The sequence below is a fragment of the Pelophylax lessonae genome (genome assembly GCF_965119305.1).
Source record: "Pelophylax lessonae genome assembly, chromosome: 9".
NCBI lineage: Eukaryota > Metazoa > Chordata > Amphibia > Anura > Ranidae > Pelophylax > Pelophylax lessonae.
In genome coordinates this window covers 201,443,764-201,515,852 of record NC_138776.1, presented here as the reverse complement: position 1 = coordinate 201,515,852, position 72,089 = coordinate 201,443,764, and positions in this window count along the sequence as shown.

Sequence of the window (72,089 nt, the reverse complement as noted above, 5' to 3'; positions counted from 1 at the left end):
GTGCAGATATTTGGTTTAGTGAGGTCTTAGAGTACATTGTAGCTGTAGCAGTTGTTGGAAACACCTTTGGGTTCATACTTGTATCTTATCTTTTTATCCTTTGGAACATCTTGAATATAAAATCCACAAGACAAAAGCAAAAAGTTTTTTTTACTTGTGCCTCCCACCTTACTGTGGTCTTCCTCTTCTATGTACCAATACTGTTCATGCACTTACGTCCTCCTTCCAGTTACTTCCCAGAGCAGGACAGGGTTGTGTCTATTCTATATACATTGGTGACACCAGTGTTAAATCCAATCATCTACAGTGTACGAAATAAGGAAATAAAAGCAGCTATAGAAAAAACCTTTTCAATCACAGTATCCTGCTGATATTTAATATTTGCTATCACCAGATAAAGATGATCATGGTACACCAGGCTGATTAATACTTAAAGTGGTTGTAAAGCTTCAGGTTTTTTGCTTTTTTTTTTTTACTAAAAATAACAAACATGCCTATACTTACCTGCTTTGTGTAATGATTTAGCCCATCCTCTTCTTCTGGGGTCCCCTGCCGGCTCTTCAGGCCCTTCCTCTTCATCAGGTTGTAATGTTCTGGTACCTTTGGGTACCCTAATTACTCTTTCATAAGTGTATGCGCCCCACCATTCTCTTTTGGTAAGGTGCGCATACACCTTTAAGACTGATGCTGTCATCACTGAGCGCCGGACTGGATGGCTATTTAGATCGCCGGCTCTCACTCACGTGTGTTCGTTCAAACTGCTTTGTGCCTTGATGCTCTCGTGCTTGCAAGCATACCTCGCTGTCGGAACCACGCTGCGCTGATCCCTGTATCCCGCTACCGGATCATCCGCTCTTGCCGAACCTCTCCTCTGCTACATTGCTATTAGTGATAAGTACCCCACAGGGGAAACCTCTATAACCTTTATACTAAAGCTTACACTATCTAGCTCTGCATACTAAGGACTATTACTACATCTGCATTATCTAAGATTGCTAGCTCTTGAGCCTACTACCACCTGTTCTTGCACTGGGTTGATCTCTCTTGTATGTCCACCTGCTACTCTGTCATCTGCTACCATACATGATTGCTAAACCTATCTGCATCCCATCTGCTACTATCTTACTTTCAAGATGATTTCCTTTCAAGTGTCTGTCATCTACCATCTCTACCCAACCTGTCTCTTCAGCCTATCATCACTGTGTTACTATATACATAAGTCACTCTAGGAAACATCTTATTGAGTGTGTGTATTTACTTGCTGAATTGAGATCATCCACACATGATGAGTCATTGAGAGTTGGGAATGGTGTCTCAGCGTTTCTCTACATGACTACTGAAGTGGAATATTTCTGCAGCTGAAAATCCACATCATACGTAAAACGCAGGAGCGTTACACAGGTGCCCCCAGGGAAAGCCGATTTTCCTAGGGGCAACCATGTGCGCTCGCTCCTGAGTCCCGCTGCTGCGTCCATTATCCCCCCCCCCCCCCCGTTCCAGCGTCACTGAGTTTGATTGACAACAGCAGGAGCCAATCGCTCCCCCTGCTATCAATCTGTCCAATGAGATAGTGGTGGGAGCTGCTGCACTTTTACACATAGAATGCATTAAGGTGAAAAACCTTAAGGCTATAGAACCACTTTAAAGGCTCAGTTCACCTGTCCCAAATTGCAATTATTATGGTCATCCAGTTTATAACCTCCCTGACAATGGTCCCAATTCCCTTGACTGTTTCAGTCTGTCTGTTGGGTCTCGTAAGCACCTTAGCACACCGCTGAGCAACCAAAGCCCTCATTGGTTTGTAGTTCCAGTATTCAATGTGCAAAAGTCCGTCATTTTAAAATGAAAGCAATCAGAGATGCCCTCCTTAAATTTCTGAAAGGCATTGGTCAATGCCGCTATTCCCCTATGCAAACCCACATACCGCTCAAGTGGATACCCAGCTAAATTTTACAAAAACATGGACTATCATTAAGCCCTTGCTCTATTTGTTTCATATTATTGTCACTGTTTTACTAGATTTAAAATCTCAGGCCTGGTACACACAGCCCCCTTAGTTTTAACATTGTATAAATGCTTTTCTGTTGCACGTGAAATAGCCTTGGAGGACCTCAATTACGAGGAACAACTACAAGCACTAAATTTATTCTCACTGGAGAAGAGACGGTTGAGAGGGGACATAGCGATTTACAAACACTTCAATAATGATCCCAGCGTAGGAAAAAAACTTCAGTCTCAGGAAGTGTAAGAGGACACGGGGCCACACAATGAGATTGGAGGAGAACCAGTTTTAAATAAACTATGCACTGTCAGCGGTGGTGTCAGCGGGGATTATTGATATTTTTAAAAGACTCTTGGACATGCATCTTTAGGAACACAACATACAGGGATATGGGAAATTAAATATGGGAAATGATTATAGACACTGACACACGTACACCTACACAGTTTGAATTGAATGGACTATTGTCTTTTTTCAACCTTACCTACAATGTAAATATGTACCCTATAGATGTATTATTCATCAAGCGAGAACGGGCAGCGATGTTGGTTTTAAGAGTTGGTTTCTGACCTCTTTATAATAAAGTCCATCTATTATTAGAGTATTTGTTTGATGTTTTTGTACTTTCCGAGCCGGGGAATGCCCAAAGGCTCTGTATTGTAATTTGTCTTTTACCTTCAAAATTCAATAAAAATAATCTACAAAAAGAAAATGCTAAGTTCACCTTTTCCAGAAAATAGCCTATGCAATAGAGGCCCCAGCAGATCATAAAAAAATGTTCAGCTTTGTAAAGTACTCATACCTGTACGCTATTTGGGCCCCCAGAAGCCCAAAACTCCCAGTTAGCTTGTCCCCATGTCCTGCTTTGGAAATAGTTTTCACATCCTAGCTGGTTGGTGTCAGCAGTTACCTCAGGTTTGTCATCTGGACTCACCTCTGGATTCTCAGTCCTTAGTCTGCCTTATGAATCTTCTGACCTTCTCCACTGCCCACCCTTCCCTTTGCTCTATTTTCCTTTAACGTGATTAATCTTTATGGGGTAATGTCACCCACTTTTTGGGTAGATGGTGATTGGTAAACTGTAGTTTGGTTGGTGTAGGATATTACTGCCTAAGCCTTGGTGACTAAGCATGTTGGACTGTTAAAGTGGAACTATAGGCAAAACTTTTTTGAGATTTTGGACAGAGCAAGGGAGGGTTTTAGCCTCTGTTAGATTTTTTTCACCATCTGTGTCCCATTTGAGAGATTTCCTTTGACTTCCTGCCCCATAGCCAAACAGGAAGTGAGAGGAAATCCCTGCTAATTAGAGGAATTCCTTGGGGACCCCCGGGTCACCAGAACTAGTGCCCCCAATGGAAGATTTCCCCTCTATTACTTTACTGGGATTTTCTTTTACTTTTACTTTCAATGATAATGGTAAACAGGACAAATAGAGAGGATAAATCTCCTTAAAGCGGAGTTCCGGCCACGAAAAAGTATTTTCAATAAAAATACCCCGGGACAGTCAGGGCTAGTATATTCCACAATGGATAGCCTCTGATGTGTCCCAGGTCGCACTTACCTTTTAGAAGAAATACTTACCTTGAAAATTTCTTCTCCAGCACTGCCATCTCGGATGTGGGCAGCTGAAGCCAGCGCGTCCTCTTCTGCGTCCTCTTCCGTGTCCTCTTCTCCCAGAATGCGCCTGCACCGGCCCCGCTCGTCACTTCCGGGGGGGGGCGCGCCATCCCTCCACAGCTTCTGGGCACGCCCAGAAGCTGTTTAGCAGGGAATGAGGCGCCCGCACCGGAAGTGACGAGCGGGGCCGGTGCAGGCGCATTGATTCCTGGGAGCGATGACGTTCAGCTCCCAGGAATCGATGCAAAGAGGAAGTGACGGCGCGGGCCACAGCCGCAGAGGGAGGAAGTGGGAGAAAGGTGAGTATATTTTTCTTCAATAACAAGGTAAGCACACAAAAAAAAATCGTAACTATCCATTAATTTTTCAGGTGACCAAAAGCAAGCGGATGGCCCAAAATCGATTATGTCGATTTTGTGGCCAGAAATCCGCTTTAACTGGGGCACAGACAACAATAAAAATCGAATAAGTGTTCAAACACCTCTCCATTTTATCCAAAACTAAAAAAAAAATTTACCTTTTAGTTATATTTTATTTGTTAACAGGAGTTCTATTTGGTAATAAAAGTCAAAGTTTATTTTATAATTATAATTTACTTAAAACCAATAAAGGGGCCACAACCTTTAATGTGTGTTTATTTTAATAATTAGGTATGGTAATATGGTATGGTGAGTGTTAATGGGGTGTACAACCCCAATAAAAGCAATGGGCTGGGACAAGTTAAATACTGCCAGGGTGTTTAATCACTTCTGGACCGGAAGGTTTTCCCTCTTCATCACCAGGCCATTTTTTGCGATTCGGCACTGCGTTACTTTAACTGACAATTGCGCGATTATGCGATGCTCTACCCAAATAAAATTGATGTTTCCCACAAATAGAGTTTTCTTTTGGTGGTTTTTGATCACCTGTGCGATTTTTATTTTATGCGCTATAAACAAAAAAGAACAATATTTTTTTACTTTCTGCTATAAAAAAAAATTTAAAAATCAAATTGTTTTCATCAATTTACGCCAATTTGTATTCTTCCACATATTTTTGGTAAAAAAAAAATCCCAGTAAGCGTATATTGATTGGTTTGCACAAAAGTTATCACGTCTACAAACTAGGGAAAATATTTATGTAATTTTATTTATTTTATACTAGTAATGGCGGCAATTAGAGATTTTTAGTGGGAACACGACATTGCAGCAGACAGATTGGACACTTAACTGACATTTGTGACAATTTTGGGGGGACCAGTGACATTACTACAGTAATCAGTGCTAAAAATATGCACTGTTACTGTAATATTGACACTAGAAGGAAAGGGGTTAACACCAGGGAAGATCAAAGGGTTTAATGTGTCCCTAGGGGCTGCTTTCTAACTGTGTGGGGGTTGGGCTTAAGGAATGAATACAGGGACTTGAGTTCCTAAATAGGAGGAACACAGGAGCCCTGTGTTCATTGCTGACAGAACAGCGTTCTGCTGTGTTTACAACAGCAGACCGCCGTTCTGTCTCCACGGGGAGCGATTGCGGGTGTACGGCAGCAATCGAGGCTGCCGGACCCGCAGATCTGGTTCCCCTGTGGCGAATGGGAGCACCCACTCGCGGTCCTGATGTAGTTTTGTGGGAATATGTACGGCGGCTGATCGGCAAGTGGTAAATGATTTTGTTTTATTCTCCTAGATAGCACAGCTGATATACCTGTTCTTCCTATATTTTCGGATCGTTAGTATGGTGCTTTCAACAGCCGATTATGAATTTATGGACGACAAATACTGGATGTGCAGGCTATAAAATTTTTATCGTATTTGAACACAACGTCCCATTTTCGTTTAATCTGTAAAGTTTTCGGCAGAAAAAAATCGTAAGAGCAAGACTAGGCATGCTTGGAAATGAAAGAATACATACAAAACAATTTAACACATGACATCACTTCTGAAATTGTGATCTGTCGTACGAGAATTTTCATATGAAAGTAACTTCTTCACTTTCGATCTGAGACTAGCGTGCAACAAAAAACAGATGAACACCATTCTGATAATCTGATCGTGTGTACGAGGCTTTAAATTGGGGAAGGAGAGCGAAGAGGGATCATGTGACCACACAGCTGCGGTGTGAGAAAAGGTATTTAGCCTTGTCATTTGAAAAAAAAGACACACAATGTAGTTGATAAACCAGAGGGAATACCAGCAAAGTCCCAATGTACGTATATGTATTATTAAACATGATATTATACATTGATTTTTCATCACCTTTTAGCAGTGTGCTTCATTTAATGTCCGAATCTCCCTCCTCCTTTTTTTGACTTTACAAACACTTACAGTACAGTAGATGTATGGTATGTGTGTATGTATTTTTTATTACTTTATTTAACTTTCACTTTTTTAAATTTAGCTTCATTACTGTGCCTCTGGGTTACAATATACATTGGACTTACTCGAGAAGACATTAACCCATGATATCTCCCATGTGCTGTAAACAGAGAATAAGAAACACAGTTTCACTGATCTCCACTAACATGAACCTGGATCTGCTTGTTCACCTGAATGCAAAAACGTACTCCAGAGTTAGTTTTTCCTTTATTTTCTATTTGAAAGGCATCAGACAGCACAGAAAGTGAGGCAAAATTTCCAAAAACAGAAGTGTATTTATTACTGGTACTTATAGAGTGCTGTTAATTTCTGCACTTTCCATTTACACTGTACATTCACATCAGTCCCTGCCCTCAAGGAACTTACAATCTATGGTCCCTAATTCACATTCATACATGCACATACTAGGGCTAATTAACCTACCAGCATGTCTTTGGAGTGTTGGAGGAAACATGCAAACTCTAGGCAGGTAGTGCTGTGGTTGGGATTTGAACTAATAACCCAAGTGCTAGCTAGGCGAAGTGCTAACCACTCTGTCAATGTGAAATATAAATATTTTTTCAGTAGGTCAAGGAAGGGTTGGAACCTCTGTCATTTTTTATTGTGTCTGTGTCCCTGTTGGGTTAGGTGACTGTCCGTGTGACTGGTGTCCCTCAGGACATGAAATGAGGGGAAATTTCCTTCAAGGTAAAACAGTGAGTCCCTATGATACGGCCTATGAAAATCTTTGAAAAGTTTGTCTATCGTTCATTTCTGCAACTCTGCGTGCCTATTTGCAGCCACATTTGAAAAATGTATTGCCAAATAAAGCTACATATTAACCACTTAAAGCGGAGTTCCGGGCACAAAATCAATCTTTTTTTTTTGTGCCCGTCCGCTAGTTCTCCTTCACCTGAAAAGGAATTGGATAATTAGGTTTTTTTTTTTTTTTTTTACTCACCTTGTAATTGAAGATCGAAAATACTCACCTCAGTGTACTTCCTCCCTCAGCGCCGCGGCTCCGCCGTCACTTCCTGTCTTGCGATGATTCCTGGGAGCTGAACGTCATCGCTCCCAGGAATCAATGCGACGGCACCGGCCCCGCTCGTCACTTCCGGGGCGACGCCGCATTCCCCTGCTTGCCCAGAAGCTGTGGAGGAATGCGGCGCCGCACCGGAAGTGACAAGAGGGGCCGGTGCAGGCGCATTCTGGGAGAAGAGGACGCGGAAGAAGACGCAGAAGAGGACCGCGTCGGCTTCAGCTGCCCACAAGAGAGATGGCAACGCTGTGGAAGAAATTTTATAAGTGAGTATTTCATCTTGCAGGTAAGTGTGAACCGGGACAGATCAGAGGCTAGCCATTGTGGAATATACTAGCCCTGACTGTCCCAGGGGTATGTTCACTGAAATATGTTTTCTGTGCCCGGAACTCCGCTTTAAGCCCCGGAAGATTTTACCCCCTTCCTGACCAGGGGGTATTTTGCGATTCGGCACTGCGTGACTTTAACGGACACGTGCGATGATGTTCCTAAACAAATTTGACGTCCTTTTTTCCCACAAATAGAGCTTTCTTTTGGTGGTATTTGATCACCTGTGCGATTTTTTGATCATGCGCTATAATCAAAAAAAGAGCGACAATTTTGCAAAAATAACAATATTTTTCAAATTTTTTTTATATGAAATCCCCCCCCCCCCCCCCCCAAAATGTAAAAATCTAAATTTTTTTAAATTTTTGGCCAATTTGTTTTCTGCTACCTATGTTTGGTAAAAAAAAAAAATCACCATAAGCGTATTTTGATTGGTTTGCGCAAAAGTTGTTGCGTTTACTAACTAAGGGAAAGATTTTAGTCATTTTTGTTGTTTTTTTTTAACGAGTAATGGCGGCGATTTGCGATTTTTTTGCGGGACTGCGACATTGGGGCGGACAGATCGGACCCTTGACTGACATTTTTGACACTTTTGGGGTTACAAGTGACATTACTACAGTAATCAGTGCTATACATATGCACTGTTACTGTAAAAATGACACTGGCAGGGAAGGGGTTAACTTTATTGGAGAGGGAGGGGTTAAGAGTGTCCCTAGGGGCGTGCTTCTAACTGTGCAGGGATGTGGCTGTGTGTGTAACAGCACAGATCAACGGTCCTACATAGCAGGACCGTTAGATCAGTGCTTTTACACAGGGGAGAGTGACAGGTGGCTTTGTTTACACTAGCCGCCTGCCTTTCTCCCTTCACAGCGGACGATCGCGAGTGACCGGCGGACATCGGGTCCACCAGTCACACGCACGGAGGTGTCTGTGAACGAGCCGAGGCAGGCGCGCGCCTCTGGCGGTGCGCGCCCGCCCGCTATTGGCGTACCGGTACGTCACTTTGCCTGGCCGGGGCTGACCGCCGCAGTATATGTACTTGCGGTGGTCGGCAACCGGTTAAAGCAACACTTCATTGACCAGACGCCACCAATGTGCTCCTGTGTAAATTTCTCACAGAACAGTCCACTCAGCAGACTGCATGCAGAGGAACTCTAGATCTATTCCTGGACTAATGATGGAATTGTCTCACTGTCTGTGAGGATCCATTCATGTAGATATTCTGCAGGAGGGCAAGTGCAGCAGCTGGTACAGTATTTTATCGAGAGTATTTTTGGACCGGATGGAGTGTGAGACCAGAGGAGATTTGCAGCATATACTACCCCAGAGGGGACCAGGAGTGACGGGAGGAAGAAATACCAATAAGAATATTATCATATGCTATAGAATTTTCAGCATCTGGTAAGAAGCCCTTTTTGAGAGGTGTGGGAAGAGAGTATATATGTTTCCTATCATGAGGGGTCTATTCTCTGGAGGTGGCTGCCTTTTTGCCCTTATTTTAAATCTGCTGGTAAGAAGCCAACTTGCTAGGTGGAGGGATATTGAATTGTCACATCAACACGGGAGCACTGTTTGAATTGTATCCAGCAACAAGTTCTTGCACGTTTATTTTGCACTCAAGGCTTTGGACTTTGAACTGGAAATTTGTTTTGGACATTTTCTTAGGGGAATTTGCGCAATATTTTATGTGGAGCACATATTTATGAATGTATTTTTCACTTTGATGAATATTTGATAGATATTTTGTATACTGTCATCTTATTTATTTATTTTTTGTCACTAAGTTATTTCACTTGGGAATGACACCTAGTATTTAGCGCACCAGACTAATTTTCACAAGTCCACTCAGCACGCCAAAGTGTGTGATGGATGTCTGTGGTACAAAGTTTCTGAGTTCTGGTTCCAGGGCCCTCAACAGATTCTGAGCAAAGAGGCACTCCCAGAAAATGTGCAAAGCAGTTTCCTCATGGATGAAGGGGCAGTGCCTGTATCTGCTCAAGTTTTTGGCAAGCATAAATGTCCTTAGTGGCAATCCCCCTTGGATTGCCTTCCATGCCAGATCATTGTGCCTGTTGGTAAGTCTCTTCTAGCTCACAGTCTAATGTCCAACTCATACTTACACTACATTACCAAAGGAATTGGGATGACTGCCTTTACACGCACATCAACTTTACTGCATCCCAGTCTTAGGGCCCTTTCACATGGGCCGTCCAGTCAGGTCCGCCTGTCAGTTTTTCAGGCGGGCCTGATCGGACCTTCCAATTTCCTCTATGAGAGATCCTGCTCGCAAAATCCAGACAGATGGTGGTCCTATTTTCCATCTGGCGAAATGGATCAGATGAAAACGGACAGGCGATCCATTTCCATCCAATTTTCCCATAGAGGAGGGCAGGACTGTGTCCCTATCTGCTCTGCTCAGAGGGGCTTAAAGGAGCGATCCCCTACGGAGCAAGTGGACTCCGTTGCACGGAGGCGCCTGTGTGAAAGGGGCCTTAGTCCGCAGGGTTCAATATTGAGTTAGCTTTGCATCTATAACAGGTTCAACTCCTCTGGAAAGGCTGTCCACAAGGTTTAGGAGTGCATCTATGGGAATGTTTAACCATTCTTCCAGAAGCGCATTTGTGCTTTGTGCAGTGGTCCAAATCATTTGGTGGAGGGAGGATTATGGTGTGAGGTTGTTTTTCAGGGGTTGGGCTTGGCCCCTAAAGTGGGGTACACACTAGTAGAAAATCTGCCGAAAATTTCCGCCCGAGGTGAAATCGTCAGATTTTCGGCTAGTGTGTACACAACCTTCAGCAGCCGATGCCGACATTTTCAACGAAAAAAAAAAACGGAGGGACAAACGCCAAAATTTTTATCGTCCGTCCCCAGACAACCAATTTTTGTTTAATGTTTATGCAGTACGTCCGTGAAAAATCGGACTTCACACCTAGGTGTTGCAATAAATCATGTGTTTCAATTAGAATGACATCCCAACACACAGAGTAGGAGGTACGCTGGCATTCACTGTCAAAACAAGTGCAGTTTTAGTTCATTTACCAAAATTGCCAGCATATTCTGAATAAACCTAACCCGCTGGCGGCCCCCTTCCTCTCCTGCATTTACCGGTGCCCGGGAATACGTGGCGTGGATGAGGCACAGATGAGCACCCTGACATGGCATGGATGTGGCACGGATGAGCACTGACGTGGCATGGATGTGGAGCGGATGAGCACTGACGTGGCATGGATGTGGCACGGATGAGCACTGACGTGGCATGGATGTGGCACAGGTGAGCACTGACGTAGCTTTGATGTGGCACGGATGAGCACTGATGTGGCAATGATGTGGCACGGATGAGCACTGAAGTGGCATGGGTGTGGCACGGATGAGCACTGACGTGGCACTGACGTGGCATGGATGTGGCACGGGTGAGCACTGACGTGGCATGGATGTGGCACGGATGAGCACTGATGTGGCATGGATGAGCACTGACGTGACACGGATGAGCACTGAAATGGCATGGATGTGGCACGGATGAGCACTGATGTGGCATGGATGTGGCACAGATGAGCACTGACGTAGCTTTGATGTGGCACGGATGTGCACTGATGTGGCATGGATGAGCACTGACATGGCATGGATGAGCACTGACGTGGCATTGATGTGGCACGGATGAGCACTGAGGTAGCTTTGATGTGGCACGGATGTGCACTGATGTGGCACAGATGAGCACAGATGTGGGATGGATGAGCATGGATGAGCACGGATGTGGCATGGATTCAGGTTCAGGAACGGCGTCTCAGAACTATACAACCACTTTGCGGCCGTATTTTTACAACGGCCGGTCGGAAAGTGGTTAAATTGTCATCTATGGGGATTTTTGGACACCATTGTTTTTGGCAATATCGCAGGTGCACGCAATATTAGGACATGGAATATTTGGTATCTATTTACTAGATGCAACCTCATCTATTTTATTTTACCTAAAAATGGGTATTATATAGTGTGGTTTTGCACTAAAATTGCAACCATCACCTTTTTATTCTACATGTCCTCTGCTATCAGAAAATATATAATGTTCTGGGGGTTTAAGAAGTAATTTTATTGCCAAAAATTAGGATTTTTACATATATGCAAACAATTAAAAAATATTGTTCTGGACCCGAACTGGAAAAACATGGATGCTCGACCAAAATAAATGTGCATACACTCAAGGAAAGATATTTTATGAGGAAAAACCTTGCAAAGGCCATCAACACACCTGCCATTTATTACCCAGAACTGGATAGTGATAAACACAAGAAGTGTTTTTTTTTTTCTTTCTCTGAAAATAATCAGTTCATGGGCACTATTATGAGTGTTTAGGAGAAAATACTATATTTTATTAAACATTATAGAAAATAGTCTATACACAAAGTAATGTGAATTGAAATACCTTTTTATTACCCATTATTACACTGTCCAGGCTACAAGCCTTAAGTCTAGGCACTGTAGCCACTCCTGTGTTTGCATTAACTTGGCCCAGCCATTTTCACACCTCTAGAAGCAAGGACAATGCCAAATTTCATGAAGTGTTTATTCACACTGTCTAGATGGCACGCAGCAGCAATGTTGTTGTCTGGAGACACCCATTACTAGCTACTTAGTTAATTGATTGCCAGTCATTAGAGCTAATTAACATATGTTTTCCGCTTTGATACCTCTTAATCATATGTTTGTATGTAATCTAATTGATGGTGAATATCATACTCAAAAGTCAGAATAATATATCATTAAATAACATTTATTTATCCAATATACAGTGGATACAGAAATGCACACATATCACAGCAGTAGTTATTTTAACAAGCAGGGTTTGTAGTAAAGTGTACTGTTTGTCAATAATTAGCAATTTAATTGCCATTTAATATGTCTAATGACTGTATTATCAAATTATCTAAGTGCTTCAGATTGTAACGATTTTGTAGAATGGAAGGTTTCATGTACAAGCTTTTATTGTCAATGCGCTGGTAACATATGAAATAGTTAAGTAATAAAAAAAAAACTAAAAAAAAAAATCCAAATAAAAAAGGTATATATTACTAAAACTGAGAACTAGTTTACCTATGATGTTATAATCATAGGAAACTATCATATGCAACACATCAAACTGATCCTTAGGTAGGTTAAACAATTTGCTTGCTCAATATATTGCTAAAATGTAATGTCCAGTACTGAAATAAATCAAAAAAGCAGGTCATCACTAACACAAGCTTCTGTCCAGCATGGCTGAAACTCATCTAGGAAGTTTTGCAATGAGAATTCCTGATATGCACTTGTACCAGGCTCAGAGGCTGAGGCACAAGCGGATGTGTGCTCTGGACTTTGTGTCTCCAGGGGGCTTTCGACACGGGCAGGTTACTGCTGGGAAACTGTTGTGGTTTCATATATGGCTGGAACTGTGTCTGGATGATGTCACAGGAGTTCCGAAAACAGGATGGTGCTAAAACACCTGTTGCCTCACAATAATTTGGCCACATATAACTGAAAGGTTGGGGACCTGCCAAACTGTTCATATGCAAGTGGATCCGTGTCTGCAGAGGAAGGGCACAGGTCTTGTAGGTATCTTCATATTTCTCAGTATATTCCACCCCATACAGTTTTCTTTCTGGCTGGGCTACTTGGCCTTTTTGGGAGATCTAAGTAAACTGTGGTCTTTCAATATCATGTAGCCGATCCTCTTCTTCCGGACTAATTTCCTTATTCTTTCTGGCTCTTCGGTTCTGGAACCAGACCTACAAATATGAAAAGAAATGGTCTATTTCTTCCTTCAACATAGAATGCATCAGCAGTGATGAGGCACATTTTCAATGTGTAGAGAATTGCTAATAGCTATTAGGGGAAAGCCCACAGTCCATACTTAACCACCGGAGTATTTTGCTGTCTTACGTCCAGGCCACTTTTTGCGATTCGGCGCTGTGCGATTTTAACTGACAATTGCACGGTCGTGCAACGCCGTACCCAAACAAAATTTACGTCCTTTTTTTCCCACAAACAGAGCTTTCTTTTGGTGGTATTTGATCACCTGTGTGATTTTTACTTTTTGCGCTATAAACAAAAAAATAGCGTTTATTTTGAAAAAATAACATTTTTAACATTTTTTTTATATGAAATTCCCCCCCCCCAAAAAAATGTAAAAATCAATTTTTTTTTAAATTTTTGGCCAATTTGTTTTCTGCTACCTATGTTTGGTGAAAAAAAAAAATCGCAATAAGCGTATTTTGATTGGTCTTCGCAAAAGTTATTGCGTTTACTAACTAAGGGAAAGATTTCTGTCATTTTTGGTGTTTTTTTTTTTTAACGCGTAATGGCGGTGATCTGCAATTTTTTTTGCGGGACTGCGACATTGCGGTGGACAGATCGGACCCTTGACTGACATTTTTGACACTTTTGGGGGTACCAGTGACATTACTGCAGCAATCAGTGCTATATATATGCACTGTTACTGTAAAAATGACACTGGCAGTGAAGGGGTTAATTTTATTGGAGAGGGAGGGGTTAATGTATGCCTGGTGCTTACTGACGTGTGGGGGGGGGGGGAGGTGACTTTGTGAGACAGGGACAGATCGGATGTCCAGCTATGCTGAACACTCCGATCTGTCAGTCCCTGTCACTTAGGAGATCCGCCCGCTCTGTTTACACAAGCGGGCGGATCTCCTCACTCGATTTCCCGACGATCGGGGCAGAGCAGCGGCGATCGCCGCTGCTCCTCCCCTGGCCCGACTCCCGCTGTGAATGAAAACAGCGGGAGCGCGCCTCCGGCGGCGCGCGAGCGCCGCCTACAGGGGGAGGAGTCCAGCGACGTAGGTCTACGTCGCTGGACGGATCGTGCCACTTTGCCGCAGTACGCTCAATGTGAGCGGTGGGCAAGTGGTTAAAGGATAAGTCCACCCTAAAACTAAAATCCCTGCATCTTTAGACATCCACGATCTAACATAGACCTATCTAGCCCTCTAAAGAAGAATTCAGTATACATACTTTATTTTAAGCCAATCTGATTCAATCTTAGGCAGAAGCTCTGCAGAGGACATGGCTAATAACGGCTGTAAAATGAACGAGGAGTGACGTCACCCATAGACTTACTATGGGGCTTCCTTTGTTGGATGTGTCCTCTGCACCCGCCTCAACAGCGAATCTACTACTGACAGCTCAGCGTGGGATCGAGTTGGATCGGCTTAAAAAGAAACTTTTTACAGGGTTAGATAGGTTAGTGTTGGATCGTGGATGTCTGTAGATGGAGGGATTTTAGTGTTAGAGTGGACTTCTACTTTAAAATGAAAGAACACAACTTTTTTTTTTTTAGTTTTGGATTAAGTGGAGGAAGGTTGGAACATCTCTCAAATTTTTACTGCTGGATGAGTCACTGTTGGAAAGACTAAATGGTTACCATTTTCACCAGCACAGGAAGTGAGGGGGAAATCTAAAAGTTTGCAGAAGTAAAGAGGCAGTTTTTCCAATAGGATAGCTTTGGAAGGTAGAATGACCTCATCCTTTCTTGCCTCTGGGACAAAAAGTAAGGGGAATAAATAAATAAATCCTATGTCAAAGCCTTTACTAAGTTCATATTACTTATAAAAGACCAATATTAATGGATTGTTGTCATACATCATAAAACGTCAAACTTACTATTTAATCAATGGAGCATGTGCACTACCACAGATCTGGGAAATGCAACAGCACTAGCCCATGTTTTTATTCTCATTATTCTCATGACAGCCTAATTCTTGGTTAATACAATAGTGAGACAGAACTGTAGCACTAGTCATTGGATGGTGGCATGTGCCTTTGTCCACGGAAGAGTCTTCCAGCACTGGTGACTTTATTTTACCCAGCAGTAAACATCAGCACTGTGGACATAACAGAAACTAGTACTGTAAAAAATATTGAAGTTGCCATTATTCCCCTTCATCTGAAAATGCTAGCCTCTGACACAGAAAACTCTGTCACTGACCTAGATCAAGGATGCAAGAGTATAGTCTGAAATCATTAACTACCAACTTATTCTGGGTAAATGACTTAACATATTGAAGCCAGTGGAGTAGCATGTCAGCCAAAAGACATTTTTCGGAAAAGTCTGCAATGGAAACTTCCATATTTGGCTTAGCACAGGTTTCCTTTAAGTTGATAACAAGCTACATCTGTGAAGAGACAGCTGTTTATTGGGCCTTTAGAGAAACTTTGTCTAAATGGTATAACTTATCCAATCGGCTGAATTTACAGAAGGTGTAGCACATTTAAGTAGCTACAAATATTGTCATTGTAACAATCATTCTGATTGCCAAACTATCATAAACAGAAAGTCACCCTGAACTTGCACTAAAGATGATATAAATATGAGCTCCATACCTGAATTCTGGATTCATGTACACCTGTGAGTTGGGACAGCTTCTCCCTCACTGAGATGCCTGGATAGGGGTTGGTTTCAAAGGTTTTAAGCAACAATTCCAGATGGGATCGGCTGTAGACAGTACGCCGTCTCCTGACTTTTCCAGTGATGGAGCCCGTGCCATTTGACAGAACACGATCCTTATCTAAAACAAAGCAAATTCCAAGTTAGTTACAATATACACTTGAAAAAACAATCAATATTAATGTGCAAGTAAATTACAAGCAATAATACAAATAAAAGCGGTTTGGAAAAATCTGATTATTTATCTATGTGACTTATTTCTCCAATGAACTCACCTAAATTAAAGAGGAGTTCCGGGCACAGATGTCATTTTTCAATAAGCATACTCCCGGGACAGTCAGGGCTAGCACATTCCACAATGGCTAGCCTCTGATCTGTCCCGGTTCGCACTTACCTTTTAGAAGAAATACTTACTTATAAAATTTCTTCCACAGCGTTTCCATCTCTCTTGTAGGCAGCTGAAGCCGGTGCGGTCCTCTTCTGCGTCTTCTTCTCCCAGAATGTGCCGCACCGACCCCTCTCGTCACTTCCGATGCGGCGCTGCATTCCTAAACAGCTTCTGGGCATGCCCAGAAGCTGTTTAGCAGGGGAATGCGGCGTCGCCCGGAAATGACGTGCGGGGCCGGTGCCGTCGCATTGATTCCTGGGAGCTATGACGTTCAGCTCCCAGCAATCATCGCGAGGCAGGAAGTGACGGGGTGAGCCGCGGCTCCGAGGGAGGAAGTACCCTGAGGTGAGTATTTACGATCTACAATTACAAGGTGAGATTTAAAAAAAAAAAAAACCTAACTATCCAATCCCTTTTCAGGTCATCCAGAATTAGCGGACGGGCACAAAAAAAAAAACGGAATTTTTGTAAAATCTTACCTGTAAAATTCCTTTCTCTGAGTCCTCCGACAGTCGCCGCCTCTTCATATTCGTCACAATGGGGTTATGACCTTTGCTCCGTAGGAGTAGCTAGGCAACAGAATATGTCAATATTAAGGCTTTTAACATATCCCACCCCCAGGGGGTGGTCCCCTCAGTCAAAAACCTCCTACTTCCTGTATCCATACCTCAGTTTCAGTGGAATAGCAGTAGAGTATACAACCAAACCCCAAAAGAGGGGCGGGGGCGGGGGCGGCGACTGTCGGAGGACTCAGAGAAAGGAATTTTACAGGTAAGATTTTACAAAAATTCCGTTTTCTCTTACGTCCTCCGACAGTCGCCGCCTCTTCATATTCGTCACAATGGGGACGTCCCAAAGCAGTGCAAACATGAGGGGTGGGAAACGCATTCGCGCCTAAGGCAACGTCGTCTCCACATCAGAGAAAGGAACCTTACCAAGGGAAGGAAACCAGCTGGGCAGCATGAAAAAAGGTGCTCAACAGGAGCAACAGCCCAGGAAAAAACAAATAACCTAGGGATAAAATTATATCCCAAACAGCCAAGGGCCCAAAACAAGGGACCCTAAGGAACTGCCGCACTAAGAACCTTGCGGCCAAAGGAAGCATCAGCCGATGCCTGAACATCCACCTTGTAGAACTTCGTGAAGGTGTGAACGGACGACCAAGTCGCCGCCTTACACACCTGGGTCACAGAAGCCCGATGATGACAGGCCCAAGACGTACTCAGAGATCTGGTAGAGTGCGCCTTCACAGGCATAGGAGGAACTTTTCCCTTCAAAGCATATGCCTGTTCAATGGTCCGTCTGATCCATTTGGCGATGGTAGAAGCCGACGCCGCCATGCCCTTCCGAGGACCCTCTGGAAGGACAAATAAGGAATCCGACTTGCGAAAAGAGTTAGTCGATTTCAGGTAAACCCTGATCGCCCGAACAACATCCAGGGAGTGCAAATCCACCTCCTTCGGATGCTTAGGCTTCGCGCAGAGCGAAGGTAGGACAATATCCTCATTGAGGTGAAAATCCAAAATCCTCTTCGGAAGAAAAGAAGGGTTAGGTCGCAAGACCACCTTATCCAAGTGAACGACCAGATACGGAGACCTGCAGGACAAAGCTGCCAGCTCCGACACCCGGCGAGCCGAAGTGATCGCCACCAAAAAGGCAACCTTCTTGGACAACGAGATCTTTCTGATCTGTTCAAAGGGAGCATGTTGTAACACGGACAGAACAAGATTCAAGTCCCAAGGAGGCAGGGGTTCCCTCCTAGGAGGGACCAGACGTCGCACCCCTTGGACAAAAGTGCTAACCAAGGAGTTAGATGCCACAGGACGTTGAAAAAGAACGGCCAAAGCAGACACCTGACCCTTGATCGTAGCCAGCGCCAAACGCTGGTCAACACCCGTTTGAAGGAAGGACAACACCCTAGACACCGAGTACGTGCGAGGGGAATGCCCCCTGGACTCACACCAGGCAAAATAGGCCTTCCAAGTACGGTAATAGACCTTCCCTGAGGAAGACTTCCTCGCGTTGATCAAAGTGTGAATGACCTCAGGGGAGAGACCCCTATCCCTCAGGACCTCGGTTTCAACAGCCAGGCCGTCAAAGCCAGCGACTGTAAAGCAGGATGGAATATCGGTCCTTGAGACAGGAGATCTTCTCGAAGAGGCAGACGCCACGGGGCGTCGACCGCCAGATTCACGAGGTCTGCATACCAGGACCGGCGAGGCCAGTCCGGTGCCACAAGAATCACCGTGTGCGGTTCCGAGTTCAACCTGCGAAGGAACCTGGACAGCAGTTGAATCGGTGGGAATGCGTACAGCAGTCGGTATTGATGCCACGGAGCTACCAACGCGTCTGACGCGTCTGCCCGAGGATCGCGTGTCCGTGCCACGAACCTTTTCACCTCGTTGTTCAGATGAGACGCGAACAGGTCCACATCTGGAAGACCCCACTTCGCACACAACATCTGGAAGACATCCAGGTGAAGTGACCATTCCCCCTGGTCCAGGGTCTGGCGACTCAGATAATCCGCCTGCCAGTTCTCCACCCCCGGAATGTGAACTGCCGTTATCGCCGGGACGTGTGTCTCGGCCCAAGACAGAATGTCGGCCACCTCCCGAGCCGCCCGGGCACTCCTGGTGCCCCCTTGGTGGTTGATGTAGGCCACCGCTGTGGCATTGTCCGTCTGCACCCGAACCGGACGGCCCTGCAGCCTGTCCGTCCAACGTCGAAGGCAGAGATTTATCGCTCGTAGTTCCAGAATGTTGATCGGAAGAGAGGATTCCTCCACCGACCAAGTTCCCTGGGCGGACAGAATGCCCAGAACACCACCCCAGCCCGACAGGCTGGCATCCGTGGTGACCACTGTCCATGATAGAGGACGAAAAGACTTGCCCCCCGACACCGTCGGGGACTGGAGCCACCACAGAAGATCCCTCCTGGTGCGATGACTCAAGGAAATCTGGAGTTCCAGAGATTGCGGTCGCCGTCCCACCTGGACAGGATCTCCGCTTGGAGACCCCGCGTGTGAAACTGGGCGAAGGGAATCGCCTCGAAAGCTGAGACCATCAATCCCAAACAGCGCATGCACGTCCAGATGGACGAGCATGGAACGTCCCTGAGGGACCTGACCTCTTCCTGAAGAGACCTGAGTTTGTCTTCCGGCAGGAAGACCCTCGCCTGGACTGAGTCCAGAATCATCCCCAGGTAGGGAAGACGAACCGATGGGCACAGCGTCGATTTTGGAAAGTTTATCGTCCAACCAAACTCCTGCAGAGTCTGCATTGTGACGGACAGGTCTGACACCAGACCCTGGTTGGTCGCTGACCGAACCAGGATGTCATCCAGATACCCCAGGACAGAGATGCCCTGGGCTCTCAACAAAGCCAGAACCGGTGCAAGCACCTTGGTGAACACCCGTGGAGCCGAAGCGAGCCCAAAAGACAGCGCCACAAATTGGTAATGATCCTCCGCAATGGCGAATCGAAGGTACCTCTGGTGACCCTCGAAAATGGGGATGTAAAGATACGCATCCTTCAAGTCGATGGAGGCCATGAATTCCCCCGGAACCAGGGCAGCCACCACCGACCGCAGGGATTCCATGCGGAACTTGCGAACCCGCACAAAGCGGTTCAGAGCCTTCAAGTCCAGAATCGGACGCACCTTGCCCTCCTTCCTGGGCACGGTGAACAGATTGGAATAGAACCCCCGAAATCTGTCCCGATGAGGCACCGGAAACCACTACTCCCTGAGCCCGCAGGTCCCGCACCGCCAGGTGCAGATCCCGCAAACGCTCCGGAGACAGTTGAAGATTTGAGGGAAAAAATCTGCTCTCCAGCCGAGAGAGAAACTCTATCTTGGAGCCAGATCGAACGATTTCCTGAACCCACCTGTCCCGAATATGGGCCAGCCAGGGTTGAAGAAAACCGAGCAAGCGTCCCCCCACCCCAGAACCGGGTGAGGGCGCCCCTTCAGGCCGCACTGTTGTGGGCAGCGGATCCAGACTGGCCGGACTTCTGCTTACCTGTCCACGGCTTCTTCTGGGAGCCTTGGCCTTTGAACGGCTTGCCCTTATGGTGCGACCGAAAGGCACGAAAGGAACCCTGAGAGGGCCGAAAAGAAGCAGTCTTCTTACCAGGAGCCGCCTTAGCCTTGTGGAATTGGGGCAAGAGCGTGCTCTTACCACCCGTGATCCCTTTAATCAGTGTATCCAAGGAATCGCCAAAAAGGCGAGATCCGTTATAGGGTAGATTAGCCAAGGTCTTGCGCGAAGACTGGTCCACAGACCAACACTTCAGCCAAATCAGGCGGCGTGACAACACCGCCACACTGTGCATACGTGCAGCCAATGGTACTATATCCAAGTCCGCATCACACAAATACATGACACCCTGATGGATTTGATTCACCATAGCTAACGTCTCTGGAGGGGCAGAGTCAGCCACCAGGACGCGTCTAAGCACCTGCGTCCAATTTGCGACAGCCTGAGCTGCCATAAGTGAAGCAAAAATAGCTTTGAGCATAGAACCGGTAACCGAATAAGTATGACGGGTAAGAGACTACAGCCTCCTGTCAGTGGCATCCCGAAACACCGGCGTATCCTCAGCAGGAATTGCAGTAGACTTATTCAAAACCGCTACCGCGTGATCCACCGGAGGTGGCACACACCAACGTTCATCAGTAGCGGGCGTGAAAGGATAACGCAGCTGTGGGATTTGTAGTCCTGTGTTCAGCCATAACTGGACTCCTGAGTCTCTCACAAGCTGCTAAGGGCGATTATGGGAGAGGCTATTTAATCACTTGCGGCAGGTTGGCCCTGTCCCGCGAAATGACATAGCTGTACGTCGTTTTGCGGGACCGCTAGTGGGGGCGCGCACACGCCAGTTGACTACAGAGGGAGCCAAGCAGTGGGTCCGGTGGCTGCGATGTCCACTAGGCACCCGCGATCGTTTCCCATGGAAACAGAGCGGCGGTCTGCCGTTGTAAACACAGCAGACCGCTGTTCTGTCAATAATGAACACAGGGATCCTGTGTTCCTCTTATTTAGGAACACAGGTCTCTGTGGTTATTCAGCAAGCCCATCCCACACACAGTTAGAAAGCACCCCCTAGGGACACATTTAACCCTCTGATCGCCCCTGGTGTTAACCCCTTCCCTGCCAGTGTCATTAGTACAGTAACAGTACAAATTTTTAGCACTGATTACTGTAGTAATGTCACAGGTCCCCCCAAAAGTGTAAAAAATGTCAGTTAGGGGTCCGATCTGTCTGCCGCAATGTCGCAGTTCTGCTACAAATCGCTGAACGCAGCCATTACTAGCAAAAAAAATAAAAATAAAAAAGACATAAATCTTTGCCCTGGTTTGTAGACACAATAACTTTTGTGCAAGCCAATCAATATACTCGTATTGGGATTTTTTTTTTTTTTTACCAAAAATATGAAGCAGATGACATATTGGCATAAAATGATAAAAGAAAAAGGGGATTTTTACATTTTTTTGTATTGGGAATGTTTTATAGCAGAATGTAAAAAATATAGTTTTCTTTTTTTTTTTTCAGAATTGTCGCTCTTTTTTTGTTTATAGCGCAAAAAATTTAAATTACAGAGGTGATCAAATACCACCAAAAGAAAACTATTTGTGGGGGAAAAAAAAGCACATCAATGTTATTTGGGTACATCGTCACACAAAAGTATAACAGCCCGGAGTTTGAATTTTTATAATCTTTATGACTGCAGAAGTATAAGGGTTAAAGCCAGAACTGAACATTCAGTTTAACCACTTGCCGACTGCCTAACGACTATTTACGTCGGCATTCAGCCCCTCACAGGCAAAGTGACGTAGGGGTATGTCACTAGCCTGTGAGGCTCTAGGGAGCAAGCGTGCGCCGCCGGAGGCGCGTTCCCGCTCGCTCACGGACCCCCCCGCGCGTGTGAGCGGCGGACCCGATGTCCGCCGGTCACTCGCGATCGTCGGTTACACCGGGAGAAAGGCAGGTGGCTAATGTAAACAAAGCCGCCTGTCATTCTCCCCTGTGTAACAGCAGAGATCATACAGTCCTGCTATGTAGGACCATAGATCTCTGCTGTTACATGAAAAGCCACATCCAATCACAGTTAGAATCACGCCCCTAGGGACACACTTAACCCCCCCTTCTCCAATAAAGTTAACCCCTTCCCTGCCAGTGTCATTTTTACAGTAACAGTGCATATGTATAGCACTGATTACTGTAGTAATGTCACGGGTACCCCCAAAAGTGTCAAAAATGTCAGTCAAGGGTCTGATCTGTCCGCCGCAATGTCGCAGTCGTGCAAAAAAAAAAAAAAAAAAAAGACAAAAATCTTTCCCTTAGTTAGTAAACGCAATAACTTTTGCGCAAACCAATCAAAATACGCTTTTTGCGAATTTTTTTTTACCAAACATATGTAGCAGAAAACAAATTGGCCAAAAATGTTAAAAATTTTTGATTTTTACATTTTTTGGGGGGGGGGGGGGGGGGGAAATTTCATATAAAAAATGTGAAAAATATTGTTATTTTTGCAAAATTGTCGCTCTTTTTTTGTTTATAGCGCATGATCAAAAAAAAAAAAAAAATCGCACAGGTGATCAAAAACCACAGAAAGAAAGCTCTGTTTGTGGGGAAAAAAAGGATGTAAATTTCATTTCGGTACAGCGTCGTACGACCGCGCAATTGTCCGTTAAAGTCACGCAGTGCCGAATCGCAAAATAGGCCCTGGTCAGGAAGGGGGTAAAATCTTCCGGGGCTTAAGTGGTTAAGGCCCCTTTCACAACATCAAGTCTGCCTGTCAGTTTTTCAGGCAGACCCAATCAGACCACCCATTATTCTCTATTGGGCAGCGGATGTCAGTGGACATGTGTCTGGTGACACCCGCCAGGCATCTGATCCGATAAAGCTCCCTAAAAATAGACATATGGCGATACATTAGCCATCCGTCCAGCGGATTGGATGACAATCAGATGGAAATGGACATGCAGTCCATTTCCATCTGACAGCCCCATAGAGGAGAGCGAGCTTTGTCCGTTTACGCCAAAAACAAAAAAAGGATGGTGCAAACGCCTAGTGTATTACCTTTAACACCATAAAAGATTTATTGGAAATGCCAAAAACATACCTATAAACATGAGAAGATAAAAAGCATATCAGTCACAACTCCAGCATTGGGGAAATGAGATCACTGCAGTTGGAAAGCTGACGCGTTTCGGGAGACATGCTCCCTTTCTTAGAGCCCATGTGTCTGTGTACACTCTGCATAGTGGAGTGGACATGGACCTGTCATCCGCCCGCTCAGAAGGGATCAGTGGAGAGATCTCCCGCTGGGCAGGTGGATTCCGCTTGGACAGATCCGCTCCATCTGAAAGGGGCCTTAACCAGCTAAATATGTTTGAGGTGCATTAAAACAAAAGATGTGGAAGGGCTTACCCTTTGTTTTCTTTACAAAGCAGCCACAGCCTGAGTAGAAAGGCTGGTCCTCTGCCAGCATGCTGGGAAGAAGAAGGAGCCTTGCTCTCTGTGTGGAAGCGGTGCTCTCTCTGAAAAGGTCTAGCTTACCCCCTACTTAACTAGAGCTCTCCCTATGGATTGGAGAGCTCCAACTCTGGCTCAGCAGGGAGTGTGTGGGACCTCTGCAGAAAGTCCACTGCTTTCACACAGACAGCAAGGGTCCTTCTCTACAGCATGCTGGTATGGGGCAGGATTGCCATATAGACTGTGACGGTTTTATAAATAAAATTAACTGTAAGCGGCCCCTCCCCTTCCATTGCAAGCTTAAAATGCTTGTCATGTCTAGGGGGTAGAGGAGTTTAATTAGCCTTTACACACTGGGATGTAAAAAATAAATGTAGCTTCTACAAAATGCCATGCAAAATGAAGGCCTTTTTTATTTTCAATCTTTATTTATTTATTAATTACATCCAGAAATAAAACAAAAAAAAATGAACATTCATAGGAAAAAAAAAAAAAATGGTGCAACATTTGTCGTGAACCACAAATATTCAAACAGCTTCACAGTTAAACTATTATCCAGTATGCTGAAGAAAATAAAGCTCCAAGTTGCTTTAATGAAAAGGTCATGACCAGGTGGGGACAGCCCAACCCCGACACCGCCGCTTAACTGTAAATGTGGCAGCGGGGCCTGTGGCCCCCGACCAAGATGACTGGCCAATAAATGTGCCCACAAAGTCGCCATGAAGGGGCTGCCCCATTGAGGTCAAACCGCGTCAGGTATTGGAAGCATACGTATTGATAAACCACCCTCAAATGAAGGCCTTTTTTAAGCTTCTTGATAGTGATAACCAGGTTCACTCCCCTGACCATTATATATTTGTTATAATGGAATATTTTCTGCTATTCTCAGAGGTCAGTAAGTCACCTTGCCACCACTGGAGTTCTTAGATGCCGCTATTGTGAAAGATCCAGCAATGATGTGCTGTTAAAAAACAAAGAATAATTAAGTGTTATAATGATGTAGCACCTTCCTAAATAGGTGCTAGGAAAACACATTTGTGGCTCTGTTCTGCTTCTCAGGAGAGCCAGATCTGTTAGTTTAGGTGCGCTAATCAATCAAATTGTGTAAAAGTTCAAATGAAATCACATGAATGATATCAAACATGAAAGAAGGGTCTGGAATAAAACCGACCAAATGTGCTTAAGGGTCATACATAACAGTGAATAAAATAAAAAACTGCTGGTACAAATAACATTGATACACAAATATTGCCGTGAATTCACCAGTGAATATCAAAAAATTTGGGTGACAACACAAATGAAATCGTGACAGAAACAGTCCCAAATAATATACAAAATGAAATCCAATTGACAATGTCCGTGATGAGATCGCTGAGTTAAGATGTGGAAGCCAAGTGAATAGTGTTCAGTATCCCACCACCAGCATAGCTTCTTACCAGAAAGATGAATAATAAGGGCATGTAAATGAGAAGATCCACTCCAGAGAACACACACCAAAAGCAAGCAAAAGGGATATCCACTAATGCCTCCCGGGTGAGGTGGGAGGAGGTAAGCCTCTTACCAGATTTAAATATGTGTAGGGCTGTAATCAAACGAACACTCCTCTCCTTACTAGAATGTGACAATGGATGGATCCCTGATGGGTAATCGCTGCTCTTGTCCTCAATAAAAATGGGGAAAGAAGAGGGACCACCAATAGTGCATTATCATAGATACCATTTATTGAAGAGTAAAATTGCACTTACATGCATGAAGACAATACACGCTTTCGGTCACCCTTGCGGGATTACAGATGACAGCAGTCGCCTGCAGTGCGGACCGCTGTATTACGCTGTGAGTGATGACGCGGCGCCTCCTCTCTCTAGAGGCACATGGAGATGAGTGACGCTTGCAAGAACCCTGTGACAGGTATCCAGCCATATAAATAGTTAAGTAAGGAAGGGCACTCTCATTAAAACACTAAGTACTAAGACACAAAATTCATATAAATCCTAAAAATGTGTCCTATTTCTCTCAAAGTGGCCCTCTTACAATACCAAAGCTTTAAAAATGAAAAACAAACACAAGGGCGCACTGGCCTAGTGCATTATCCTCTACAAAGATTTGTTCAAATAAAAGGTATAAAAATACTCACAAACGAGTTCTTGGTAAAAGCACATCAAATAGATACGTTGTCATCCGCATCAAGATCAAAGGCCAAACCCCTGAAGCTGGAAAGGCTTACGCGTTTCGAGGCTTAGCCTCTTCCTCAGAGCCTTCACGTTCCAGTAGTTTTAAAAATTGCTTTTATTTTGTTTTCATTTATTTTATTCTGCAACTTTCATTAACATAACTCCCATTGATCCTGCCATGAAGGCGCTTATTTGGACCTGTTATAGGGTGATAACATCCCTGTATACTGCAATATCAGTGTCACATGCTCCCCTGGTAGAGACTACAAGTGGTGGTGCCCACACACTTTGTGCAGGTATGGTCCACTGTTGCCAGTAGGGATGATCGAAGGGTTTGAGTCGACCATCAGTTCGACCCGAACATTGGCTGTTCGAAATTCGGCCGAATTTCAAACTTTTTGCCGGAAAAGTTCGGAATTCGGCGACCAGAATGGCCCAAAATGCCTGGGTCAGGAAATGGGCTTAAAAAGCCTGTGATTGGCCCAGAAACATTAGGAAAAGCGGATTGGAGTGACTAGGGGGTCCAGAGGCCAATCATTAGTGAATACGCCCCCCAGTATATAACCTAGCCCCGCCAAATCTCTAGCACAGTAATACAGGGGCTGTGGAATAGAGTGCAAGCATTAGTGTTACTCCTGCTATTCTTTTAGTGTGAGGAAAGGGATATGCAGTGTAGTTAGTGTTCTGTATAACATTATAGTTAGATTTAATAATTTCGTTTCTGTACGGACAGTAAAAGTGTTAGGGTGACCGTAGTGACCAGACCCTGCCATACCAAGGTGACCCTAATGAAGTTTAGCTGACTTAGCCTGCCATACCAAGGTGACCGTAATGAAGTTTAGCTGACTTAGCCTGCTGCCATACCAGGGTGACCGAACTCAGGGTGACCGTAATGTAGTTTAGAGTGAACTGACTCTACTATGCCAGGGTGACCAAACTCCTCCATGCCAAGGTGACCGTAATGTAGTTTAGGGTAAATTGACTCTGCTATGCCAAGGTGACCGTAATGTAGATATATATATGGAATCAAAAGACACCATTTTGAAGCCCTAAAACCCAATAAATGCCCCTAAAAAGTGCCTAGGGTTCTGGGTCATGCAGCTTGTTTAAATTACACTTTCATTAGGATTTAGGTTTTCCCTGCCCACAGCTTGCTTAACCACCTGCCGACCGCCCGCCGCATATATACTGCGGCAGGCAGGCTCAGCTGCGCGAATCGCCGTACCTGTACAGCAGTTTGTGGGAGAACTCCTGGGGGAAGAGCGCGTGTCCCCGCCTCCTTGCATCGGCCCCCACTACGCAGCAGGGATGCCAATCCACGAGGCCGGCGGCTGCGATTGCTGCTGTGCACCCGCGATCGCTCCCCGCTGAGAGAGAACACTGGTCAGCTGTTGTAAACACAGCAGACCGTTCTTCTCTCTGAAATGATCACAGAGCGCCTGTGATCCTCCTATATAGGATCACAGGTCTCTGAGTTCATTTCACAAGTCCCTCCCCCATACAGTTAGAAAACACTCACCTAGGCTCACACTTAACCCTTTGATCGCCCCTGGGTTAGCCCCTTCCCTGCTAGTGTCATTAGTACAGTAACAGTGCATATTTTTAGCACCGATTACTGTAGTAATGTCACTGGTCCCCCCAAAAGTGTCAAAAATGTCAGTTAGGGGTCCGATCTGTCCGCCGCAACGTGGCAGTCCTGCTAAAAATCGCCGCCATTACTAGTAAAAAAAAAAAGAATGACAAATCTTTCCCCTAGTTTGTAGACTCGATAACTTTTGCGCAAACTAATCAAAATGCACTTATTGGGATTTTTTTTACCAAAAATATGTAACAGAATACAAATTGGCCTAAAATGATGAAAAAAATTGATTTTTACATTTTGGGGGGGGGGGGGGGGAGAATGTTATATAGCAGAAAATGAAAAACTGAATTTTTGTAAAATCTTACCTGTAAAATTCCTTTCTCTGAGTCCTCCGACAGTCGCCGCCTCTTCATATTCGTCACTATTGGGGTTATTGACCTTTGCTCCGTAGGAGTAGCTAGGCAACAGAATATGTTAATATCAAAGCTCTTAGCATATCCCCCCCCCTAGGGGGTGGTCCCCTCAGTCAATACCATCCTGCTTCCTGCATTCCTACCTCAGTTTCAGTAGCATAGCAGTAGCGTACATAAACAAACCCCAAAAGAGGGGCGGGGGCGGCGACTGTCGGAGGACTCAGAGAAAGGAATTTTACAGGTAAGATTTTACAAAAATTCATTTTTCCCTTACGTCCTCCGACAGTCGCCGCCTCTTCATATTCGTCACTATTGGGGACGTCCCAAAGCAGTGTAGACCTGAGGGGTGGGAAAAAAACGCAGCCGCGCCTAAGGCAACGCAGTACCCACATCAGAAAAAAAGGAACCTTACCAAAGGAAGGAAACCAACTGGGCAACAGGAAAAAAACTTGCTCAACAGGAGCAACAACCCAGGAAGAACAAGAAACCTAGGGATAAAAACATCCCAACAGCCAAGGACCCAAAAATAAGGGACCCTAAGGCACTGCCGCACTAAGAACCTTGCGGCCAAAGGAAGCATCTGCCGATGCCTGAACATCCACTTTGTAGAATTTTGAGAAGGTGTGAACGGACGACCAAGTCGCCGCCTTACACACCTGGGCCACAGAAGCTCGATGATGACAGGCCCAAGACCTACTCAGAGATCTGGTAGAGTCCGCCTTCACAGGCATGGGGGGAACTTTCCCCTTCAAAGCATAGGCCTGTTCAATGGTCTGTCTGATCCATTTGGCGATGGTAGAAGCCGACGCCGCCATGCCCTTCCGAGGTCCCTCTGGAAGGACAAATAGAAAATCCGTTTTGCGAAAAGACTCAGTCGACGACAGATAAACCCTGATCGCCCGAACAACATCCAAGGAGTGCAAAGCCACCTCCTTTGGATGTTTAGGCTTCGCGCAAAGCGAAGGCAAGACAATGTCCTCATTAAGGTGAAATTCCGAAATCCTTTTCGGAAGAAAAGACGGGTTAGGTCGCAAGACCACCTTATCCAAATGAACCACCAAATACGGAGATCTGCAAGACAAAGCTGCCAGCTCCGACACTCTGCGAGCCGAAGTGATCGCCACCAAAAAAAGCGACCTTCTTGGACAACGAGATCTCCCTGATCCTTTCAAAAGGAGCATGTTGCAACACGGACAGAACAAGGTTCAAGTCCCATGGAGGCAAAGGCTCCCTCCTAGGAGGGACCAGATGTCGCACCCCTTGAACAAAAGTGCTAACCAAGGAATTAGACGCCACAGGGCGTTGAAAGAGAACGGCCAGCGCAGAAATCTGACCCTTAATTGTGGCCAACGCCAAACGCTGGTCCACGCCCGTTTGAAGGAAAGCCAACACTCTTGATACCGAATACGAGCGAGGGGAATACCCCCTGGACTCACACCAGGCAAAATAGGCCTTCCAAGTACGGTAGTAAACCTTCCCCGAAAGAGGTCTTTCTAGCCTTGATCAAAGTGTGAATGACCTCAGGGGAGAGACCCCTATCCTTCAGGACCTCGATTTCAACAGCCAGGCCGTCAAAGCCAGCGACTGTAAAGCAGGATGGAATATCGGCCCTTGAGACAGGAGATCTTCTTGAAGAGGCAGACGCCACGGAGCGTCGATCGCCAGATTCACGAGATCTGCGTACCAAGACCGGCGAGGCCTGTCTGGCGCCACCAGAATCACCGTGTGCGGTTCCGAGGCTAACCTGCGAAGGAACCTGGACAGCAGCTGAATCGGCGGAAAGGCATACCTCAGACGATACTGATGCCAGGGAGCCACTAACGCGTCTGACGCGTCTGCTCGAGGATCGCGCGTCCTTGCCACGAACCGGACGGCCCTGCAGTCTGTCCGTCCAACGCCGAAGGCAGAGATTTATCGCTCGCAATTCCAGAATGTTGATCGGAAGGGAGGATTCCTCCTCCGACCAAGTTCCCTGGGCGGACAGAACGCCCAGAACACCACCCCAGCCCGACAGGCTGGCATCCGTGGTGATCACCGTCCACGAGAAAGGGCGAAAAGACTTGCCCCCCGACACCGCCGGGGACTGCAGCCACCACAGAAGATCCCTTCTGGTGCGATGGCTCAATGAAACCTGGAGATCCAGAGATTGCGGTCGCCCGTCCCACCTGGACAGAATCTCCGCTTGGAGACCCCGCGTGTGAAACTGGGCGAAGGGAATCGCCTCGAAAGCCGAGACCATCAACCCCAGACACCTCATACATGTCCGGAGGGACGAGCACTGACGGTCCCTGAGGGACCTGACTTCTTCCTGAAGCGTCCTGAGCTTGTCTTCCGGCAGGAAGACCTTCGCCTGAACAGAGTCCAGGATCATTCCCAGGTAGGGAAGACGAACCGACGGACACAGCATCGACTTCGGAAAATTTATCGTCCAACCAAACTCCTGTAGAGTCTGCATCGTGACGGACAGGTCGTTCACCAGACCCTGACTGGTCGCAGACCGAACCAGAATGTCGTCCAGATACCCCAGGACAGAGATGCCCTGAGCTCTCAACAAAGCCAGAACCGGCGCAAGCACCTTGGTGAACACCCGTGGAGCCGAAGCGAGACCAAAGGGTAACGCCACGAACTGGTAGTGATCCTCCGCAATGGCGAATCGAAGGTACCTCTGGTGACCCTCGAAAATGGGGATATGAAGATACACATCCTTCAGATCGATGGACGCCATGAATTCCCCCGGAACCAGGGCAGCCACCACCGAGCGCAGGGATTCCATGCGGAACTTGCGAACCCGCACAAAGCGGTTCAGAGCTTTCAAGTCCAGAATTGGACGTACCTTGCCCTCCTTTCTGGGCACAGTGAACAGATTTGAATAAAACCCCCGGAACCTGTCCCGAAGAGGCACCGGAACCACCACGCCCTGGGCCCGCAAGTCCCGCACCGCCAGGTGCAGATCCTGCAAGCGCTCCGGAGACAGCTGAAGATTCGAGGGAAAAAATCTGCTCGCCGGCCGAGAGAGAAACTCGATCTTGTATCCAGATCGAACAATTTCCTGAACCCACCTGTCCCGAACGCGGGCCAGCCAGGGTTGAAGAAAACCGAGCAAACGTCCCCCCACCCCAGAACTGGGTGAGGGCGCCCCTTCAGGCCGCATTGTTATGGGGAGTGGACCCGGACTGGCCCGACTTCTGCTTACCTGCCCACGGCTTCTTCTGGGAGCCTTGGCCTTTGAAGGGCTTGCCCTTATAGTACGACCGAAAGGCACGAAAGGACCCCTGAGAGGGTCTAAATGAGGTAGTCTTCTTACCACAAACAACTTTAGACTTGCGAGTCTGGGGTAAGAGCGTGCTCTTACCCCCGGTAATTCCCTTTATCAGAGTATCCAAAGAATCGCCAAAAAGGCGAGATCCCGCATAGGGCAAATTAGCTAAAGTCTTGCGAGAAGCTTGGTCAACAGACCAACACTTTAGCCATATCAGACGGCGTGTCAACACCGCCACACTTTGGACGCACGCAGCCAAAAGGACTAAATCCAAGTCCGCATCACACAAATACATGACACCCTGATGAATTTGATCCACCATAGCCAAAGTTGTCGGTGGGGCAGAGTCAGCCACCAGGATGCGCCTGAGCACCTGCATCCAATCCGCGACAGCCTGGGCTGCCATAAGGGAAGCAAAAATAGGTTTCAGCATGGAACCAGTAACCGTACAAGTATGACGGGCAAGAGATTCTAATCTCCTGTCCGTGGGGTCCCGGAACACCGGGGTATCCTCCGCCGGAATTGCAGTAGACTTATTCAAAATAGCCACCGCGTGATCCACCTGAGGTGGTACACACCAACGCTCATCAGTAGCGGGCGTAAAGGGGTAACGCAGCTTGAACCTACTCGGCACAGCAAAAGGCTTCTTTAAATTGCGCCATTGCTCATCAACAGCGCGCTGAAATTCCGCAGAGCAAGGAAAAACCTGCAATGTTTTGCGTTTCCTCTGCGTCCCATAAGAGGACAGCAAAGCAGGAGGACATGGTTCCTCCTCCAAATGCAGCGTGTGCTTGATAGAAGCAACCAACTCATCCATGAGTGCAAGCTCTTCAGACGAGCCAGGGGGGGAATTATCAACCCTTTCTACCTCAGCCTCCCCCTCAGACCCCACAAGGTCTAGAGATGAACGGAACCCTGAGAAGGGTCCACCAGCCATAGCAGCCCCATCGCCCTCTGAATCAGAGGAAATTGACACTCTGGGCCGTTTTGTGGATCGATCAGCCACAAGCATCTGCACCTGAGCAGCTAGGTTTGCCACAATAGCAGCCAAATCAGCCCCCTCGGGGGAAGCAGCAGCCCCTTGCTTTCCTGAGAATCCATGCCCCAGTGTTTTAGGAAAAAAAGGAGTACTGCCCCTTTAAGATCGCGGCGAGCGTAGCCCACCGCACCCACCGAACACACTGACCCCCACAGGGAGAAGAATACTAGGCAAGGAATACAGGAATATGGAAAGGTAAAACCTGGAGAGATCACACAGGCTGCTGCACCGATCGCTGTCCCAGAGCAAAAGGAAGTGATGCAAGACTGACCGCCCCTATAAAGCCTATGTAAGGCTACACAAACATGGCCGCCGGCAGGGGACTTCACAGGTAGATAGAGAACAGCGCTGACATGTGGCCTGAGTGATCGCCGCGCTTACCACACAGGACCGGCCACCTAAGCTTGCTGCAAAAAAATGGCGGATCGCAGCAGCGGTCGCCGCACAGTATGCCCAAAACATGTCTCACAAGCATGTCCCACACAGCATACCGCATGTCTCACAGATAACACAGCCTGTCACACAGAGCAGAGCAGGAGAGCCCCCCCCCCCCTTGCAGCCCACAGAAAGGCAGCTATACCTGACAGGGAGCTCAACATATTACACAGACATGCAGGGTCCCACAGTCCCAGACTGACACCCAAAATAGACAGGTCCCCACACAGAATACACTTACCATCCGGATGACGTGGGGAGCCCGCACAAGCGATCAAACCGCTGCACTAAGGACAGGGAGAGTAGCAGCCAGGACGCAGTGGAACTGCGGTGCGAAACCGCAAATGCCGTCCGGTGAGGTAGCCACCTCACCGCAGCATCCCTGCAGCAAACAGGGATGGGTCGTTCAATATGCCAGGGAAACCTGAGCTGAACGCTCGATGGCAGGCTGGGAAGCCACTGGCCCTGAGAACCCTGAGGATCCTGGAAAGCCAGCCCGAGACCCAGCACCGCACGATCATCTTCATCCGAAGAACTAACTAATGCTGAAAAATAACAGCTAAGTAAAAGAAAGAGAGAAATACTTGAAATAAAATAAAAAAAAAGGATAGAAGGCTGAGACTGAAAAGCCCCAGCACAGGAACCCAGCTAACTCCTAAGCTAGGCAAATTGAAACTGAGGTAGGAATGCAGGAAGCAGGAGGGTATTGACTGAGGGGACCACCCCCTAGGGGTGGGATATGCTAAAAGCTTTGATATTAACATATTCTGTTGCCTAGCTACTCCTACGGAGCAAAGGTCAATAACCCCAATAGTGACGAATATGAAGAGGCAGCGACTGTCGGAGGACGTAAGAGAAAATAGTTTTTTTTTCCCAGAATTATCGCTCTTTTTTTGTTTATAGCGCAAAAAAAAAAAAAAAAAAAAAAAAAAAAAAAAAAAATCGAACAGGTGATCAAATACCACCAAAAGAAATCTCTATTTGTGGGAAAAATAGGACATTGATTTTATTAAGGAACACGACTGCGCAATTGTCCGGTAAAATAACGCAGTGGTGAATTACAGAAAATGGCCTGGTCATTAAGGGGGAAATCCTTTCCGATCCAAAAGTGGTTAAAGCCTTACCAATGCATAATAAAAGCCTGCTATACAGTCTGCTGTGCTGTCTGGCAGAGGTGTATGAACCCCAACTGTTAAAAAACATTTAGGAGAAGTAATGAGAACATTTGATACTTGATGGTTACTTTCTATATATCTCTATATTGAAACTACCAACATCCAGGCGATAGTTACTTTCTATATATCTCTATATTGAAACTACCAACATCCAGGCGCTAAGAGGATGTAATTGAGGGTGTGAAGCCGAAGAAAAGGTCACTAACCCAGCTGATCAGACTATTCCACATGAAGTTGTGGAATGACAATCCAAAAGAAACACACAACTCAGAGCGCTATATGAAAAATGACCACAAGATGGTGCTATAATTTATCGCTATGACAGTTCTCTGTGGTAAGATCTCATAAATAAATCATATGTTCAAATAATTCAAAAATAAATAAAATGTTAATTTCAAATTCAAAGACGACATCATGAGCCTTGTAGGGTAAAATATTTTACAACGGTAAGCTTGTGTAAGCCTGTATGATGTGGGAAGAGCATAAGATGTTGCATACCAGCCCATGGAGGTGGAGGAAACCCAGGAGGACTGTTGTATGATTCAATCGATGATATGCCCAGGGGAACTTAAGGGGGGCTCCAGGGGGGGTTCCCACCAATGGATGGATAAGGGGAGCAGTGGCCTACAAAGCGCTGGAGATGTCACAGCGGGCTTGAAGCGACCAATTAGGAACTGCTGGAGAGTTGGGAGGATGCCACACCCACTGGACCAAAACAAGGCTTGGATGGCATGCTACCAGGTTACCCTCATAGGTGGGGTTTCCTCCACCTCCATGGGCTGGTATGCAATTTCTTATGCTCTTCCCGCATCATACAGGCTTACACAAGCTTACAGTTTTAAATGATTTTACCCTACAAGGCTTATGATGCCGTCTTAGAATTCTAATAAACATTTAATTTAATCTTGGATTATTTGAACATATGATTGATTTGTGAGATCTTACCACAGACAACTGTCATATCGATACATTACAGCACCATCTTGTGGTCATTTTCCATATAGCGCTCTGGTTTGTGTTTCTTTTAGATATCTCTATATTGCCCAACTATAAGAGAGAATGATGAATGACTACAATGGGATCATTTAAGAAAAAATATTCATGTGTGGCTGTCTTCCAGCTTGCTATACACATACTGGCTGGGCAGAAATACAAATACTGTGGCAGGTGAACCCATTCATGTTTTTGTATTTTACAAGTGTATTTAGCTGGTTGAGAAAAAAATTAAACTAGTGCGCTCGGTAATTAAATGGAATAGAAATCAACACATCCAATAAAAAATGTTGAAAAAAAACAAAAAATATACAGGTGAAAAATAAATGTGCAACACCCCAAAAGTAAAGGGTGATGACATGCATTATACTAAAATATAATATAAGGTGAATAATTCCAAAAATAATTAAATGTGACACGTGAATCTTCACTGAAGTGTTCCATATATTATATATATCCTTTCTTAAAGGTCAGCAGGTTCAGACATCCCATGTAGCACAACGTGACCCAAACAATGCAGTGTGATGGCTCCTTACCGACTTTCCAGCGAAAATTAGCATATAAGTCTATATCAAATCACTGGAAAAAGGTCCACGAGCCACAGTGTCGTCCCAACACTCAATGTGACACCACGTGTTAACAAAATAAACGTGCCTCTTACCAAATAACCATAAAGGAAAGCTTGGAATAAAGGGACCACAGTGGGACCGCAGAGATGGATGAAGGTGGGTTAAGCTATAACTATCCACACAGGCGGCCTCGCAGGGGCTCTCTCATATAAACAGATGCTGCTCCCATACAGTAAACCTCATAGGCGCTGGGTAATAGACTACAGCACTGTGCCATTAACAGCTAAACCCACCTTCATCCATCTCTGCGGTCCCACTGTGGTCCCTTTATGGGAATCATTATTCCAAGCTTTTGTTTATAAATAGATATATACATATATAAAACTCCAAAGTGACTGTGCACTGTGTGCAAAACTGCAAATTAACTATATCAGTCCTTCATGCATATATCGTGACTAATCACAAGTGAGTCAATAATGTTCAATTGACTTAAAAAGTGTTCTTATGCTTGATAGGTGACAATACTTGGTGTAAACTTCTGTGGGATAATCCAAAAAAGTGCTCTTTGTGCTTGAAGAGGTTGTAAACCCATACAACTTTTTTTTTTTGCAACCTGAAAGAGAAACACATAATGAGCTAGTATTGCAGCGTCCCACTCATGACACGTGGGAACTGCAAATGTATTATTTCTTTGTCATCGCTGTATTGCATGTCATTTTGCATTTGACATTTGTTAATCCCTGTTCATAGGCTGGTCAAGTGTGCTTCATACTTCCCACCACAAGATGGGGATAGCACCACTCTGGGATATCTATCCCAGCTCAGGTTTATCTGTGGTCAAGTGTTCAGTTCAGGAAGTGAGTGTACAGAGAGAAGCTCCATGTAGAGGTTAGTGAAGGTCAGTCCAGAGAAGGGACAAATTGGAACTGCTTAAATCAAAGGGTAAAAGCCACCAAACGGCAGCAAGACCTTTGAGAATAAAGGTGAAGGATTTCTTAGCCACTGGCAATCTCACCAAATTTCCCTGGATTCAAAAGGTACCAGAAGCCAAATCACTTACAAGTAAGCACTATACTGAGTCACAGCCTGAGTCCAGCATTACTAAAGCCTATTAACAGTGGATCAGCAGAATTCCTCTATTTACCCAGAGACTGTATTCTAACTGGATGTTTGTACTGCAACCAAAACCAGTCACAGTAAAAGTTGTGAGTTGTATCCTACCACTGTCTACCTCATTCTTCACTATTGCTATTACAACTGGTTGTACCACCATTAACGGTACTGGCGTCACGACAAATACCATCAAGGGACCCAGCCACCACAAGCACTCTAAACACCCCTGTCATCACGGGCACCTCAACCACCATGTTGGCTGGCGTTTCCCTATCACAGAGCGTGCCCCGGAGGATTTCGTGCTGTCTTCCTCTTCACTGTGCGACCAGCCCAGGGAGGCTTTCTGCTAACCGTGAGTAAACCGATGAACTGTATTATTGCTGTCTCTCATCGGCCCACCGTGCACCTCACGTGTCGCCCCTGCGGTTCTGGCTCGTCGCATAAAAATTTGGCGTCACGAACAGGATATTAACCCCTGCGCCTTATCTAAAAGACTGTTGCATCAGAATAAGCCCCTTTGCTTTATTGAGAGACTGTTTACTTATTGCATGCTGTGTGGGGCCACAGAACTGTTTAAACTGTTTCAAAGTCGCATGGAAGTGTTTTCCCAGTTATCAGCATAAAAATCGCAGCATCCAAAGTGAGAAAATTGGACGTTTGTGTGTCAACAAAACTGCTTGCTGTATTTGAATTGACTGTTTCTATTCACTTAAAATGGCTGCCGGAGACCTTCTTGTTCAAAAATTTCTGCGCCATCACTGTGGATAAGTTAGTGACACCCCCTGAAGAGCGGGAAATTTTGGTGCCACCCATTTATGCAAAATTGTCCGGCCAGCCCACCTTACCTTTGCTGTGTCAATCCTGGGAGGAGAGTGTGACAAGCGCACGCACCAGGAGTCGCAAGACTTCGCATGCGAGCAAGAAGAGAAAATAATCGCATGGCTTGCCGTCCGAGCAGTAATCGCAACCTGTCATTTGCCTCTACTATCTATAAGGAGCACTGATAGCCGAACTTTGCCAGAAACCCAAAATCAACTTTGCTGCAGCATTGTATTCAGCCGGCATTAAATTCTTAAAGGGCCATACACCCGCAAGACAGCGGTCGCCCGTAGCAACACCGCACAAAAAGTGTCTAAAAACGCATTTGACTTACCTAACTATAATTCACCTGCTGTCACCATGTCTGTGCAGGAAGATAATGTGCAGCCTGTCCTCAGCGGACCCCCTGCAGCAGCCGCAGTCTGTCCTAGTGCAATACCAACCGCTGCAGCACCAAGCTTAATGCCTTTAACCATGCCTTATTATTTTGGGGCCCCCTGGTTCCCACGATATTCTGGAGAAATTCATACTTTAAGGGACTTTAAAGAAAAAATTCTTGCTGTGTTCAGATTGTACCTTGTATCCTCAGAGCAACAGATGGAGATTCTTCTTGCGCAATTGGAAGGAGCTGCGCTCAGAGAAGTAAAATCTTGGCCGAGCTCAGAGAGAAAGACCACGGAGCAGATTTTTGAACGTCTCTACACCACCTTTGAACCCAGAACCATGTCAGAGGTCAAGATGAGGTTCTTCAGCAAGAAACAGCAATCTGGTGAGTCACTCAGAGACTTTGCATTATCTTTGCAGGAATCCCTTAGAGCTGTTGTCCAAGTAGACCCCCGTGAGGCAGAGAATCAGGACAAAACCCTGAAAGAACAATTTATTGAAGGCGTCCATACAGACAATCTAAAGAGCCAACTAAGAATGTTAGCCGCCCAACATCCAGGAGCTACCTTCTTAGATTTTAAAGAATTAGCTATCAGCATACTGGGAAAAAGTCCACCAACAGAACCTGTTAGATCTGTTGAAGTGCCTGTATCACAGCTGGTTACCCCTGTAAAGTCCTTACCTATAGTCAGTCAGGCAACCCAAGCTCCAGTTCCTGATGCAGTTGCCGCCTTGACTGAGCAAGTCCATTTCCTGACTAAAAGTCTGGAGAAAGTCCACCAAAAGTTGGAACAATGGGAGAAACCATTAATGCTAGAGGATGAGAAACCTGTGTCCAGAAGACTCTTCCCCTGTAATTATAGAGAGACTTATTCCAGAAATTCTGGGGGACGCCCCCCTGACCGCACTAGTACCCCTAAGCGGCCAATCTGCACGTACTGTCACAAACCAGGCCATACAGAAGCAACCTGCTGGCAGTTAAACAGGGAAACCCCCGAGGCCAAGGACCACCCCTCGGGAGGTAAACCAATAGGTCCAGAAGATCCCCACTGGATGCCAAGATACGTTGGATCCCGTCCTGAAGTGGCACTTCAAATAAATGGAGTTCCTTTTGTTGCCCTAGTTGACACCGGATCCCAAGTCACCACTATCCAACAAGCAGCCTTTGAAAAATACTGGGATCAAAATCAGCTTACCCAGCCTCCAGAATCCTGGCTGAGTCTCATAGCCAGTAACGGCAAACCCATACCAGTCCATGGTTATTGGGAACCTACCATTCAAGTAGGAGGAACTACACTACCTCGACAAGGCCTTATTGTGGTACGAGTCAGAGACAATAACCCTAACCCTCCAATAGTCCTAGGAATGAATGTCCTCAGGAACTGTTATGTTGAAATGCTAGAAGCCTTGCACCAGTTAGTGCCTACTGCCTCTCCTGATTCTAAGAAGGTGATCCGACAAACCATCCGTGTACTAAATGCGCAACAGAGATTCACCAACAAAAAAGGAGAAATTTGCTGTGCCCGCATCCGGGATAAGCAACCTGTGATCCTCAAACCCAACACCGAAACTCTCTTGTGGTGCCGAGCTGTAGTCGGAATTCAAGGTCAAGACTACCAAGCCCTGGTAGAGCCTGTTGTTTTGGAAGACTATCCTCTAGTTAGAGCTGCAAGGAGCCTAGTAACAGCCTCTGAAGGTAAAGTGCCTATACGACTCCTAAACTTGAGTGATAGCAGTGTAACACTAACAAAACACCGTCCTATTGCACAGCTAATCCAAGTCACTTTTCAAGATGTCATCAGTGTGGCTACAGCTACCACAGAAGAAATTACCAAGAGACAGAACCCACAGGACCAAAATGTAAACACATCCTGGTGGAAAGAACTTCATGTGGGAGATGCTTCCACACCAGCAAACCAAATTGAGGGAGTACTAAAAATTGTGAAGGAGCTTCACCGTGCCTTCAGTAAGCATTCCACAGACTATGGAGAAGTGGATATCATCAAGCACTCCATCCCTACAGGTTCACACCCACCGATCAAGGAAAGATATCGGCCTATACCACCAACTATGTACCAATCCGTAAAGCAAATGATCCAAGAGATGAAGGACTCCAATGTCATTAGAGACAGCCATAGTCCATGGGCTGCACCTCTAGTCCTTGTCCGTAAAAAGGATGGTAACATCAGATTCTGTGTGGATTACAGAAAAATTAACCAAATCACCCACAAGGATGCTTACCCTTTACCACGCATAGAGGAATCTTTGACAGCTTTAGGATCTTCAGCCTACTTCTCTACCCTTGATTTAACAAGTGGATACTGGCAAGTACCAATGGCACCTGAAGATCGTGAGAAGACTGCATTTACCACCCCTATGGGCCTATTTGAGTTCAACTGCATGCCTTTTGGACTTTGCAATGCGCCCGGAACTTTTCAAAGATTAATGGAACGTTGTTTAGGACACAAAAATTTTGAAACCGTCCTGTTGTACTTAGACGATGTCATCATCTACTCCAAATCTTATGAAGATCACTTGAAACATTTGGCCGAAGTTTTTCAAATCCTCATTAAACATGGACTCAAAGTCAAACCATCTAAGTGCTATCTACTGAAGTCAGAAGTGAAATACTTAGGGCATATTGTAAGCTCTGAAGGTGTTAAACCGGATCCAGAGAAGATAGCGGCAGTCCGAAATTGGCCTACTCCTACTACAGTGAAAGAAGTGAGGAGTTTTCTCAGTTTCGCCGGATACTACAGACGCTTTATTCCTCATTTTGCCCAAATTGCGGGGCCAATATTAGAACTTCTGAGAGGACATCCTAAGAGGTACCAAAAGTCTCCAATACCAGTTGAATGGAACACAGAAAGAGAAATTGCCTTCCAGCTCCTGAAGAAGAAGTTAACAGAACCACCAATCCTAGGTTATCCAGATTACCAGCAGCCATTTCATCTCTACACAGATGCTAGTAAGAAAGGTCTGGGAGCTGTCCTGTCGCAAGTACAAGAAGGTAAAGAAAGAGTAATTTCCTACGCTAGTAGATCTCTTAGAGGTACTGAAAGAAACGACCAAAACTATAGTTCCTTCAAATTGGAATTCCTAGCACTCGTGTGGGCTGTTACAGAAAAATTTAAAGCTTACCTTGCCGCAACACCATTTGTGGCCTTCACAGATAACAACCCGCTAGCACATCTTAATACTGCCAAGTTGGGAGCATTGGAACAAAGATGGGCCTCACGCCTAGCTAACTACGATTTCACCATAAAATACAGAACAGGAAAAGCAAATGAAAATGCGGATGCATTATCCCGTCTGCCTACCCAAGAAGACCCTACTACACAGGAAGAGGTTTGGGAAGAGGTAGAAATGCCAGCTTTTTACAAAAATTTTGCCCAACAAGACATTATCACCATCAAAGGAAGAAAAGTTCTTAACCTTCAACAACAAGTGGATCCAAGATCCCAAGAGGACAAAGAAAGGTGGATCAAGCTGCAAAATGAAAGCAGAGTGTTGGGAGAACTGCAAGATTTCTTCACCAGCGGAAGAACACCTGAAAGAATTCGCAGAAGAAATGCTGATCCAGAATTGTCAAAACTTTGGAGACACAGAAAACATCTCTTCCTACAGAAGGGCCTACTATTAAGAAGAACTTTAGACCCAATTACCTGGGATCGTCTATACCAAATCTTAATACCACGCCGAGATGCAAGAATCATTCTTGAGATGTATCATGACCAATCAGGACACTTTGGCGTGCAGAAGACAGAAGCTACCATCCGTAGAAGATTCTATTGGATTGGGATGAGAGGAGACATTGAAAAGTGGTGTCGAGAATGTTCCACCTGTGCTGTTGGAAGAAATGAAAAACATGACCAAAAAGCACCCTTACATCCCATTGTAAGCCAAACACCGCTAGAAATAGTTGCAATTGACCATGTGAAGCTGGAACCAAGTCGCTCAGGTTACACATACGCCATGACCATCATTGATCATTATACCAAATTTGTTGTAGCCGTACCTGTCAAGGACTTGACCGCTAAAACAACTGCAGATGCTTTCTGGAAACATTTCCTATTGCCATATGGATGCCCAGAAAGAATACTTACAGATCAGGGATCTGCCTTTGAGTCGCAACTCTTTAAAGAACTGTGTACACTTCACAATTGCCAGAAAATCAGGACCACAGCCTACCACCCCCAAGGGAATGGACTTTGTGAGAAAATGAACCAAACTTTAATTGAGATGTTAAGAGCAGTACCGCCTGCTACAAGAAGTGATTGGCCTACTCTATTGCCTCAATTGATGTACACCTACAATAACACCATTCACTGTTCTACTGGGTATACACCTTACTATCTCATGTTTGGCCGACAAGGTAAACTACCTGCTGACCATACTTTGGGCGTACAAGTGCCTGATGAAATCAACCCTCTACCAAAGACTGATTGGGTGAGTGAGCACCAAAGACGTCTAATTGATGCACAAGAAATTGTTCAACATCGCATGGAACATGCTCATGAAAAGCAACAAAAAGATTATAACCAATCTGCCAAAGCAGAACCTCTCAAAATAGGTGACCATGTGTGGTTAAAAAACGACCATCGCACCAGCAAGTTAGATAGCAAATGGGAGAGAGAACCATACACCATTACAGCTATTCTCAATCCAGAGACTCATACTTATGAGATCACTAAAGAGAACAAATCACGTGTAGTACATCGCAATCGCCTTAAGTTATGTCTCAAGGAAAGTACTCAAGAAGAAACTCTTCAAGAAGAAGCTGTCCAAGAGGAAACTCAATCCATAGAACCAGAGCCTACAAAATCATCTGATTCAGAGGGTCCACTACAGTCTTTTGGAAAAGCATTATTAGACTCTGATCCTTTACAGTGGTTCCTTACACCATGGCTCAATATCTTAGTGCCTGCCAAGACCAATACAACCACACTTCAACCAGAAGAGCTATCTCAAGAAGTGTCTACTACAGCTCAAGAGACACCAAGTTCCCTTGAAACAAGACCTGTAGAAACTCAGCCGCTACGAAGATCCGACAGGACTACAAGAGGACAACCACCTGTCCGTTTTAAGGATTTCCTACACCAGCAGCCATGAAGACAACTACCAACCCTGCCATCTCATCGTTGAATGCATCCTTACATCATCTGAAGTTCCAGAGTGAGAAGAAGACTTACTTGTGATATGTTCATTTCCTTTAAAGGACTTTTTAAAAGGACTACTTACCTACTGTTTTGCAACGTTCAAGCCTGCACCCGGAGATGGACTTTCACGTACCTGAGCCTCCGTGATATTCGTCTGTTGACATTTTTCCTGTGCCCAGGGAACGGACTCATACCCTGTGAGCCTCCTGAGATGTTATTTTTGTTTTGTTTTTCCTTTTTCCATCTCATCGTGGACTATTCTGGTTTTGCCATACATCACCAGTCTTCAGAGGAAAAGCTACACCCCTTTTTGTCACCTTTTGACACATTTCGTTGTTGCCTGAGATATGTTTGCCTAACCCATTTTACTTGCAGATACAAGAAATACAAGATTTGGGTTATGTTGTTATTTCCTATGCATGCATGCTTTTCCCTTTCTCTTATATCTTACAGGAAGACACAACATCGAGTCAAAAGTGTGTCGAGGTCGACACACGTTTTACCATGGGGGTATGCAGCGTCCCACTCATGACACGTGGGAACTGCAAATGTATTATTTCTTTGTCATCGCTGTATTGCATGTCATTTTGCATTTGACATTTGTTAATCCCTGTTCATAGGCTGGTCAAGTGTGCTTCATACTTCCCACCACAAGATGGGGATAGCACCACTCTGGGATATCTATCCCAGCTCAGGTTTATCTGTGGTCAAGTGTTCAGTTCAGGAAGTGAGTGTACAGAGAGAAGCTCCATGTAGAGGTTAGTGAAGGTCAGTCCAGAGAAGGGACAAATTGGAACTGCTTAAATCAAAGGGTAAAAGCCACCAAACGGCAGCAAGACCTTTGAGAATAAAGGTGAAGGATTTCTTAGCCACTGGCAATCTCACCAAATTTCCCTGGATTCAAAAAGGTACCAGAAGCCAAATCACTTACAAGTAAGCACTATACTGAGTCACAGCCTGAGTCCAGCATTACTAAAGCCTATTAACAGTGGATCAGCAGAATTCCTCTATTTACCCAGAGACTGTATTCTAACTGGATGTTTGTACTGCAACCAAAACCAGTCACAGTAAAAGTTGTGAGTTGTATCCTACCACTGTCTACCTCATTCTTCACTATTGCTATTACAACTGGTTGTACCACCATTAACGGTACTGGCGTCACGACAAATACCATCAAGGGACCCAGCCACCACAAGCACTCTAAACACCCCTGTCATCACGGGCACCTCAACCACCATGTTGGCTGGCGTTTCCCTATCACAGAGCGTGCCCCGGAGGATTTCGTGCTGTCTTCCTCTTCACTGTGCGACCAGCCCAGGGAGGCTTTCTGCTAACCGTGAGTAAACCGATGAACTGTATTATTGCTGTCTCTCATCGGCCCACCGTGCACCTCACGTGTCGCCCCTGCGGTTCTGGCTCGTCGCAGTATGCACAGCATACTAGCCTATTATGAAATACTTACCTTAGAATGAGCCCCGCCGTGCCGCCCGCTTACCTGTATGACGGGCGACATGTCCAGTATCTGATTGGCCGGATGCCGCGGTGACGTCACTCCCACGCACGTGCGTGGGAGCCGACAGTCACGGCACCAGCGGCCGTTCCTTCAGAGCGCATGCGCCAGTGATGTCACTGGCTGCATGTAAGGTAAATATCTCCTAAACGGTACATGTTTTGGAGATATTTACAGTACCTATAGGTATTCCTTAATATAGGCTTACCTATAGGTAAAAGTGTCAGAGGAGGGTTTACTTCCTCTTTAATAAAGTGACCATGAACAACACTTGATATAAGCTCCAGTGGGATAAGTGCATCTATGTTGCCTCCACCGCAATCACAGCCCACTTACCAGATGACCCCTTGAGTACCAGATGACATACTGAAGTATGTACTGTGACATACTGAAACAGAGCATGATCCCCTCCTATCGGAGACTGGGCCGCAGGGCAGTATTCCAACATGATAATGACCCCAAACACACCTCCAAGATGACCACTGCCTTGCTAAAGAAGCTGAGGGTAAAAGTGATGGACTGGCCAAGCATTTCTCTAGACCTAAACCCTATTGAGCATCTGTGGGACATCCTCAACTCGAAGGTGGAGGAGCACAAGGTCTCTAACATCCACCACCTCCGTGATGTCATCATAAAGGAGTGGAAAAGGACTCCAGTGGCAACCTGTGAAGTTCTAGTGAACTCCATGCCCAAAAGGGTTAAGGCAGTGCTTGAAAATATTGGTGGCTACACAAAATATTGACACTTTGGGCCCAATTTGGATATTTTGACTTAGGGGTGTACTCCCTTTTGTTGCCAGCGGTTTAGACATTAATGGCTGTGTGTTGAGTTATTTTGAGGGGACAGCAAATTTACACTGTTATACAAGCTGTACACTCAATACTTTACATTGTAGCAAAGTGTTATTTCTTCAGTGTTGTCACATAAAAAGATATAATAAAATATTAAAAAAAATGTGAGGGGTGTACTCACTTTTGTGAGATACTTAATATATTAATATACACACACAGGGCAAAAACAAAAAAACAGAAAATTGAATTGGAATGACGTGTGATGACGAAACCAGGACATGTGTATGTGTATACCTGATACGCATTGGGAAGGACAAAGGACAAAATTGTTCACCAGATCAAGTATGCTATAGATGACGGTTATGATTGGTGATTTATCCTTGACCACTTACGGACCGCCCACTGTGTATTTACGAAGCTACTTTGATGTTAATTACCGGCGTTATGGCAATGTACATGGTAATCTCTGTACATTGCAAGGATTTTAACAAACATTGTTGCAGATTTCTAACGTTTATTGTTCTGAAGAAATCATTGTTTGTTCTTCTGTGCCTCTGTGATGAGTGGGTCAAATGGGAGTGGTTTCATAATTATCTGTCAGCTGTGGCAGCTGCAGGGCTCTAATGAGGAAATCCGCTGGACCTGCATCCCTTTAGACGTGTTCCTATTGGGAGTATCTCACCAAAAATGAAATTTTGTTGCAGGGGATGCCAGAAATCTGACTTGTATCTTATGCATACTTCTGGGAAAATTGGTGAGCCAATCACACAAGCAGGACATTTTTTTTCTGGGGTGTGGTCAGTACACAATCTGTGTACAAAACAGCTTCAGGTAGCCATATTGCATTGCATTTTCAGAAGATTGCAGATTGAAAAGGAAAAGTCATTTTTAATAACATTCAATTACAATATGAATGTGTCACAATTGTATACGCTATATTGTTTTTTCTTTATTTGCTATTTTATTCCCCCCACGAAAGTGCAGTTACCCTTTAAGGGAGGGCTCCTTTCTCGACCAGCCCTGCCAAAAGGGGGCTACAAGGGCAAGAAAGGAGTTTAAAAAAAAAAATACGTCAAGTTCTTCCACCTCCGATTCGCTCACCCTTGTCTTTATGGACCTTGCTTTGTGCACTGATGCGCAGTCATGTTGGAACAGGAAGGGGCCATCCCCAAACTGTTCCCACAAATTTGGAAGCATGAAATTGTCCAAAATGTCTTGGTATGCTGACGTCTTGAGTTCCATTCACTTGAACTAAAAGACCAAACTTACCCCTAAAAACAACCCCACACCATAATCCCCCCCCCCCCCCCCCTCCACCAAATTATTTAGACCAGTGCACAATCAAGGTCCATAAAGGCATGAATGAGAGAGTTTGGGGTGGAGGAACTTGACTGGCGTACACAGAGTCCTGGTCTCAACCCAAAGGGACACCTTTGGGATGAATTAGAGACTGTAAGGCAGGCCTTCTTGTCCAACATCAGTGCCTGACCTCACAAATGCGCTTCTGGAAGAATGGTCAAACATTCCCATAGACACACTCGGACTACTAAACCTTGTGGACAGTCTTCCCAGAAGAGTTGAAACTGTTATAGCTGCAAAGGGTGGGCCAACTCCATATTGAACCCTACTTACTAAGATTGGGATGACATTAAAGTTCATGTGCGTGTAAAGGATGTGCGTGTAAAGGCAGGCGTCCCAATACTTTGGTGATATAGTGTATGTCAACAATGACTGTCTGACAGGACTGGACTCACCTTAGCAACACTGTTATTCATATAATCTCTACCCTGGTCTTCTATCATTTTCTTTGCAAGGTAGACATGAATACCCTAAGACAGAAGGTAGAGTGTTAGAGTTACAGTACTGTGCAAAAGTAATTGCGCGGTCGTGCGACGCCGTACCCAAACAAAATTTACGTCTTTTTTTCCCCACAAACAGAGCTTTCTTTTGGTGGAATTTGATCACCTCTGCGATTTTTACTTTTTGCGCTATAAACAAAAAAAGAGCGTAAATTTTGAAAAAATAACAATACTTTTCACATTTTTTTCACATGAAATCCCCCCCCCCCCCCCAAAAATGTAAAAATCAAAATTGTTTTAAATTTTTGGCCAATTTGTTTTCTGCTACCTATGTTTGGTAAAAAAAAAAAAAAATCACAATAAGTGTATTTTGATTGGTTTGCGCAAAAGTTATTGCGTTTACTAACTAAGGAAAAGATTTCTGTCATTTTTGGTGTTTGTTTATTTTTTTTTAACGAGTAATGGCGGCGATCTGCGATTTTTTTTGCGGGACTGCGATATTGCAGCGGACAGATCGGACCCTTGACTGACATTTTTGACACTTTTGGGGGTACCAGTGACATTACTACAGTAATCAGTGCTATAAATATGCACTGTTACTGTAAAAATGACACTGGCAGGGAAGGGGTTGACACTGAGGGTGATCAAAGGAGTTAATGTATGCCTAAAAATGATTGACTGGGGGGGGGGGGAGGGCTCTGTGATAGGCACAGAGAGATCGGGGTTTCAGCTTAGCTGAAACTCCTGATCTCTCCCTGCCTGTCTGACAGAAGACTCGCCTGCTTAGTTTACATAAGCATGCGGGTCTTCTATCAGTTTCTCAGACGACTGCGGGAGGCCAGCGGTAATTGCCGCCGCTCCTTCCATGGCCCACCTTCCGCTGTGTCTAAACACCTCATGCCTCGGCCTCGTGCACAAAATCACATAGACCTATGTGATTTTGCGCAGCCGAGCCGCCCTGCCCCAGTAATACTGCCGCAGTAATACTGCAGTTGCTGGTCAGCAAGAGGTTAAAGACACCCCAGCATTGGTGTCAGTGGACTCATTAAAACCCGCAGCACGGATGACATTGAACGCATTAAAACTCCCAGCATTGATGTCAGTGGACGCAATAAAAACCCCAGCATTGATGTCAGTGGACGCAATAAAACCCCCCAGCATTGATGTCAGTGGACGCCTTAAAGACCCCCAGGATTGATGTCAGTGGACATAATGACCCCCCAGCATTAATGTCAGTGGACGCATTAACCACTTAAGCCCCAGCCCTATTTCGGACACTTTTTGTGTAAAATTAAAACCAGTATTTTTTCCTAGAAAACTACTTAGAACCCCCAAACATTATGTATATTTTTTTAGCAAAGACTCTGGAGAATAAAATTTCGGTCATTGCAAAACTTTTTGTCAAGCAGTATTTGCGCAGCGGTCTTTAAAACGCCATTTTTTTGGAAAAAAATTGAAAAATCACATTTCACTGCATTTAAAAAATACTAAACAGTAAAGTTAGCCCATTTTTTTTTGTATATTGTGAAAGATGATGTCACGCCGAGTAAATAGATACCCAACATGTTACGGTTTAAAATTGCGCCCCCCCGTGGGATGGCGACAAACTACGGTCAATAGAGATCTCAATCTGCGACGCTTTAAATTTATTTAACGGTTACCAGTTTAGAGGTAGAGTGTAGCTCTTTTTTTTAAATTATTGCGCACGCTCCGGCGATCGCGGCAATACCTCACATGTGGGGTTTGAACAGCGATTAAATTGCGTATACGTTTCTTTTTGTGCGCGAGCTAACGGTGACGGGGGCGGCAAATTTATTTATTTTTTTTTTTCCTATTTATTTTTTTTTTTAAACTTTATTACAGGTTTTTAAAAAAAAAAAAAAAAAATCTGATCACTTTTATTGCTGTCACAAGCAATGTAAACATCCCTTGTGACAGCAATATGTGTGACAGGTACACTTTATGGAGGGATCGAGGGTCTAAAAGATTCTAGAGCCCTCCACTACACTTCCCTGTTTGCAAAACGCCAAAAACGGCATTTTTGCATACAGCCGTTTTTTAAATTTGCCGCCTTTTGCAGCACAGTAACCCGGAAGTGACGTCATGGACGCCGCCTCCGGGTTACGTCATTGGAGCCCCGATCGATGCCGTTTCCGGCATTCATCGGGACTTCATCCAGCCGGCGGACGTGCCGGCCGAGTGCTCTGGGCTCCCGGTGGGACGGGAGCCCCGGACAAAGCCACGGAAGGCGGCGGGAGGGGGGGGGGCGTCCCCTCCCGCCCCCCCCCGGGTAACGATCGAGCGGCTCCCGAGCCGCATCGGTCGTTACCGACGGAATGCCGACCGTCGGCTTCAAACCACGGTACCGGGATGATGCCTCTAACATCCCGGTACAAACCCGCAAAGTGTACCGACGTATCGGTATGTTACTATGCGGTAAGTGGTTAAAGAACCCCAGCAATGATGTCAGTGGACGCATTAAAGACCCCCAGGATTGATGTCAGTGGACATAATGAACCCCCAGCATTGATGTCAGTGGATGCATTAAAGACCCCCAGGATTGATGTCAGTGGACGCATTAAAGACCCCCAGGATTGAGGTCAGTGGACATAAAAAAGACCACCATCATTGATGTCAGTGGACGCATTAAAGAACCCCAGCATTTATGTCAGTGGACATATTAAAACCCCCAGCATTGGATGCATTACAACTCTCCAGCATTGATGTCTATTGATGCATTAACCACTTCTGGACCGGAAGGATTTGCCCCCTTAATAACCAGGCCATATTTTGTGATTCAGCACTGCGTTAATTTAACGAAGAATTGCGCAGTCCTGCGACGCTGTACATGAATAAAAATGATGTCCTTTATTTCCCACAAAAAGAGCGACAATTCTGAAAAAAATAAAAAAAAAAACAATATTTTTCACATTCTGCTTTATAACATTAGCATTTTTTAACATTTTAGGCCAATTTGTTTTCTACTACATATTTTTGGTAAACAAAAATCACAATAAGCGTATTTTGATTGGTTTGCGCAAAAGTTATCGCGTCTACTAACTATGGGAAAGATTTATGTCATTTTTATTTATTTTTTTTACTAGTAATGGTCACGATCTGCGATTTTTAGCAGGACTATGACATTGTGGTGGACAGATCGGACCCCTGACTGACATTTTTGGGGGGACCAGTGACATTACCTCAGTAACCAGTGCCACAAATATGCACTGTTACTGTGCTAATGACACTGGCAGGGAAGAAGTTAACACTGTGGGTGATCAGGGGGTTAAATATGTACCTAGGAATGGGTTTCTAACTGTGGGGGGGGGGGGGGGGGTGTGGCTTGTGAAATGATCACAGAGACCTGTGTTCCTATAAAGCAGGATCACAGGGGCTCTATGATCATTCCAGGGAGAAGGAAGGCCGGCTGTGTTTACAACAGCTGACCGTTCTTCTCTCTCAGCGGGGAACAATCACGGGTGTCAAGACGGCAACCGGAGCCGCTTGCCCTGTGCATCGGCTTTCCCGCTGACGAGCGCTCGCCCTCTAGCTGCCTGCGCGACATATAGCTACGGCGGTTTGCCCAGGAGCGGCTGCCTGCCACAGTATAACTGCAGCAAGCGGACGTAAATTGGTTAAAGACCTCCAGCACTGAGATCAGTGAAGGCAATTAAGACCCCTCCCCCCAGCATTGATGTCAGTGGACGCATTAAAACCACCCATTATTGATGTCAGTGAACGCAGTAAAGACCCCCAGGATTGATGTCAGTGGACGCATTAAAGACCCCCCCAGCATTGATGTCAGTGGATGCAGTAAAGACCCCCATCATTGATGTCAGTGGATGCATTAAGGACCCCCAGCATTAATGTCAGTGGACGCATTAAAACTCCCCAGCATTGAGGTCAGTGGACGCATTAAAACCCCCAGCATTGGTGCCGGTGGACACATTAAAACCCCCAGCATTGGTGCCGGTGGACACATTAAAATGCCCAGGATTGATGTCAATGGATGCATTAAAACCCCCAGCAATGATGTCTATTGATGCATTAACCACTTCTGGACCGGAAGGATTTGCCCCCTTAATAACCAGGCCATATTTTGTGATTCGGCACTGCGTTGATTTAACGAAGAATTGCGCAGTCCTGCGACGCTGTACATAAATAAAAATGATGTCCTTTATTTCCCACAAATAGAGCTTTCTTTTGGTGGTATTTGATCACCTGTGCGATTTTTATTTTTTGCGCTATAAGGCCCCGTTCACACTGGGGCGATCCGACTTCCAGGGGCGACCTCCGAGGTCGCGGTGCGAGCAGCGCGCCGCGACCTCGGAGCGGCCGGCACGGACTTCATAACAATTGGAGCCGCTTGCCCTGTGCATCAGCTTTCCCACTGACGAGCGCTCGCCCCCTAGCTGCCTGCTCGTGAGGCGGGCGGTCATAAAGTGGTTAAAGACCTCCAGCATTGATGTCAGTGAACGCAATATAGACCCCCCTAAGCATTGATGTCAGTGGATGCAATAAAGACCCCCAGCATTGATATCAGTGGACATAATAAAGACCCCCCTAAGCATTGATGTCAGTGGATGCAATAAAGACCCCCAGCATTGATGTCAGTGGATGCAATAAAGACCCCCAGCATTGATGTCAGTGGATGCAATATAGACCCCCAGCATTGATATCAGTGAAGGCAATAAAGACCCCCCTAAGCATTGATGTCAGTGGATGCAATAAAGACCCCAGCATTGATGTCAGTGGATGCAATAAAGACCCCCAGCATTGATGTCAGTGGACGCATTGAAGACCCTCAGCATTGATATCAGTGGACATAATAAAGACCCCCAGCATTAATGTCAGTGGACGCAATAAAGACCCCCAGCATTGATGTCAGTGAATGCAATAAAGACCCCCAGCATTGATGTCAGTGGACGCATTGAAGACCCTCAGCATTGATATCAGTGGACATAATAAAGACCCCCAGCATTAATGTCAGTGGACGCAATAAAGACCCCCTAGTATTAGTGTCAGTCTACGCAAAAAAGACTCCCAGCATTGATGTCAGTGAATCCAATAAAGACCCCCAGCATTGATGTCAGTGGACGCATTAAAACCCCTCAGCATTGGTGTCAAGGGACTCAGTAAACCCCCCCTCCCCCAGCATTGGCATCACTGGACGCATTAAAATCCCCCAGTATTGGTGTCAGTGGATGCATTAAAGACCCCCCCAGCATTGATGTCAGTGAACGCATTAAAAAACCCCAGAATTAATGTCAGTGGATGCATTTAAGATCCCCTAGCATTGGTGGCAGAGGCTGCATTATTAACCCCTAGCACAGGTGCCAGTATTATTAAACCCCTCCCCCACATTAACCCCAGCAATGATGTCAGTGGATGCATTAAAGACCCCCCCCCCCCAGCATTGATGTCAGTGGACACATTAAAACCTGCAGCATGGATGACAGTGGATGCATTAAAACTCCCCATTATTGATGTCAGTGGACGCATTGAAGACCCCCAGCATTGATATCAGTGGACATAATAAAGACCCTCCAGCATTGATGTCAGTGGACGCAATAAAGACCCCCTAGTATTAGTATCAGTCTACGCAAAAAAGACTCCCAGCATTGATGTCAGTGAATGCAAAAAAGACCCCCCCCCAGCATTGATGTCAGTGGACGCATTAAATAACCCCAGCATTGGTGTCAGTGGACGCATTAAAACACCCAGCATTGAAGTGAGTGGACGCATTAAAACCCCCAGCAATGATGTCAGTGAATACATTAATAGCCCCCACCATTGATGTCTGCGGATGCATTAAAGACCTCCAGCATTAATGTCAGTGGATGCATTAGAGACCCCAAGCATTGGTGTCAGTGGACGCTTTAAAACCCCTCAGCATTGGTGTCAAGGGACTCAGTAAACACCCCCCTCCCCCAGCATTGGCGTCACTGGACGCATTAAAACCCCCCAGTATTGGCGTCAGCGGACGCATTAAAATTGACCAGTATTGGTTTCAGTGGACGCATTAAAAGCCCCCCCCCCCCCCCCCCCAGCATTGGTGTCAGTGGATGCATTACCACTTAAGCCCCGGAAGATTTTACCCCCATTCCGACCAGGGGGTATTTTGCGATTCGGCACTACATGACTTTAACGGACAATTGCGCGGTCGTGCGATGCTGTACCTAAACGAATTTGGCGTCCTTTTTTTCCCACAAACAGAGCTTTCTTTTGGTGGTATTTGATCACCTGTGCGATTTTTTGATCACGCGCTATAAACAAAAAAAAGAGCGTCAATTTTGCAAAAATAGCAATATTTTTCACATTTTTTTTATATGAAATTCCCCCCCAAAAAAATGTAAAAATCGAAATTTTCGGCCAATTTGTTTTATGCTACCTATGTTTGGTAAAAAATATCGCAAAAAGCGTATTTTGATTGGCTTGCACAAAAGTTATCGCGTTTACTAACAAAGGGAAAGATTTTTGTCATTTTTGTTGTTTTTTTTTTTAACGCGTAATGGCGGCGATCTGCGATTTTTTTGCAGTACTGCGACATTGCGGCGGACAGATCGGACCCTTGACTGACATTTTTGACACTTTTGGGGTTACCAGTGACATTATTACAGTAATCAGTGCTAAATATATGCACTGTTACTGTAAAAATACACTGGTAGTGAAGGGGTTAACTTTATTTGGGAGGGAGGGGCTGTGTGTGTCCCTAGGGGCGTGCTTTCTACTGTGATTGGCTGTGGCTTGAGCTGTAAGGACACTGATCAACGAATCTACATAGTAGATCCATGTGATCAGTGTCTTTACACAAGCTGCCTGACATTCTCCCTCTCCCCCGCCAATCGCCGAGTGGCCGGCGGACACCGGGTCCGCTGGTCACACGCGCGGGGGGGGGGGGGTCCGTGACCACGCGGGGGCGCGCCTCCGGGGGCGCGCGCTCGCTCCCTAGACCCTCACAAGCAAGCAACGTAGCCCTACGTTAGTTTGCCTGTGAGGGGCTGACCGCCGACGTAGATAGTCGTGCGGCGGTCGGCAAGTGGTTAAAAAACCCCAGAATTAATGTCAGTGGACGCATTTAAGATCCCCTAGCATTGGTGGCAGAGGCTGCATTATTAACCCCTAGCACAGGTGCCAGTATTATTAAACCCCTCCCCCACATTAATTAACCCCAGCAATGATGTCAGTGGATGCATTAACCCCCCCAGCATTGATGTCAGGGAAGGCATTCAAATTTCCCAGCATTGATGTCTATTGATGCATTAAAGACCCCCCCCCCAGCATTGGTGCAGGTGGATGCATTAAAACCCCCAGCATTGATGTCAGTGAAGGCAATAAAGACCCCCCTCTGCATTGATGTCAGTGGACGCATTAAAACCCCCAGCATTAATGTCATTGAACGCATTAAAGATCCCCTAGTATTGATGTCAGAGGCTGCATTATTAACCCCTAGCACAGGTGTCAGTATAATTAACCCCCTTTCCCACATTGGTGGTCAATTGCATTGAAATGTAACCCATTCCATGACCACCAATGTGGGGGGAGGGGGTTATTAATACTGACAGTACCACAAGTGCAGAAGAGGGGAGGTGGGTTAAAATTAGTGGCGATCGACGGATATCGTTTTTTTAATGCCGATACTGATGTTTTGGTGATCGGATATTGGTATTTTTTTATTCTTTTTTTTTTCTGCAGGTACTCCTTGTGGAGGGATCTGGGTGTCTAAAAGACCCCAAACCCCCCGGGGCTAAGAGCACTGGGGGGGACTAAGAGCACTGGGGGGGGGGGGCTAAAGAACACTGGGGGGGGCTAAAGAGCACTGAGGGGGGAATTTTTACATTCAGAGTATAGCACTGGTACAGGTAGGTGTCCTTCCGGGTCCACAGTTTGCCCTTAATGTCAGTCAGTGGCCAGCAGCAGCAGCAGCCGAGGAGATGACCCAATCAGGCAGCGGGGAGGGCCGGCCGCAGTTTGCCTGGAGACACTGTGACTGGCTAGCAGCAGCAGTAACAGCCGGGAGATTATCAACCAATAAGGCAGCGGAAGCGTCACTGGAGGGCAGGCCGGCCACATGAACGTGATGACGCAGGGGTGCGGTAACCGAAACGGTTACCGCCCCCTTCCGCGTCATCATCACTATGTTATGTGTGCTATGGGGTATAGGAGAGTGTTGGGAGACGCATGGAGTGTGCTATGGGGTATGAGGAGAGGGGTGGGTCTGAGGAAGAGGGAGGTTCTAAGGAAAGGGGGGGTGAGGAAGAGAGGGGGTGAGGAAGAGAGGGGGTGAGGAAGAGAGGGGGTTCTCTACTAAGACAGATAAATTATTTTTACTGCACAGCCTGCAAAGGGGAATTAGTGACAAGGGACAATAATGATCCTGAAGACCCCTATATATCTAACATCAGCTCTTTTTATTGGAAATGTCACAATGGGGATACAGGGTCAGAGCCAACAGCCCCCCTCCCCCACCCAGGCACCATAGCAGCTGCATGGACTGTGGTGGCAATTGTTACTTCACTGCATACAAAATTCATGAGACCCCCTCTTTTCAGTCAACGGGTGTCCTCATTTCTGAGCATACATCCCCTCCCCCACCACTATTATTGATGCATAAAATATATTTTTAAAGTCATTTTATTGTTGGCTATTTTTAATTACAATGTATTTTTACTCATGGATTTTCATAAATATACATTAAAAATTATTGTATAAGTGCCGGTTCACATTTCTGCGATGCGGGAAAGCTGCGAATATACAGCGTGTTCCCGCATCGCATCCGCACCCCTGGCAGTTCACACTGCCATATGCCATACACTGGGGGTGTCAATTAAAGGTTAATGACACCCCCAGATCAGATGGCATATCGCAGTGCAATCTATAAGTTGGCACAGAATCGGATCACACTAGTGTGAACCACCATGCGATCCGATTCTGCTGCGGACCAAAAAAAGGGTCCTGTGTGAGATGGGTGCGATTGCGGTGGGAATTGAGTCATACAATCTGTATGGGTGAATTTGCAGCGCACAGAGATGGCATGTTATTTTAGGAGCAGTGCGCTCAGAATTACATGCCATCTCTGTGACGGCAGAAATGTGAACCGGTGTACTGCAGATAGTTTCAACTTGACGAAAATTTCAACCAATGACGTCACTTCCGCCGCGAGTACGAGACTTCCAATAAGGCTTCCAATGCAATGCGAGTCGATGCCCATGCACAGTGGAGAACACTGTGCACGAGAGTTGGTTTTTTTCGGCAAGAAGTTTCAACGCAACTGCGCATGCGCCCGACATTTGGAGCCGCTGTAGTTGGAGTTTTCGGCAAGATGTTGCGCCAGGCATTTGGAGCTTACATTATATATATATATATAATGGAGAACTGCAAGTCCCAGCATCTCCCTTGAAGTATGGAGAACTACAAGTCCCAGCGTCCCTCCCCCTCCAGTTATATATATATATATATATATATATATATATATATATATATATATATATAAGGATTTACAAAAAAATCTGCAGCATGGTTAACACTATAATATATATATACTGTATACATGTGTGCGCCCGACATTTGGAGCCGCTGTACATAGTTGGAGTTTTCGGCAAGATGTTGTGCTAGACATTTGGAGCTTATATACCGTATATATATATATAAAGGATTTACAAAAAAAAATCTGCAGCATGGTTAACACTACTATCGATCTATCTATATATAAAAATGGACGTATAAAAGGAAAAACCTAAATAAATAAATACCAGTGCCTGACACTTTGATTATATATATATACATACATACATACACACACACTATATATACCTCTATATATACAACTCTTTTGTGCACTGCATAGGACTTCTCTGTGCACGGCATTTGTTGGCGCACATGCACAGTACAGGCAACTTGCCGAGATTTCCAACCAGAGGTGACGTGGGTTGGAGATCTCGGCAAGCACCCACCCTGCCCCACCAGTGGCGGCTGGTGTATACAGGGCGCAGGGGCACCGCCCCCCCATCCATGCATCCGGCCCCCTAATCTGCATGCAGCGCGCCGGACACATGGAGCTTAATGGGTTTTTTTTTTTTTAAATCACCTGATTAGAGCCAGAGGCTCTAATAGGGTGATGCAAAGGGTGGTCCCGGGGCGCAGAGCAGTGCGCCCAGAGCCCGCCCATTGTGTGACAATAGCGAATGAAAATTCGCTATTGTCACACCGATCCTCCTCCTGGCCAATCAGGAAGCCGGTCTAATACCGGCTTCCTGATTGGCCGCATGGTAAACCCCATGCCATTGGCCGAGGAGGAGGCGGGAGTGGGAGGACCAGAGAAGACACGCCGCCGGAGTGAGAAGAAGCCGCCCGCCGGGAGTCCGGGACTGAAGACAAGAGAAGCCGTAGCGCTCCAGGGCTCCAGGTAAGTGCACTGCTCTGGGGGGGGGGGGGGGGCACACACGCTGAACTCTGCATTGATGGGGGCACGGCACAATGTTCATTGCATTGAAGTGGGCACACACGCTGATCTCTGCATTGGCGGCATGTATGCTGGTCACTGCATTGGGGGCATGTACGCTGGTCACTGCATTGAAGTGGGCACGCACGCTGATCTCTGCATTGGGGGCATGTATGCTGGTCACTGCATTGAAGGGGGCATGTATGCGGGTCTCTGCATTGGGGGCATGTACGCTGATCTCTGCATTGAAGGGGGCATGTACACTGGTCACTGCATTGAAAGGGGGCACGCTGGTTACTGTGCATTGAAAGGGGGCACGCTGGTCACTCTGCATTGAAAGGGGGCACACTATACCTTAATTACTGAAGGCCCCTTTCACACTTTTGCGACCTCAAAGTCACGCAATTTTTTACAGCGTTTTTTTGCCGCAAAGCAATGCCTATTGCATTTTTCTGTTTGCGCCCCCCCCCCCCAAAAAAAAATTTTGAGCACCAGTCGCCATGTGCCCCACCCCTCCATTGGTACACCCCTGACTCCGCCTGTGTCCCCTGCCATCATGCAGACTGTGTCCCCATCTCGTAGCCTGTGTCCCCCGTCATCCTGCAGCCTGTGTCCCCCGTTGTCCTGCAGCCTGCGTCCCCATCTCGTAGCCTGCGTCCCCCGTAATCCTGCAGCCTGTGTCCCCTGCCACCATGCAGACTGTGTCCCCATCTCGTAGCCTTTGTCCCCCGTTGTTCTGCCACCTGTGTCCCCCATCATGCTGGCACATCATGAAAGAGCTGCCACTCATCTCAGCCAGCTATATCAAAAGAGGGCTGTTCTTCTGATCAAATCTATATATTTATATATACATATAAATGTGAGGATTTATTATATATATATATATACACATATATATGTATATATAGTAGTGTTAACCATGCTGCAGCATTTTTTTGGTAAATCCTTTATATATATATATATATAATTACTGGAGGGGGAGGGACGCTGGGACTTGTAGTTCTCCATACTTCAAGGGAGATGCTGGGACTTGCAGTTCTCCATTATATATATATATATATATATGTAAGCTCCACATGCCTGGCGCAACATCTTGCCGAAAACTCCAACTACAGCGGCTCCAATTGTCGGGCGCATGCGCAGTTGCGTTAAAATTTCTTGCCGAAAAATCCAACTCTCGTGCACAGTGTTCTTCACTGTGCATGGGCATCGACTCGCATTGCATTGGAAGCCTTATTGGAAGTCTCGTACTCGCTCGTACTCGCGGCGGAAGTGACGTCATTGGTTGAATTTTTCGGCAAGTTGAAACTATCGGCACTAAGCCAACATTTATGGTTTTGCTGTTGTTTTGGCTAAAGTGGTGAAGGGTTCGTCCAGAGGGGGGCTTTAGCAGAGAAATGCTTTATAAATGCAAGAAATAAAAAAAATAAGATGAAAATGTAGAAAATAAATATCTGCTTTCATGGTAAAATAAATCAATAAATAAAAAGAGAATAGACTGACAGGCTGATGGGAAAAGCACTGATATATTTACTGGGAGACTTTACCAAGGATTACCAATGACATTTTCTGGGCTCCATATAATATAAGCCTGGGGGGGGGGGGGGTAGGTGAGGAGATGGGGGGGGGGGGGGTAGGTGAGGAGATGGGGGGGTAGGTGAGGAGATGGGGGGGTAGGTGAGGAGAGGGGGGGGGGTAGGTGAGGAGATGGGGGGGGGGGTAGGTGAGGAGATGGGGGGGAGGGGTAGGTGAGGAGATGGGGGGGAGGGGTAGGTGAGGAGATGGGGGGGGGGGGGGGTTGGTGAGGAGATGGGGGGGGAGGTGAGGAGATGGGGGGGGGGGGTAGGTGAGGAGATGGGGGGGAGGGGTAGGTGAGGAGATGGGGGGGGGTTGGTGAGGAGATGGGGGGGGGGAGGTGAGGAGATGGGGGGGGGTAGGTGAGGAGATGGGGGGGGGAGGTGAGGAGATGGGGGGGGGGGAGGTGATTAGATGGGGGGGGGGGAGGTGAGGAGATGGGGGGGGGGGAGGTGAGGAGATGGGGGAGGTGATGAAATGGGGTTCTAGGGAAGAGAGCAGAGGGGTAGGTGAGAGGGCTCTAAGGATGAGGAGGAGAGGTGTGAGGAGGAGAGAGGGAAGGGCTGAGTTCTCCCCCCTTGTACTTACCACCACACCGGGAGGCATCGATTTCCTCCCTCCAGCCATGTGACCAGGGTGATAGAGGGAGGACGGGCAGCCTTCCCTCACTACACAGCGGCGCTCTCTATTGCCACCTGCAGGCTGGAGGGAGGAGAAAGTCTAATCCTCTCCCCAGCTCTCTCACTCCTGTCAGTAAGCATCGGGGATGAGCGGCCTCACTGGCAGCGCGCGGAGGTGGGCTCGCGCTTCCTCTGATTGGTGCAGGGTGCAGGCGGATCATGTGATGTTTAGCACGCGCAGGCGGAGCGGCGCCATTTTTACTGTGGTTGCCAGGGAGAGGGAGTGTCTCCTGTCACTGCCGTCACAGCGCCCTACAGCGGATTTTTCTGACATTACAGCTTCTATATCTAATCATCTGTATCCAGGAGAGACGGTAAGTGTCATTAGCTGTCATGTCACCTTACCAGTGAGGTCGGGTCCAGTGTCTGGATATGTGTGTGTGTGTGGGGGGGAGGACAATAGAGACCTGGACCCGATTTGTACTGTAAATGATCTGTCAATGTTTTCTCTCCTCCTTTCTAGTTGGAGGGAAGAGAAATCACTTTTTCACACTCAGGATCAGAGCTGCCATTAGAAATCACAGGGGCCCCGAAAAGCCTCCTGACAGGGGCCCCAAACAGCTTACCTGACAGGGCCCCCCCCCCCCCACAGTTCAAATCTTTTTCCCAACTCACTCCCCCCCCCAATTCCCCCTCCTAGCAGAAATCTTGGCAGTGAAAGGTTTAATGGTTTTTCTTTAACTTTTTAGGTTTATTAACCTCCCTGGCGGTATGAATTTTTTGGAATCTAGGTGCTGAAAGCGGTACCATTGTTTTGCATGCAATTCTTGTGAATGAGCAGCCCAAACCAAATGTATACATTTATTACTGTATATATATATATATATAATGTATACAGTTGGTTTGGGCTGCTCATTCACAAGAATTATGTATATATATATATATTTACATAAGAAGTACAGTAAAACTGCAGGAAAGGGCACTGGGGGGCAAACTAATGTGATTTTATTTTATTTTGAATGGTGTCAGTGTGTTTGGTGTGTTTTTACATTTGAATTTGCAATGTACGTCACGTCGCAGGAGACGGAAGCCGGAGCACGGAGACGATCGGGAGGAAGAACCGCCGCTAGACACATCGCTGGATCCCGGTGACAAGGTAAGAAACCTCTTTTACAGGATCCAGCGATGCTTCTGACGGTACCCCGAGTGTGGCTCGGGGTTACCACTTTTGGCTCTGAAATGTAACCCCGAGCCACGCTCGGGAATACCGCTAGGAAGGCTAAGCACAATTACTGAGATTTTTAATCTTGCACAGTATTATTTCTGAGGGGAGCGCCCCCTGGTGGAGTCTTTTTTCTTTAGTACATAACTGTTAGAGCCATAATTTGGGGAAACAATTGTGCTAGTAGCAGCTTCCAAGGTCAGCTATAGCAGTAATAAGAGCCTAAACACAGGATTCTCATTGTATGGAAAAAGATTATGGGTATGGGATATGGGTGCCCATTGCTATGGGGTGCACTGATGGTGTGGTGGAGGACACAGTATAATCTTACCCATATGAGCACTGGGAGTACCGCAGATGGTCAAGCTACTGTATATATATTGAGCTGATTTGAAATTTCTTTCAGCAATTGTGACGGTACTCGCCGTCACTGAGACTGAAAAAAAACTATGTGACAGATAAATTGATGATTTGGACTGCTCAGTTGATCAGACTTGTAACAGATGCATGTCATCAGCCCAAACACCTGTCTTCCATGGATTGTAAATCATGTTGATTTGATCATCTATTGTTTACTGTGGGTTCTCAGTATTTACACTATAATATCTGTATTTGTTTCTGTTTTACGTTTGGTGCCGGCAGTCTGGGCTTCCAGGCTGACTTAAGTACGCTGAGCTAATTAGCATGTGAATGATAACCTTGTCTAGATGGGATTAGCCATGAGTCAGCTCTACCTCGTTATCTATTCATTGTGTGATGCTTATGTAAATATTCAGGTCATTGTTCATGTAGTGACTGTCATGCTTCTCAAGTGTATAAAAGTCTACTGCTTGTTTTAATAAAGGAGTTAGTTGTTTCCAGACACATACAAGCTAAGTTCAGGCTAGTTCTTGTATGGGGGGCGGCTGGAATATCTCTATATGTCCAGACTGGAGGAAGCCTTATACTGACGGAAGACCACAAGCACGGTGTGGGTCGACGGTTCCGTTACATTGGTGGCAAGCGGTGGGACGCTTCCTGCAGTCTGGAACATCCAAACCTCCACCGGGATCCAAGGTCCGGGGAGCAGAAGAGGAGAGGTACAGATATCAGCCGCCATGGAAGAGGAATTTGGAAGGAGGTTGCGAGAGATGAAGATACAGCACAGGGGACAAGTTTCAGAGAAGGTCCTGCTGGGATGGCACAATTCAATCCGATTGGAACTCTGGGAGGAAGCACTAGCTCGTGAGCAGCGACACCAGGGAAAAATCCTCCCCTCCTTCCAGGAAAGGTACTGGTCGCAGTACGAAGTGCGAATGGTGTTTTTGGGGAGACAACCGCATAAGGAATGGAAAGCTGAGTTAAGCAGGCTGGTCCAGGAGGAGATGCGGTTGGATGAGAGCTATAGAGCCCTCCGCTGGTACGTAACCCAAGTGTGCCCATGGACAGCAGACGGCAGCCCAACGGAAGGCTTTTGCTACGGCGGCCTGGGGCTGTTATTAGAGAGGCTGTCTGAGGACCCCGACTTTGGGAGCGATTTGGAGTGGCGTTTAGAGGAAATCTTGGAATACAGAGAACAGATGCTGAATGTCTTGGACGTGCACTGGGCACTGGAAGATTTGGAATTTCTGGCCAATCAGGAATGGGAGCTGGAGATCACCTACAGACGGCTGCTAGACTCTGCTCAGTACCAGGCCTGGGCTCCCCTTGCCTGGGAATATCCAGAAGTACCAGCTGACAGTCCAGAAATCCTGACTGAAGAGTCGGCAATGTGGCACAGTAATAGTGTGCTTTGCACACCTGCACCCACGGTTTTGGATGCGGAGGTCTTATGGCGGATGCAGCAAGTGCTGACTCACCTTGACGAACGTGTTTCTGCACAGGACGAGCTTGGATGGAGGAATGCATCTGTTCAGCCATTGGATAAAGGTATGGGAGAAGAGGAAGCCATCTTCATTCCCCAACCACGGATTACAAATTTAATGGACTTTCCATCGGAAGAGGATTTGGATTATAAATCACCTACAAAAGTGTTGGCACTGGGCCCAAGTGCCACCAGTCTGTGTCCTGAACTTTTAGCAATTCCAGAAACTGGGGATTTAATAGACTTTTCTGCTGAGGAGGAACCTCCCAGTGAGCCTGCAGCAGAAGAGCGGGCATCCGGGCACAGCGTGGCTGACCTCTGCCTGCAACAATTGGTGACCCAGCAAGATGTGTGCAAGGCCACTGACTTTTCAGTTTATGTTCCTGCAGAAAAGCTGGCATCAGGGCCTAGCATTACTGAGCTCTGCCCAACACCAACAGCAGCTTCAGCCTCCCAGAGAGAAGAGGCAGCTGACCTTTCTGCTACACCACTGACAGGGACACGGGATTTCAGGCCAGCAGCATGTGTGGAGTTACAAGAAACTTCTACAGCAGAAGCGCTGACAACTGGACAGAGGGTCCAAGACCTCTGCCCCACACCTGCAGCAGTCCCGGAGACCCAGGGTGAGAAGGTGGTGCTCAGTCCCCAGCAGCAGATCAGGATCCAGGGGGAGAAGAGACAAGAGGTTGCCGGAGCAGATTACGTGGAGTCCCCAGCAGAAGTGCTGGCAACAGAGCAGAGTGCTGCTGGCCTCTGCCCTCAACTCACAAGGGATGGATTTCCTGAGCAGGTGGATGAGACTACAATCCCCACCTGTATACCCCAGGGATGCTGGGCAGTCGGCCCAGATCCCCAACAGCATGAGGGAGTGAGCCCAGCCACCCTGTCTTCTCTCCAGCGGCTGAAAGGACTCCAGGGAGAAGGGCCAGTCCACGCTTCTTCCCTACAGCGGGTATGTTCTGCGAGAGAGGCAGAGGTTGGTTGGGTGAGTAATGCTCCTTTTGGGACAATTTGCTTGGGGTACTGTGTGGGTATAGACATTGGGGGGCTGGAACTACAGACTACCTTCAAAGTCAACCCATTTGGGGTCCCCTCCTGTGTTAGTCTCCTTCCAGAAGCAGAGAGATGTGACGGGAGTCACTTTGGTTGGGGGGTCCTTGGAACACAGCTTACCTTAGAGAGGTTGGGAAATACCTCTCTCAACCCCCTAGGCACTTCTTATGTCTAAATCACCCTGTGTCTTTTAGGGACACAGGGTGACCAAGAAGCCCAGTCTGGCCTGCCCAAACCAGACTTCCACAGACTGATTGGCTACGAGAGCTCCATGCGCCCTGCCGGGACAAACTTACAAGCTATGTGGAACTTTGTCAAGGAAGTTGCCATGATGGATTGACTCTTTGGGACTTGTTACCCGACGAACTCAGGCACAGACCAGTTGGGGGTCTGGTACCTGGTTCGTCTACCTTTGGGGGGAAGATATGTGACGGTACTCGCCATCACTGAGACTGAAAAAAAAACTATGTGACAGATAAATTGATGATTTGGACTGCTCAGTTGATCAGACTTGTAACAGATGCATGTCATCAGCCCAAACACCTGTCTTCCATGGATTGTAAATCATGTTGATTTGATCATCTATTGTTTACTGTGGGTTCTCAGTATTTACACTATAATATCTGTATTTGTATCTGTTTTACGTTTGGTGCCGGCAGTCTGGGCTTCCAGGCTGACTTAAGTACGCTGAGCTAATTAGCATGTGAATGATAACCTTGTCTAGATGGGATTAGCCATGAGTCAGCTCTACCTCGTTATCTATTCATTGTGTGATGCTTATGTAAATATTCAGGCCATTGTTCATGTAGTGACTGTCATGCTTCTCAAGTGTATAAAAGTCTACTGCTTGTTTTAATAAAGGAGTTAGTTGTTTCCAGACACATACAAGCTAAGTTCAGGCTAGTTCTTGTATGGGGGGCGGCTGGAATATCTCTATATGTCCAGACTGGAGGAAGCCTTATACTGACGGAAGACCACAAGCACGGTGTGGGTCGACGGTTCCGTTACAGCAATATATGTACTACAACTTTCATGATGGTTTCTGTTCTTATTGTTCAATGACTATACTCAATATTGGGGACTTTCTAGTCATTTACACTTGATATGTGCAGACATATGGAAGCGCTGCTGAATGCAATTTGTATTACTTGATTGATTTGACATCATAGTGTGTGGGTTGCATTTTATTTTGGACATTAAAAAAAAACAACAAATTAAACCAGCCACTCACATTACCTATATTTATTAGAACTCACTCCTCAGCTGGCAAAGTGGTGTGCCCGAGCCTTCTTGCAGCACTGGTGGTAAGTAAGCGGTGTGTGCTGTGTGCTATATGCTGCCTGGAAACCTGTTCTGCTCTCTATTCCCTGCGCCCGCGCCGCACTGGCTCTGCCTCCGCCCCACAAGCCATGCCCACAGACCGCCCACCCACCCACGCTGCTCCAAACCAATGCGGTTGCCGCTCGTCCCGCTCACCTGCTCCTCAGCCAGCAGCATAATGGGAGATAAACTGTGGAGCTGAGACAGAGACGGTGCTGCAGCCGGACCAGTGTATTTTGTACATTCCCATCCGCGGCCGCAACAACGCTGACTAGTTTGTTACCCGGTTACCGGCAATTTCGCTTTTTTTTCTCCTACACTGGCTGCCTTTCTGGTGGGATGTAGAGGTGGCGGCCGGGCAGCGGCCACCCCTGCTCAACTGCCGCCTGGGTCCAAAGGATCCACTGGGACCCATTGTAGGGCCTGCCCTGGCTCACATATATAAATAGGGAAAGGGGAGTTGTAGGTTTCAGGACAAGGTGTCACATGCTTGTGATGAATACAACCTACTCAGGAAAAGCCATTTCTCTTTTTGGTAACTGAGGATCAACTATGTAATTCATGACATAATTATCATATACTTAAAGGGATCAATCCACTAAAAAGTCAAATTTTAACCTTCTAAGTGTATCCTGGTGGGTTGGGTCATTTTTGCCTTCTTATATGACTACTCCAAGATCTTCTTATAATAAATTTCAAATGACATTCCACTAGAAAGGTGAGAATCAATGGGTGAGATGAGGAGCACTGATTTTCTAAGCCAAGCCTTACACAGAGCGAACTTCTTTCCTGCAACCATGGGTTGCAATAAAGAAAATCGATCGATTTCCCCATCAACACCGACTCCCACAGAGCCATTGTGTTCTCCTGGCGGGGGAAGCTGTCCGCACTGAGAGAACACAGTGATTTTTGCTAGACGCTATAACAGCCACTAGCAATAATCGCCTATAAACTCGGACAGGCTGGTTGTACCCAGGTTGATCGATCAACTAGGGTACATTCAGCCTGCCCATACATGGTTCCGATCTCGGCCGGTTCCTGCTAGTTACTTAGCTGTCCAGTTGGTTCTCTGACTTCTATACAATGGGAGTCACAGCCTCAGAGCAACAAGTGACATCAGAAAATCTTTGCATGTGTTTCTGGGTCAGTGGCTCAGAAAGTGCTAAAGCCCAAAAAATGAATTTCTGTAAACAGGCTCCAAACAACTCTGTTTTGAGGTGGGAGGGGGGTCAAAAAAATGCATACTACCAGATCGGTGGTCTTTAGGCATTATGAATGCCATTATGTCAGTGGAAGGAATGGGGTCCTTGTGTTAATAGGAAAAGGTGGCCCAGCATTGGTGTTCTATGAGACTCAACTTTCAGTTTTCATCCCCTGTGCTTTCCCTCATAGGGAGGTCACAACCAGGCCTATAAGCACCATTGGAAAGGAGTTCATGCCACCTAAGGGTGTCTGAAATAATGCCAGGTGCTGGAACCATCTGCCTTCCACCCTCAGACTTTCTGAATACAGTAGCTTGCAATGAGAAAGCTCTGCATGTAGGGCCTTCTCACAGGGGCTGGTCTATGGAAACCACCTTGCCATAGTTTGGGGACCTTTGGCTTAAGCCTTGTTCCCACAGGCATTAGCTTGAGTAAGATCAGTATGAGCTGCAAACTTCTTCCCAACTTCTAGCAGCTTTATTGATGCATTTAAAGCACTCCAGTTTAGAGAGGTGATACACACATCACAGAGAGCTGACTGTCACATTAACCTCCCTGGGGGTATTCCCGAGTGTGGCTCGGGGTTAACTTTCAGTACCAAAAGCAGTAACCCCGAAGCCACACTTGGGATTACCACAGAATGTTATTCACCTTCCCTGCGATCCCCTGCCGTCCCCCCTGCCATCCTCCCCGTCGTCCTCATACTCTCTCCCCGCTCTGTGCTCGGCCGATTGCTGCCACTTGCCTTCCGGTTCTCTTCCCTGCGAGCGTTGCGACGCAGGGGGGTGGAACCGGCGGCAAATTCAAGTGTAAATACACCAAATGACATGATACAAAGCTGTGATCCTAACGGATTACACTGTATCATCCCATTTAACCACAGAATTTCACCGGGTGACTTTTCCAGTGCCCTGCCTGTGCTTTTCCAGTGCTTTGTACCTGTAAAATAGAGAACGACCATGGCGTCCAAAAAGCGTTCTTTTTGCGCAAAAGCACTTTTAGACGAACTGGAAAACAGCGAAAGCGAAACGGAGTTACTTAAAGAACTAAGCGATAGCGATTTGTGGGAAAATTGGTCATCGGGTACGGAAAGTGACGACAGCGATGATTCTGATGTCTCTTCCTAGCACATAACTTGTGGAATTTGGGAAGTATATCAAATGATTCTTCAGAATTTCCAACAGAGTTTTGTGCCAGAAAGAGACATCGGAATCATCGCCGTCGTCACTTTCCATACCTGATGACGAATTTTCCCATGAATCGCTATCGCTCAGTTCTTCAAGTAACTTAGTTTCGCTGTTGCTGTTTTCCAGTTCGTCTAAAAGTGCTTTTGCGCAAAAAGAAAACTTTTTGGACGGCATGGTCGTTCTCTATTTTCCAGGCACAAAGAACTGGAAAAGCACAGGCAGGGCACTGGAAAAGTCACCAGGTGAGATCCTGTGGTGAAATGGCATGATACAGTGTAATCCGTTAGGATCACAACTTTGTATCATTTCATTTGGTGTATTTACATTTCTGAATTTGCCGCCGGTTCCACCCCCTGCGTCGCAACGCTCACAGGGAAGGGAACGGAAAGACAAGTGTCAGCATCGGCCGAGCACACAGCGGGAGGACAGCGGGGGGAGGACGGCAGGGGAGGACAGCAGGGGAGGACAGCAGGGGATCGCAGGGGAAGGTGAGTTTTAAAATATAAAAGAACAGATTTGCATGCAAAACAATGTAGCGCTTTTAGCACAGTAATCTGTACATAATTAGACCGCCAGAGAGGTTAAACATGCTTCTAGTAGAATTGGGGGAGCTTCAGCACTTCTTGCTGTGTAGGAAAATGGTGGTTGCTTGCTGAAGCTTGCTAGCAGCTTGTTTAAATGACATTTTCATTAGGATTTAGGTTTGCCCTGCCCAAAGCTTGCTTAACCACTTGCCGACCGCCCATCGCATATATACTGCGGCAGGCAGGCTCAGCTGCGCCAATCGCCGTACCTGTACAGCGGTTTGCGGGAGCACTCCTGGGGGGAGAGCACATGCCGCCGCCGGCACGCACCCACCCCCACTAGGCAGCAGGGATGCCGATCAACAGGGCCGGCGGCCGCGATTGCCGCTGTGCACCCGCGATGGCTCCCCGCTGATAGAGAACACCAGTCAGTTGTTGTAAAGACAGTAGACCGTTCTTCTCTCTGAAATTTTCACAGAGTGCCTGTGATTCTCCCATATAGGATCAAAGGTCTCTGAGTTTATTTCACAAGCCCATCCCCCATACAGTTAGAAAACACTCCCCTAGGCTCACACTTAACCCTTTGATCACCCCTGGGTTAACCCCTTCCCTGCCCGTGTCATTATTACAGTAACAGTGCATATTTTTAGCTCTGATTACTGTAGTACTGTCACTGGTCCCCCCAAAAGTGTCAAAAATGTCAGTTAGGGGTCCGATCTGTCCGCCGCAATGTCGCAGTCCGCTAAAAATCGCAGATCACCGCCATTACTAGTAGAAAAAAAAATGACATAAATCTTTCCCCTAGTTTGTAGACGCAATAACTTTTGCGCAAAGCAATCAAAATGCACTTATTGGGATTTTTTTTTACCAAGAATATGTAACAGAATACAAATTGGCCTAAAATGATGAAAAAAATTGATGTTTTATTCTTTTTTTGGAAATGTTATATAGAAGAAAATGAAAAATATTGTTTTTTTTTTTTGTAAGTGCCGGTTCACATTTGTGCGATCACAGAGATCGCATGTAATTCGGAGCGCACTGCTCCTAAAATCACATGCCATCTCTGTGCGGTACAGTTTGTATGACTGAATTTGCACCGCAATCGCACCTAACTCGCACAGGACCCTTTTTTTGGTCCGCAGCAGAATCGGATGGCATGGTGGTTTACACTAGTGCGATCCGATTCTGTGCGAACTTTCAGATTGCACTGCGATATGCAATCTGATCTGGGGGTGTTGTTAACTGTTAATTGACACCCCCAGCGTGTCGCATATGGCAGTGTGAACTGCCAGTGGTGCGGATGCGATGCGGGAACACGCTGTATATTCCCAGCGTTACTACATCGCAGGAATGTGAACCGGCACTTAAAGGCTTTTAAAGCATTGCCTATGGACAATTTTAGGTAGAGCAGTTTGTCACCATTTCACAAGCATGTACATGACAAGTTTGGTATCTATTTACCTGATGCAACATTATCTATTATATTTTAGCAAAAAAAAAAAAATCAGACCTCTGTCTGATCAGCTGTCTTGTAGGGCAGAGGAGGGATCGACGATGTAACAGACCCTTGATTTCTCCACGAGGAGTGCCTGTCACCGGCCAAAGCTATCACAGGGGGTCTTGTCCACCCCTTGTAATAGCAATAAAGTTGGATGAAAAAATATATTTTAACCACTTCCATACCAGGCCATTTCTGGCACTCCGCTCCTACATGTAAAATTCATAATTTTTTTGCTAGAAAATTACTATTAACCCGCAAACATTATATATATTTTTTTAGCAGAGACCCTAGGGAATAAAATGGTGGTCATTGCAACTTTTTATGTCACACGGCATTTGCGCAGAAATTTTCCAGATGCGCTTTTATGGGAAAAAAAAACTTTCATAAATAAAAAAAAAAACACTACAGTTAGCCCAATTTTGTTGTATAATGTGAAAGATTATGTTATGTCCAGTAAATAGATACCTAACATGTCAGGCTTTAAAATTGCGCACACTCGTGGAATGACGCCAAACCTTGGTACCTAAAAATCTCTATAGGCAATGCTTTAAAAAAGTTTACAGGTTACCAGTTTAGAGTTACAGGGGAGGTCTTGTGCTAGAATTGTTGCTCTCACTCTAACGTTTGCTACGATACCTCACATGTATGGATTGAACGCCATTTAAATATTACATATGTGGCCATGACGAACGCATACGTTCTCTTCTGCATGTAACAGATAAGGGCACTTTAATTTTTTTATTTTTTTTTTATATTTTATTTTTTTTATCACTTTTATTCCTATTACAAGGACTGTAAACATCCCTTGTAATAGGAATAGTGCATGACAGGTTCTCTTTATGGAGAGATCTGGGGTCAATAAGACCTCAAATCTCTCCTACAGGCTGGAAAGCCTGAAATAAAAAAAAAAAACGATCTCGGCTATCCAACCGAGGTCACAGCAGTATTAACAACTGCCAGGCCAGGCGTGACGTCATCACCTCATGCCCTGGCCTTCAAGAGTCAAAGAGACTGCAGGGGACCATCTGGTCCTCAGCAGTCTCTATGGTGTACTTCCGCCAGCGGCCGATTCCTTCCCCGGCACGCCGATCGCACGGGAGAGTTAGTAGAAGCACCGGAGGGGGCGGGAGGGGGAGATGTCCTCTCCCGCCACCTATAAGAACAATCAAACGGCTGAACAGCCACTATGATTGTTCTTATGGTAAAGGGAATCGCAGGCTGAAAAACCCTACTATCTGAATGATGCCTGCATCTGCACCCATCATTCAGATATCCCCACCTAAACCCCTGGATGTCATATGACGCCCAGCGGTAAGGAAGTGGTTAAAAGAGTGTAACAAAAAAAAAATGCGAATAAAAAAATTATTATTAAAAATGAACAATTTAAATGACTCCCGCCTGCCCCCATGATCATGCCAAATGCAATTGTGTGCTTAGGTCTGGCATGCATATGTAAAGAATGATTGCATCACACATGTAAGGTATCGCTATGAACCTCATAGTGAGAGAAAACATTCTAGTGCCAGAGCCCACGGATAACCTATAAAGGCTTTTAAAGTGTTGCCAATGGACAATCTCAGGTACCGCAGTTGTTGCCATTTCACAGGAGTGCGCAATTTTCAGTCTTGGTGTTGGTGACGTATTACCGGACACAGCGCCATCTTTTATATTTTACCAGAAAAACTGGGTCTAATTTTGTGCACTAAAATTAGTTTGAGTGTAGTTTTCAAGAAAATATACAGTATGATGTATTATAGCATAACCCAATGGTGAAGAATTATATGGAGCTGCGTCTGTCAATGGATGATAGAGAAATATATATATAAAATGTTTGGGGGTTCTAGGTAATTTTCTAGCAAAAGATACTGGCTTTAACTTGTAAGCAACAAGTGTCAAAAAAAGGCTTAGGAATGATGGGGTTAAGATGCCCAGAGGCGGGGCATAGCTTAAGATCACATGACCACCGTAGTTGGCTGTCATGTCATCCAAAAATCAGTTGTCTGCAAAGCGCTATTGACTGCAATTCACGCAAATATGCGGCCTCTCTGTGCTAAGGCCCAGGGGCCGAGAGGCCGCTAAATTTTACACAAGAAAAAAAAAACCAATAGAGAAACTGTATATCACAAAGAATGCACTTTTCACCACAGGTACATTACAGGAGATACAAAGAGAATGCTGGTGCATTTAGTAAAAAAAGAAAAAGGACATAAGCACTCTTTAGACCGTAGCAACTTGGTTTCCAGGCCTGTGGCCTGATGTGGGTCTGCCATTTGTACCGGAATCCTCTCCAGCCCATGTGAGCTGAGTCCCTGGGTGTGACAACTGAAGCAGCGACAACTCCAGCATCTTTGTTTTTGGGTTTTTATTATAAATTAAAGGGGATGGGAGAAGGGAATGAGTGGGATACTCCTTTAGGCTCAAACTAATTACAATTGGGACTTTGATCCTGAAAATGCCCGTTGGCGCTTCCTTGACGCCAGCCGGCGCCAGCTAACGCTCACTGACTCTGAGAACACTCTGTATAGCAGAAGAAGTGTTGAATCCCCGACTTATAGTCCAGTAGATCCAAGACTGAGAACCATAGAACTCCTGACACTGTTGTGCAGTAAAAGTCACTGAATACTTTCCCCCGCCTGGCACAGCTTGAGGTAGTATATTGTAGAACTCTGTATAACTGTCACTGTAACTGGCACACACTGTACAATTCAGGGCCCAAACTGCAGGTGCCCCCTTTGACCTTGAACTCTTCAGGGTCCACTGACTATGTACCCCCT